At 35.5% G+C, this 71,753-nt stretch overlaps 5 protein-coding genes and 1 non-coding gene across 7 annotated transcripts; 5 read left to right on the top strand and 1 right to left on the bottom strand.

The window, feature by feature from the left end:
- Positions 1-9,248: 9,248 nt before the first annotated feature.
- Positions 9,249-11,521, bottom strand: LOC115965854 (polygalacturonase 1 beta-like protein 3). The gene is made up of 2 exons (XM_031085144.1): positions 11,402-11,521; positions 9,249-11,289 (listed from the first exon to the last, which is right to left on the bottom strand). Exons 1-2 carry the CDS (start codon positions 11,468-11,470, stop codon positions 9,397-9,399), a joined length of 1,962 nt encoding a protein of 653 aa, XP_030941004.1. The 5' UTR covers positions 11,471-11,521; the 3' UTR covers positions 9,249-9,396.
- Positions 11,522-22,590: 11,069 nt separating this feature from the next.
- Positions 22,591-25,655, top strand: LOC115964664. Its single transcript, XM_031083928.1, has 5 exons — positions 22,591-22,914; positions 24,008-24,253; positions 24,699-24,780; positions 24,948-25,162; positions 25,286-25,655. Exons 1-5 carry the CDS (start codon positions 22,664-22,666, stop codon positions 25,404-25,406), a joined length of 915 nt encoding a protein of 304 aa, XP_030939788.1. The 5' UTR covers positions 22,591-22,663; the 3' UTR covers positions 25,407-25,655.
- Positions 25,656-37,332: 11,677 nt separating this feature from the next.
- On the top strand, positions 37,333-42,009 carry LOC115965404 (E3 ubiquitin-protein ligase SIS3). Its single transcript, XM_031084615.1, has 10 exons — positions 37,333-37,646; positions 37,746-37,784; positions 37,914-37,980; positions 38,099-38,172; positions 39,037-39,175; positions 39,271-39,363; positions 39,580-39,645; positions 40,176-40,295; positions 40,633-40,746; positions 41,362-42,009. Exons 1-10 carry the CDS (start codon positions 37,618-37,620, stop codon positions 41,755-41,757), a joined length of 1,137 nt encoding a protein of 378 aa, XP_030940475.1. The 5' UTR covers positions 37,333-37,617; the 3' UTR covers positions 41,758-42,009.
- A 291-nt stretch (positions 42,010-42,300) lies between these two features.
- TRNAN-GUU lies at positions 42,301-42,374 on the top strand. The gene has a single exon. It is a non-coding gene; the product is annotated as a tRNA-Asn (tRNA).
- A 4,195-nt stretch (positions 42,375-46,569) lies between these two features.
- LOC115962791 (protein EXECUTER 2, chloroplastic) lies at positions 46,570-53,671 on the top strand. 2 transcript variants are annotated; one of them, XM_031081664.1, is made up of 11 exons: positions 46,576-47,127; positions 48,492-48,608; positions 48,694-48,759; positions 49,715-49,821; positions 49,924-50,005; positions 50,999-51,694; positions 52,122-52,248; positions 52,348-52,517; positions 52,640-52,714; positions 53,003-53,095; positions 53,197-53,671. In XM_031081664.1, exons 1-11 carry the CDS (start codon positions 46,807-46,809, stop codon positions 53,296-53,298), a joined length of 1,956 nt encoding a protein of 651 aa, XP_030937524.1. In that variant the 5' UTR covers positions 46,576-46,806; the 3' UTR covers positions 53,299-53,671. The 2 variants fall into 2 exon arrangements, with proteins under 2 accessions (XP_030937525.1, XP_030937524.1); XM_031081665.1 differs by lacking the exons at positions 53,003-53,095; positions 53,197-53,671 and having other exon boundaries at positions 46,570-47,127; positions 52,625-52,710.
- Positions 53,672-57,189: 3,518 nt separating this feature from the next.
- LOC115962790 (CASP-like protein 4A3) lies at positions 57,190-59,949 on the top strand. The gene is made up of 3 exons (XM_031081663.1): positions 57,190-57,998; positions 58,932-59,067; positions 59,547-59,949. The coding sequence occupies exons 1-3, from the start codon at positions 57,340-57,342 to the stop codon at positions 59,739-59,741; spliced, it is 990 nt and encodes a 329-aa protein (XP_030937523.1). The 5' UTR covers positions 57,190-57,339; the 3' UTR covers positions 59,742-59,949.
- The last annotated feature ends 11,804 nt before the right edge of the window (positions 59,950-71,753 follow it).

Here is a 71,753-nt window from a genome sequence, read left to right as displayed (position 1 = left end):
TTATTAAAAGAACCAAAGTTCAAATCTCCACTTCTCTATTATTGTAACTATCAAAAATATAATTAAAAAAATAACCGAGGATGAAGATATGAAATTGAGAGATTTACCATTTCGACGCCAAAAAAATTCTGTAGGCCAAGGTCAAATAGGGGTTTAAGTGTTTAACACCTAACTACCAGAGGGACTAGATTTGTAGAAACATCACCCTCCTACCTAAATAAACCTCTCTTTCAACACTAAAATCACAACTAAAAATTAGAGATTTAGGCTTTTCTTCAATATGCATCGTATTACTCCAAGATAAACTAAAAATAATTTTCTGAAAAAATTTCATATATTTGTAATAAATTTTTTGCCTCAACCATAATATTGGACCATCTAGGTATGAAAGTAGTATTAGTTTGGCTAGCTATTATTAGTCTTGGACTTATATGTTGAAATTGTTTTTGTTTGAACAAGTTTAGGCTATTGGATGATTTTATTATTAATTGGTGGTATTAATTAATTAATGATGGGGGCAATTTACTTGTTATAAATTAATCTAGGGGTTGATTGGTCTATTTTAGAATTTTGTAAGGACTTTACAATTACAACTTACCCTATAGTTTGGGGACATTGTAGACAACGCCTTCTGTTTATTGGGCTAAGCCTCCTGCTCCAACAACGAGAATCAAAGAGTTCAAGAAGTTTTAACCAGGATTGGACCCCAAGGGTAGGGAGCCAGAGATGGGGGGCTGGGGGCTATATAGTGGTGATCTGTGAATCATCTGAGCTGTAAAACCTACTTGAATTGATTTGTTTTTTTTTTTTTTCCTAATTAAACCACCAGTTTTTCAGTTTCCTGGGGTTTTATTATTATTATTATTTTATTATTTGGTTTTAGGTGATAATCAAAGAGATAAATGTTGGTTTTATGGATTTTTATTTTTATTTTTTATTTTTTTAATATAAGATAGAATTTCGACTTATGACATCAGTTTTATAATGCAATTTTTTATCATCAACATCAAGTTAAGATACTAATTTGTTTTTGGTATAGACGGAATTTGAACCTTAAATCTCTTATTTGACTAATTAGAGATTTTATCTAGTTTGATTTAATTTTTAATGACGATTATAACTACAATGCTTGCAAATAATAATAGTAATAACTACTAGAATCTCTCTCTCTTTTGAGATATAAGATACAGTAAAAATTATAGTTTAAGTAAAACAAAAACATGTATAAAGTGTTCTAATTTGATGGAATTTGACTTTTTATTCTTTAAACATTTTTTTTATTCGACTATATCATTTTGAGAATATGACTTTTTTAATGTGATGTATGCATGAGATCATTTATCATTAGTAGAGGTAAAATTTGACGGCTAATGTTAAATAATGATAAATCTATATGAAAATGATATTTTGACAATCACATACATGAATATTCGAGTTATAACAAAATTGGTGATAAAGTGTGATAATTAAAAGAACGTTTTTCTTTTAAATAATTTATAAGACTCATTACCAAAAACCATGGGCATTAATTTGGAACTTGATTTGACAATATTCATCCACTTTGACTTTCAATATCAACAATAGCAGCTCCGAGATTATTTTCTAGGGTGTTCAATAAGAAACATAAATTATACAAAATTTTAAACAAAATATAAATTAAATATATCGACATCACAAAAAACATAAATTAATACATAAAGTTTTACAATTGTCTTCTATAATGTTTCGTATTTTGAAATTATTGTATGATATCTTCATTATCAATTCTATTAACTACGTATATTTCAATGTACATAGTCAAGCAAGCATTCATGCACTAATTTCTCATTTGATTGATTTATTTAAAATTTCTTAAGATCTAAATGAGCTCTATCTTTTTTAACAAATTCTACTTTTGTTGTTGGGTTAATTAAAATTTTTTCCCAAATTTTAGATCAAATTGATTTGTTATTGTCTTATTGAGATTTTTTTTTTTTTTTTTTTTTTGTGTGTGTATAAAAAGGTCAAGATAATGTTAAGATGATTATATTTAGGTTTATTTCAGTTGGACTTAAAATTAGGATGTTCAAATTTTTATTTTAAGTATCGAAACAGGAAAAATAAAATAATAATTTTTATATTTCAGTTCAATTCAGGGGGTTCATTTGAACACTGGGCTCCAAGTGGAGCCTCCCCTGAATAAGAACTTTCCCAGAGCAATATCAGCACGTGAACCTAAGAAACTCATAGTCATTATCGTCACCATCACGGAACTTTGTTCGCTGTTCTAGAATATTTGCAGAATGTGACAAAGTATAAATGGAAAGTCCTCAATTTCACGTCAGATTAGTATTATACATGTTTTTCTAATATGTATTGCGTGCAATGCATGACATTATCTTTGCCACCCCAAACCAAAAAAGTCGAAGTGTGATAATAATCTGCAAGAACTATAGAAATATATTAATACTCAAAATTGAAGAGGAATCGTTGAAACTTGAAATTTGGAGGAAAAATTATGGCTGATAATTAAGTTCAATACACAATAAAAATGAGGGATATTAGACAACTGGGCCATTAAATTGGTCAGAATTCACTAAGTATAGTTGTACTTGTTTGATGAACACGTAACTTTAATTGTACTTGGGCAAAAAAGTAGAATTTTAAATAATTGTACATAGATTTGATAAGCTAAGCAAAGAAAAAAGATGCTATACTAATTAGGCGAGCACACATATGTATAGGTCAAAAGGATGCTATACTGATTAAGCAAGCACGCATATGTATAAAAATGGGTATGGGCCGTATGGCATTGATAGGTCAAAGAAGGATTGTCATTTTGCAGATTTTTATCTCTCCGATGATCATGGAAAAGTCCATGGTGATATTATCACCAACTTTTTCACCAAAACCGAGTGTATTTTTTTGTGTCGTTGATCGAGTTTTCACACCAACCAGTGTAAAGTAACATAAACCTTAAAATATAGTTAATGAAGCTCAAAAACCACTCACATATTATGAACCATTTACGCAAAATGGGATTTTATTATGTGTTTGTACAAATATACAAGTCATTGCAGCTTATGCAAACAATTATTTCTTTATTTTTTATTTTAATTTTTTGTGTTTCTGTAAGATGAAAGAAAATAGTGAATTTGTAGGTGGTGATTGTTGCGTGTAAAAAGAGAGGAAAAAAGGATTAATTTTTTTTTTTTAAATTGATATTTTAATGAAATAAAATATAGAATAAATAATCAAATATGAGTGTTAGCTAAAATTTAAAAGAGAAAATTATTTTAAAATAGTCAATAATTTTATATGAGCTAGTTTGAATGTTCTGCAGATTCCCAATTAGGAGAACTTTGACGAGAGTATGTAAATTTTTCAGTAAGAAAATTGAGTGTATGTGGTAGAATTGAAACTAGAAAGAGTATTTACAGCATTGGACTGTGGTACTAGAATCTAGAGGACTTTATAAAGGACCCATTAAGTGGGCCTGAGTTCTGACCCTCTTGAGTCTTGTCCCCATTTTTACATTCTAAGCTACGCCATCAAAAGCCCCACAAGACGCAGCACTTTGATGGTGCATTTCTTTAGCTGCACTCAAAGGCAAAGCTGCGATTATGCATGCTGTTTTTGCTTTTGCTTTTGACTGCACAAGCACAATCAGCTCAACCCAACATGCACATTTTCCAAGTCTCTTTATTATTTACCTGCTTCGATTACCTATAACTTAAGCCTTAAGGAATGATCTAACTGAACTTGTTTTGTTAGGTAATAACTCAGATCTAGTTAGCAAATTTTTTGTTAATTGTAATTTTAACTGGGTTAGGAGAGAGCTTAACACTACAGTCCATTGTCTAGCTAAATTTGCAATTGTACGTAGGTCTACTATTTGTTGTAATTCGCATATTCTTCTTGCTGCAACTGCAGTTTTGGATACTTGCTGGAAGGATGTTGCTTCTGCTTTGTTTTAATAATATGCTCGGTTTATTAGCAAAAAATATAAAAAATAAAAAAACCTCAGAAATAGTTAGTGAGGTTACTTTTAAATCAAATTCAAAAAAAAAAATATATATATATATATATATATATATAGTGTGGGGGTAACAAATCAAGGAGCCCATATCAATATACACGTTGGGCCAAGGGCCCAGTCCAAGGAAGAATCCCTCCTCAGCCATGGGAAGAATCCCTCCTCGGCCATACATGGCCGAGGACAAAGAGAACAGCCTATCACTGAGAGTGGCACTCCGGGTCATTCCATGGAATAGGAAAAATACTAAGACAGAAAAAGGACAACGGAAAGAATGGAAATATCTAAGGGAAAGTTGTCATTATTGCATTTAGTGCTTTATACCTGACAGAGCCATACTTTTCTGCCTTTACAACCACTCTCAACAACTTTGGGGAGGGGCTGATGGGACAAGTATCAGCACTATGAATCTAAATCGGGAGGAAGGAAACTAGTATAAAAGGGGGTGATGGGAGGCAATCAAGGAGGGCTGCGGGAACCACTACCACTCACCATATACTAGAAAAAGCTCATCGGATCGTGCCGAGGACCAACTTTCTAAGATAAACTCAGTTCATCTTTGCTTGACTGTCATGAACACCATAATAACTGTTACCCGTGCACTAAGGCTTAGCTCTTCGACCCACTCTCTACAAATTTATTGTACCGGGCTCATAGGTCCAAGATCCCATACATCTTGGGCTTGGGCTGCAAAAAAAATTAACACGCACTAAAATCTTTTGAAGCGGTTAAACAGAACTTGAGCTATGTCGGGTCCTCAGACCTCCTGTTTTGGGGAAATTAACACACACACAAATCTTTTGAAGCAGTTAAACAGAACCTGAGCTATGTTGGGTCCTCAGACCTCCTGCTTTGGGGAAATTAACACGCACTAAAATCTTTTGAAGCGGTTAAACAGAACTTAACGCATGCTTGAGTCCTCGGACCAGACGTCTAAGGAAAGTTAACGCTATAACATCATCATAAACGTTGAAAAGAACCTTAGTACCCGGTGGTCCCCTCGAACCGCTTACTTCAAATTGCCCATTCTTTGATGGTTGCATTGTTCGCAGTATAGAACACACGGTTATTTTCCTAATTAGTCCTACATGGTTAACTTATTTAAAGTTAGCAGTCGGGTGCCCGTCAGTTTTGGTAAACTCAGGGTAACAACTTTTCATTATCATCAACAGCATCAATTCTAAGTACTATTTGAAAGAAAAATACCAACACACCCATTCATGAAACAATTATTGCAAAAAGGAAAGGCTTGTAGAGAAAAATGTGTCTATCTTTTTATTAAATAAAGGGAAAGTACATCGTATACAAAAGGGCTTACGCAAGCCTGTTTCAAAAGCTAACTCTAAAAAGCAGTCCATAAGAACGCCAGATCCACAACCTTGTTCTAACAGCAATTGGGCATGTATAGATGGTACCGGCAATGAGAAAGAAGAAGAAGCGGAGACGCCAGATCCACAATCTTGTTCTAGCAGCAATTGAGCAAATATGGATGGTACCGGCGATGAGAAAGAAGAAGAAGCAGGAGCGTTTGATGGGCCCCTCTTCCCCTAACTACGAGATGTTCTGCTATCAAGGCTGGGAGACAGAACACTTGCATACCCACGCTCTTGTTGGTTTGCTTGATCAACCTTAGTCCGTCTCCACATCTGCGCACACATGACACACGGCACCGGGTGAAATCCAAATTTTGTAGCACCAAAAATCTGATGCGATCTACACCTACTTGGGGTTTTGGCTGCAGGAAGAGAGATTCCTTCCTTGTTCGGTTGAAAGGAAGAAATGTCTTTGGCCTCTGCCTTCCTTGCCTTAACTGTGTCATCCTGAATCTTGGCAACATCCTCAGCTTCTGAAGAGGGCTTGGTTCCCTCACCCTCACCTTTATCCTTGGCCACTCCATTCCCTAGACCTCAATCAACACCCTGGTGGGGCCCTTGGGAACATTTGAAGAGTTAAGAGCTTAAAACTCCCGCAGAACTCAAGGATCTGTAAATGAAGAAGAACAACCCCCCTCATGCGTCTTATATAGGAGGCAAATCCGGTGGCAATTAATTCGCCCGAATCTCAAAGAAAGAATTACAAGCAAGATAAATCTCGCTCAATTTCCAAAGTAGTCTTCAACCGTTGGATTTGCGTCACCTCATAAAAGACCTTAATGAAAGCATACCTCGTGTACCGAAACGGCAGGAACACGACTTGAATAAACTAAAAGAATATCTTATAATCAGACGCAATATAAAATGGGCGCGAAATAACTATCATCACATCAAGATCCTTCTTTCCTCCCACGGGGAAGAAAAGAAGAATCCCGAGAGGCTATTGTGGGGGTAACAGACCGAGAAGCCCATACCAATATACACGTTGGGCCAAGGGCCTAGTCCAAGGAAGAATCCCTCCTCGGCCATGGGAAGAACCCCTCTCAGCCAGGTATGGCCGAGGACAAAAGGAATGGCCTATCACTGAGAGTGGCACTCCGGGTCATTCCATGAAATAGGAAAAGTACTAAGACAGAAAAAGGACAACGGAAAGAATGGAAATATCTAAGGGAAAGCTGCCATTATTGCATTCGGCTATGGGAAGAACCCCTCCTTAGCCAGGTATGGCCGAGGACAAAGGGAACGGCCTATCACTGAGAGTGGCACTCCGGGTCATTCCATGAAATAGGAAAAGTACTAAGATAGAAAAAGGACAATGGAAAGAATGGAAATATCTAAGGGAAAACTGCCATTATTGCATTCAGTGCTCTGTACCTGACAGAGCCATGTTTTTCTGCCTTTACAACCACTCCCAACAACTTTGGAGCTGAGCTGATGGGACAAGTATCAGCACTATGAATCTAAATCGGGAGGAAGGAAACTAGTATAAAAGGGGTTGATGGGAGGCAACCAAGGAGGACTGCGGGAACCACTACGGCTCACCATATACTAGAAAAAGCTCCTCGGATCGTGCAGAGGACCAACCTTCTAAGATAAACTCAGTTCATCTTTGCTTGACTGTCATGAACACCATAATAACTATTACCTGTGCACTAAGACCTAGCTCTTCGACCCACTCTCTACAAATTTATTGTACTGGGCTCACAGGTCCAAGATCCTATACATCTTGGGCTTGGGCTGCAAAATGTGACCCTACATATAGTTATATTGTTCAATTAAGTATAAATAATATCATCCATTCCAATAATAATAAAATGGCGAAAATGCACTTTTGGTCCCCTATATTTTGGGTCAATTTTCATTTTGGTCCCAAAATTGATTTCGTTACAAATTTCATCCCTAAAAAAAGAAATCGTTTTTAAAATGGTCTCTGCCGTCAACCCATTGACAGAAACCTCCTACGTGACAGACAAAGTGTCCTGCTTACTGATGTGGCACAAACATGGCCATTAAAATATTAATAAAAATAATTATTTGGCATTTTTTTAATACCATGTCAGATTTAAATTAATAAAACATTAAAAAAAAAAAAGGCCAGATCAGAAAATTCAAAAAAAAAATTAATTCCTCAATTTTAGTTTTAATTAAAAACAAACAAACAAAAAATTATTATTTTTAGATTAAAGATTGAGGCAGAAGAATTGCCGAGCGAAGAAAGCTGAGCGAGGATAATGTCGAAGAGGGAGAGAGACTTGATCTGCTAAATCTGAATCTGATCGAGCACAGCAGATTTGATAATTGGCCTTCTTGGAAGCCTCAGTAGCAAGCTCCATGGATTTCTTGGTTGTTTCAGTGACCAAATCGGAAATGTTGACGGAACTCGTGAGAGTCTGAGATCTCCTCGCCGCTTCTTCTGCCAAGCCTTTCGCTCTCTTCCAAATGTCCTCCATTGTTGTTGATTTTTCTGAATCTCAAAATCTCAAATCTGAAATTCTTTGTTTGTGTTACTTTTTTTAGTGGGTTCGACTTGTTGGATTGCTGGGTTCGACTTGGTGGGATTTACTGGGTTCTAAGGTGGATTTCTTGGTTCGACTTTTTGGGTTATGAGGTGGGATTGCTTGATTTTCTGGGTTCAACTTGCCTAAGATGGGTTTTTCTGGGTTTGAGATTTTTTTTGTTTGGGTTGGTTATGTTGTATTTTTGGATTAATTTGTTACTCTGGGGCTTTGGGATTTGATGATTTTGCTGGTGTTTGAAAAAATGGTGGATTTGAGATTTATGATTTTGTTTTTGAGCTGAATTTTTTGGGTTTTTTTTGTGTGTTTGTTTCTTAAGTAAAATTTTGGGTTTGCTAGTTTGTATGCCAGGGAAGAACATGATGTTCATGTTCTAGAAAAGAAGAAATGTTCTTACGAAAAAAAAAGTATAAAATAAAATTATATTTATGTTTATTTTTAAATTTTTTTTGAATATTCCGATATGGCCTTTTTTTAATGTTTTATTAATTTAAATCTGACATGACATTAAAAAAATACCAAATAATTATTTTTAATAATATTTTAATGATCACATTTGTGCCATGTCAATAAGCAGGGCACTCCGTCTGTCATGTAGGAGGTTTCCGTTAATGGGTTGATGGCATGGATCATTTTAAAAACGATTTTCTTTTTTTAGGGACAAAATTTACAACGAAATCAATTTTAGAACAAAATGAAAATTGACCCAAAATATAGGGATCAAAAATTCATTTTCGCCTAATAAAATCCAATGTAATTATACGTTTGAATTTAGTTTTTAAATTTAAAATATAGCACCTATGAAATTACATTAGCGTAAAAACCGAACCTACTCACGAAAGATTTTGTTCCATCAAAATCAGAATCGTATATCTAACTATCTATCTTTTGCATTGAATTTAAGCTTTTACTTCTTGTCAATCTAGGAATAGTGAATTTGACTGCAGAAAGAAGAGGAATCAAATTTCAAACTTAAATTTTTTTCCTCATAAAGGAATTTGGACATTACTTTTTCATGGATGGATACTGTCATACTGCTGATTTTTCTAATTTCTTGTTGCCTTTAGCCTTTTACTTGGCTGTTCCCATTTATTTATTTCTAGTCTCTTCGAATTAAACTCACAAAGAGGAAGGAAGAAGACAGTCAGGAAGTATAAAGTGTATAACACCTAACCTTGTAAAATAATTCTTGTAAAAAGACCTATGGCATTGACCTTATTACAATCTTTAAGAGATTTATAACTAATGGTCGGTGGTCCTAATTGTTGAACATTAAAATTGACAAATAATATGAAATTGACAATTATATAAAAATTGGCATACAATTTTTTTTTTAATGGGTAATGATCAACCAAATATAATTACTATATCATTGAAGTGATAAATTAAAGAACATCAAAACAAAACATAAAAAGTGCCAATTCACACCAACCTAGGCCTAATGAGATTAATGCTATCATCAAACTTTTATAAAAATGTGAAGCCCAATAAATCAATCAGCAATGGTCCATGTCATGTCATTCTCAAAGATCCAATGGCACACCTCAATTTGTCCTGGGCTGGACCCCAGTGCCACGAAGGCCCCATGCTCTGGGCCCCATGCTGACGTGTCAAGGTGACAGATGGCAACACCATGGTTGATCTTAGCCTTGCTCTCCACGTCAAGAATGTCAGCCTCATAGACCCTAACTTTCGGCACAGAGTGACAATAATACAGTAGGTAAGGGTACAGGCTCTGATGGCAAGACACCGATTTGGTCACTTCTCCACCGTTGATCCCTTTGACTGACCCAATCGTCACATTTTGCTTTGACCCACTCACATTTTCGGTGCTCCTCACCACCACATTGTGGCCTAAAACCGTGACTGCAAAGTCTATCATGTCCTCCACCGAGCCCACGCACCGCTTGGTCTCACCCTGGCTCGGACCCCTCTCGCACTCAGACAGCGCGTTGGCCAGCACGCGCCCCATAGCCGAGCCCTCCCGCGCGTGGAAAATCCCCGCAATCTCGGACAAATGCAAGGTCGAAAATGGTAGTTTCGACAAAATGCCCCGGGGCAAAAACGACCTTTTGGGCATTTTGTCACTAATGTCGGGCATCACCATGACATTTCCCTGCTTCAACATAGACTCCCTAAAAAACTTGCCCGGTTCCACCCATCTATTTACAGAAATGTCACTACCACGTACAGAACCAATAGTACTCTGTGTCACAGTGCTGAAATTGCTGTACTCCGAAAATGTGACACCCTTTAACGCGTATTCCTTGAATGCGCGGTCCATGCTATAAGATCTGAATCCTATTGACGTACCACGATTAACTGTGCCTTTACCATACTCTTTAAATGTGTCATTTCCATGGTTAAATGATTTCCCATAGTTTGCGAAATTCACTTTCCCGGAATTTGAATTCCTAGCATAAGATTGAAAAGAATTGTCACCCACATTTGCTTTATATCTATAGCTTTGAAAGCTATCGATCCCTGAGCTCCCACCATTGCCATAGCTCTTGAAATTGTTATGTGGGTTATTACCTGATTGACCGTACACTTTAAACGAGTCGTTTGAACCTTTACCTGAATCGCCGTAGCTTGTGAAAGTTGAAGCAATGGTGTTGGAATTGCCGTCGTAATTGTTGAACTCGCTAGGTGTGGAGTGTCCATTCTTGTTGTAGATGGTGAAAGCTTGAGAGCCCGAGTTGGTGTCGTCGCTATAGGTTGAGAAAGTGAGTTTGTGATTATTGGAGTCCGAGTTATAGACAGTGAATTGGAGATTGGGCACGTTGACGAGCTTGTCGTAGTTGTTGAACTCGCCGGAGCCACCAGTGGCTGCGGAGGCGTAGCTGGTGAAGTTGGTGTCGGCTACATTGCCGTTGTTTGCGTAGTTTGTGAAGGTTTCACTGTGACTCGTTGAGGATCTGCTGTATTTTTTGAACGAGTCATTGAGGTTGTTTAACCCATCTGAGTAGTTCTTGAACGAGTCGATCCCTGTTCGCTTGGAGGAACCATAGTTTTCGAAGTGTTTGTTGGAGTAGGCAGTAAAGTTTGAGTCTTTGGTGGGGATAGAAACTTGGGTTGTTGCTTGATTTTCGAAAAGACAGTACAAATTGGCTAAGGAACAGAAGGAGTTGAAGTGGGAAGAGAGTGAGTTTTGGGATGCGAGGTTTGTGAAAAAGGCTGAGTCTTGGGCATTGAGTGGTGAGGCTTTGGAGAGAAGGAATTGCGGTTTTGGGAGAGTGTTTGAGATGTGGTTGTTCCAATAGCGGATGAGAGATGCTTTGGGAGTGAAAGGGTTGGCTTGGACTTGGAGTGAAGAGATTGGTGTGACTGTTTCAGTTGTTGTTGTCGTCGTCATCGTCGTCGTCGCCGTCTTGGCATGAGAAACCTGCATATATCAGACAAATTAACACAAGAAGGTTCATGCTACAGATAGATAGGATAGAGAGTGTAAAGAGTAATGTAAAGCCAAAAACAAGAAGATACTTAGATATACTTACATTGAAATGTGAGAGTAATAAGAACAAGAAGAAGATGAGAAAACTAGTCCTATTGATTTGTCTTTCCATTGTGTGTGTGTGTGTGGCTGCAAAGGAAAGACAGACAGACAGAGAGAGAAAGGGTTCGATTATCGAGAGCATATATAGAGATGCCTCCTCTTTTCCTGAAACTTGTCTGCTTTTGTTCGGAAATTTACTTTTTCTTTTTTCTTTTTCTTTTTTTTCCTTTTTTCAGATACCATTAATCCATTAGTACAATGAAAATAAAAATCATCCACTTCATATATTATTTATCGCATTTTTTTTAGATATATAAAGTAACTAAAAAGTCTAAAATATTTATATATAAAAAAACCAATAAACATGTAACTTATTGTAAGGTTTTTTTTTTTTTTTTTTTTGAGAAGAAGTTCCTTATCGTGAGTGATTGAGAATAAAGAGAAATACTAAAAAAAATTGTTCATTATAAAGGATGTCGGTAACTTTAAAGTACCTGAAAAATAATATAAAAACAAAAATGAAGTTATTATATTTTATATATGCTTTTTGAAGTCAGTAAATTTTTTTTTTTTTTGAGAAAGTTGAAGTCAGTCATTAGGTCTTATGTGAGCGTTTGGATTGGAATGAATCCGGCGCGTCTGCGTTTCAAACTTCTACGTTTTCCTTCTTTTTTTTTTTTTTTTTTTGCCCGCATTTGTTGACGTTAGGAGACAAATTTTGCTTTTATAAACAGTATATACATTGTTCATATACTGTGTATACACTATTCATATATTAAAAAATATTAAAAATAGATTCCACAGTACTATTTACACATTTAAAAATTATTTTACTACAGTGTTTTCAGTTTTCAGTTTCAACAACAATAAATTCAATCCAAACGGACCCTATATCAAAGACTAGATTACGCTATCATTAGAATGGGATCGGGTTTTCTAAAGAGGATTGAAATGGGCACATTAAAATTTTAAAATAAACAACAATCTCTCTCTCTCTCTCTCTCTCTCTCTCACTCTCATTTAATAAAGATTGTGATACATTATTTTTTTGATGAGTAGATTGTGATACATTAATATGCGAGTAATGAGTAGAGTAAATTATGGGAAATGGTAGCCAAAATGGTGTACGTGTTTAGGAAATCAAGAGCATAAATTAGTTACTAGTGGGCTGGAAGTGGTTCGGTTTCAGTGAACCACAGCATCGGGTTTCAAATCATTTGTGGAAAACAAAGAGTATAATCTAAGGGTTTCTGAACATGTTTCAATGTGAGTCATGTGACACATATATCAAAAGGCTATAGCTAGGCTAAGCTGGTTTGTAATAGTCCAAGATAATTTAGGAATCTATGGTTGGTCCGGTTAATGTGTGCCCTTAGGACACACATTAAGTTCTCTATTTTTTGAAATATTTTTTTAGAAATTGAAAAAACTATCATTATTTTTTTAATTCTCAAGAAAATTTTTTCCAGAAATAAAAATTAATATATATACTTAGGACACACATTAGTAAAATCCTTTGTTTTTGTAGGTTATAATAAGCTTCCAATAACTACAATAGAGTAAATAGTTACTCCCCAATCCTGAAGGAGAAAAAGAAAATAGAATGCTTTGCTTTTGGCTCATAGTGACCCACAAGTTAAAACTAGTGCAGTGTGCTCTGTGCAGAAAAGCTACAAGTGCCTGCTATAAAAGCATTACCACGTTAGCTAGAAAATTAACAAAGCTAGAAAACCAAAAAATTAAAGTTCTCCTCTGCAAGTGCAACAACTACTGTTCCTAAAGTTAATTTTTTTCTGGTCCAAAATTTCCGTCAAAATTTTCAACATGTCCAGTTAGCTGCATTAATCATAACCTGTCTGCTTGTTCTATGGTGATATAACGCGGGACTTCAGGTCGGCACCTAAAATTGCAGACAGGGAGCATGATATATAAAAGCAAAACATCATACATAATGATTAATAACAAGAATATATCTCACGCATTCGATACATGTAACTTTTTTTTATAAATATCTGAGTCTCTACATCCACTTGCTATGAAAGGAATGATGAATATATCAAATAACTAAGATAATTATTAGTTAACCGCATCACATAAGAGGTGTAGAGGAGTCTTTGCCTCACCCCCAGAGATGAGAAGTGTAGACGAAGACTTTATAGGTATATATATACCAAACTTACCCCAAAAACCTTCTAAGTAACTTAGGCTCCTATAAAACCAACATCCAATCAATTCCCTTCATAGCAATGTGAAACAAAACCCATTAAGGGACGGTTTCATGAAACCACCCAGTCATAGTATGTGACTCACTCTCATAAGATATTTTTCGCCCATTAAGAGACCCTTTAGAGAGTTTCTAGCTCAATAGTTCAATTGCAATTTTTAAACAAAGTAATGTTAAGAATAATATAAATTTTACTAAACAAACCTTACAATGTGATGTGTCAATTTTTAAAAACAAAGCAAAAAAGTTTTTATAAAATTTATAATGATTTCAATTTTTATGTTGTTTTTTAATGATAAATTAATAATAGTTTTAACATTTTTCATAAGAAAAAGATATAATAAAAAAAAAGGAAAAGAAAAATCACTACTCTAGCAAAAGAACAACATAAGTGTTGATTAAGAATGAAGAATTTTGGATCCAGTGGGCTATCGCACCATGCAATTACTATATCTATGTGAGATGTAAAACTTAATAAGGTAAAAAGTAAAATATTAAAAAAAAAAAAATTCCCTATCAAATTTTAAATCACACATGAGATGATAATTGCAGAGTACAATAGGTCTCCAATGATGAAAACTTGGATAGTACATAGTTGATGGCACGCCTATTTATTAGAAGAGTGGAGACTTGGGGACAATTGTACGTAGGAAAAAGGGAACTGTATTTCTGGCCACTAAATACAACAAAATACTCATAATTTATGAGTCTCATTAATATATATATATATATATATATATATATTTTTTTTTTTTTAAAATAATTACAACATGCCGCTAATCTTGCAATTCAAACCATTTCCTCTCTAAACTCCCAAGCACTTTGTATATGAGGAGGTGTTAATTCAACTACTAGGCTTTTGATAGTCTCATTAATACATTGAGCCTACATATTATGATCGTTTGCATATAACCTAATTACAAGGTACATATTGAGATCCAATTCAATACCACCTAATGCAATGGCTCTTAATAACTCAGATGGAGAGTTGAAAAAAAAAAAAAAAACAAAAAAAAAAACTTTCATTCTAAACTATTGAATAAATAAAATTAAAAAATGAAAGTAGTAAAAACAACAAAAAAAAAAATTTGTGATTAGAAGAGCGGGTAGCTGCACCGGGTGCAGCCGATCGTAATCCACAAGCAACCACCTCCACAAGTCGGTGTAGTATTGCTATTTACTATTTAGTCTCTTAGCAAAGCATGTGGCCCGCATCTGGATAATGGGAAATGGAGGTTGATGAATGATGATGGACAACCCAAAAAAACGGCTGGCTTTGCGCCTTTGCCTTTTTTTACAAAGACTATAAAATAAATTAGTTTTGAGTACTGACGGGATGCCTTTCATTTTCATTATTATATTTATAGGTGTGTTGGACTTCCTCATTGATAAAGTTTTTTCCTTTAAAAGCTAAAAGTACATTAAAAAAATAGGGGTAGTTAGATATGAAATTTTGAGTAATAATTTTATGTTTTTAAAAAAATATTACACGTATTTTTATATATTTTTTCACTTATCCGTACTAAGGATAGCAATTTTACCTCGCCCCATTTGACTCACCCCTTTCCGCTTCGCCACGTGCAGGTTTTCCCCGTCTCACAAAGGTGGTGGGACGGAGATGTGCGGAGATTTTAGCCTCGCATCACGGGGCGAGGCAGGGATAGGTTTAGACTTTTTAAACCCATCCCGCCCTGCTCCATCCCCGCCCCGACCCGCATTAATAAGAGTTAAATTGTAAATTTTTCATATCCTAAAACCCTATAATTTAAACAAACATATTATCAGCTTATTATATTCTACCTAATGTGGCTCTATGCCCTTTTTTTTTCTCTCTCTCTTTAGCAATGTTGGAAATAGGGTACCAATTTTAATGTTTTCTTGTCTTTATTAGAAACAAATTTATATACCATTGAATCATTGATTTTGTACTATGAGATTTTTGTTTTTATTATGATAGTGTTGTGTTAAACAAGTGGATAATATTATTCAGTATTTGCTAAAAATTAGTTTGATTTGATAGGATAAATTTATTTGTAATTTCAAGTATATTTTTATTAATGAAATAAGTTTTATTAAAAAAAAAAAATTTAATAACTTTGGGCAAATCAACAAAAACTATAGTTTTGCAGGGTGGAGCGAGACTTCGCAAGGCCCCAAGGGGCGGGGATGGGGCAAGAATATTTTTCCCGTCAAGCGGGGCGGGGATGAGGAAAGACAAAACCATTCGAGGCGGGGGCAAAGATCCCATCCTTCGGCCCTACCTCGCCCTATTGTCATTCCTAATCCGTATTTTCAAAAAATACAAACAACATTACTAGAATAACATTACCAAATAGGCCCATAACTAATTTGCCCCTCCAGATTAGAGTACACCACAAAATTTTTTGGGGTGCAAAGAAATATAATATCATTTATTAAAGTATTAAACTTTAGTACAAAATAGTTAATAATAAATCACACCTCTTGTGGTTCAAGTGTTAGCCCAACCATATATAATGACATCTTTTAATTTATAACAATTCTGGGAGGATCGGAAAACAAAAACCAAAGATCTAATTAAAAATGTACTGAATTTATGAGTAGAAATGGTGGGCGAGCTTTGCTAGTCAAGGACAATGTGAATCCGTATGTTTCTAGGGAGCCCCCTTATTCATTTAGGAGAAGATTAACTCTGTGTTTGGAAGTTTGGAAGGGGCAAGGAGAGGAAAGGGGAGAAGAGTGATAGGAAATAATTATCTCTTTCTCTTATTTGGATATTTTAAAAATTAAGTTGAGAGAGAAAAATGGAGGAGAGTGGTCATACAAAATTATAAATTGACAATTATGACTTTTATTTGCTAATTTTGAGAAAATAGATATAAATTGACATCATAAGAATAATGTGCGCACCAAAAATGAGGTTGATGGGCTGACCTTCACTTGGGCTCACAATCTACTTGTAGTGTGGATTTTGGGTTTCTTACTTTGGGTAATTCCTAACCCAGAGACTCCACAAAGCAACCTCACCCTATGAATTCCTCTACTCTCCTTATTACTACTCTTCTGATGCTTCTCTCACTCCCTCTGTTCTCAGTTTCTTATGGAGCCTTTCAACGAACATTTTTTCTCTCTTAACTTCTCATATTTATAGTCCAAAATTAGTGGAGGGGTTATAATTACTCTTGTGGTGAGTGGGAAAGGAGGTCCAATGTTATTATCCTTAAGTGGGTGTTTAGTTGGAAGTGGAGGGTGGTAAGAATGGCATTGAAACTGGTTCCCATGTTAGAGGATCTATTCGGCGGCGATCCCTCCCAAGGCGATACCGAGCATCTAGGGATTCACCTTCCCGAAAAATTGCTTTCTTTGACTAGGTTGGAGTTGGCCGGCAGGGTCTCACCTTTGCCGCTCATGTCATAACGACTTCATTATGGTTTTTGGGCTTTGAATGGGCGCCAAGGCTCGCCTGGGCCAAGTTCGTAGGCCTAGTAAAACACACAACCACACATAATGCCCTAAGGCCCAAGGCCCAACTAGCGCAAAGCCTTGTACACATGGCACCAGCATGATGGATTTTATGAACAATGGGCCTGAGGGGGAGTTATGCCCCTACAAATTTTATAAACAATAGGCCTAAGGGGGAGTTGCGCCTCGTACAAATAACATTGACAATTTAAATGATTTTTATATAAGTGAGACCCATCCCCTCTACTCCCCCTACAAATTCCTTCAATTTTGGGAAGTTAAAAAAGAGGGGCTAGGAGATACAAGTATAAGTGTATAACATACCCCTCCAAACCCCTCCCATTCTCTCTTCGTCTTTTTTGTTAATGGATGTCATATATATTTGGTAAAAAAAATTAACACATCTCCCAATTCGTAAACCAAAAGGGATTTCGAGGTTGTTGATCCTTTTCCTCCTTGCTTCCGTCATGTAGATCACATAGAAGTCTGTCATATGACTCATATCTTTTCTTCTCGAGTAATGCTATATCCTCAATATTTTCATAACAATTTCACAACAAATCTTAAGTGGTAAGTTATTATAGGTTTTACTAGCCCATTAATGACACAACTTTTTTATCCACCAATAATAATTTGTCACTTAAGATTTGTTGTGAAAATATTATGGACATAGCATTACTCTTTATTCTGTCATTTGCTTGCTACATCTACCGTGTAATACACAAAGTCAAACTTGAACCTAACTCATTTTATATATATAATTACACAGACAATGAATTTTCAATAAGAGTATTTATTATCATTTGAAAATAAGTATATTTACTTAAAAATAGCTCACACACAAACTAACACAAACAAAACGAGTAAGGATGTCTAGTACAAGCATCGACTGTCTCACACTTTCTTTATATACTCTCTATATATATATCATATGTTATCACGAGTTAAATGCTGATACTATTGAAATATGTGGACACAAATGTGTAGAGATTGTGTACAAAGTGTATATCATAAAAATGTTAAATAATAATTTTAGGATAAAATACTATGAGGACACGATTTGTAACGACCCGTAATAACGTTGGGTTCGCACGTAAAAAGGCCCAAACAATATCATTTATAGAGCGTGGGTTTGAAAGGCTAAGCCTTGGTCACAAGACAATGGATTTTCCGTGGTGTTCATACATAATTAAATCGTGTTCGCCCTAGGAGTCTTTCTCCTGGAGGCAGGCTGGGAGGTTCTGGTTTTTGGCCATTTTTCCCAGCCCCTTACTCTGGATTCTTACTTTTCCTTTTATACTAGCCTGTATCCTTTATCCATCGTCCACGTGTAGGATCGACCTTTCCAAGACTGATACTTGTCCCATCAACCCATACCCAGAGTGGTTGGAGGTGGTTGTAAAAGCTGAAGGGTATGACTCTGTCAGGTGCAGAGTATTAAATGGCAGTAAGGGCACCTTTTCCTTTGTCCTTGGTCGTTAAACTATCCAGCGTATCCTTCCCTATTGACATAGATATTTTTAGATTTTTTCCAAACTGTTCCTATACCGTTTTTGTCCTTCTTTCCAGAGGGACCTCGAACATGCCAAGGACTGAATCATCCTTGGCTGTGTCCCAAGACTATTTGGACTTGTATTACCTATCCTTGGCTATAACCTTCCTCGGCTCGAGCCTTGGGCCCCAATAAATAAATGGGCCAGGGCCACAAATTATTGGGCCCCACAATAGCCCTTCAAAATCCTGCTGTCAGACCTCTTGGTCGGAGAGGAGGGTTTTGGTAACGCCAAGCCTTTATTACGGCTCGTTTAACTCTGTCCTTCATTAATGTTGGTGTCTCTTCATCTACCCAGGAAACATACCGGGCTATGAGACATTTCTCTGAATTCATTCACAATGCGTTCCTGCCGTTTCATTATCCAAAACGCACCTTTAATGATTTCCCTTTACGAGACCATTTAAATTCGATGGTTATTGACGGTGTGGAGAAGTGGAACGGGTATATTCTCGTTTATAGATTTTCTTGGAAATCTGGACAAATTAAATACTTCCCGTTTTGCCCTTCATATAAGAAGGAAGGCAAGAGGTTACTTCTCTTATACAGAGACCCTTTTAATCCTTCTGAAATCTGAAACTCATAGCCTCCTCCAGAGTTTACTTTATCCGTTAGTTTACACTTTAAAAATTGTGATACGCTCAAGACAGGAGTGGGAATGAGGGGACCATACCCTTCCCAGAAATACCATGTTCTTATGAAACTCAAAATGGCTCGGTCAGGGCAGGGATGACAGAGACTCAAGATATTTCTCATCCTCCTTTCAGCCAAAATCCGAAGCAGGGGCTCGTCGCGTCAAACTTTTGGCGCAACTGAGCTGGGGTCACCCATTATTAGTACCAGCCGCTCTCTTATGAGCATAGCTAATATGGCACCAATGTGTTAGGAGTCAGGGACAAAGTATCCCTACTTCTTCCTCTCTTCCTTCACTGGTGCCTCCTTTTACCTCTCTTTCTTTTTCTTTCCCATCACCAGATCTATCCTGGTGCTTTTCCTTCTTCCTCTTCTTCTCCTCTCCCCCCAAGGAAGGTCCTCCTCTCAATATGGGCGCTACTGGGGCAGATTTTAGAAAGACTTTGGGAGCAGAGCTTAAAAAGATTTCTGGCTGTTTGCTTGTTTTGTTATTATTTTTTTTTTATTGTTTTTGTAACTCGTTTTCTATATAGGCTTGTTTAAGCCATTCATTGTACGCTGTAATACCTCTTTATATTAATAAAAGTCGTCATTGCTTTATTTCGTATATTCTATCTCTTCTCTTTGAAATGGTTATGCCATGAATAGACGTACTATCGTGTGACTTCTTTTTTTTTTTTTTTTTCATATTGTGAATGATGCTTAGGGCCGAGATCCCAGTTAATAAAAAGACCTTGCTCTGTGCTTATTGAAACTATCCGCTATAATAATGCCGATTTGAACAAATGACACTTTGGGCAGAAATCCTTACTAAGAAGAAGAGAAACAGATATTATGATGAGCTTATTAGAGCTATCTGGCATAATGACACCGACCTAAGAAAATACTATTTAGGGCCGCAATCCCTTACTTAAGAAAAAAGATGTTATTATGAATTTATTAGAGGTATCATGTACGATAAGACCGACCTAAAAATGGGTGGTATACCCCAAATTTGAACAAGGTGATGACTGAATACTCGATGCCATGTAGGAAGTAATCATCCGAGAATATATAACCCAAAAAAAAATGTACAGCTCCTATAGGTTGCTGAGTAATAAGGTGTTTCGCCATCTTCCTAATAACTTTCATAGCCTTAACCTTTCCTGGTATTTAGTCCGAGAACTGAGCGATTTAAAATTCTTCTTAAGTAGCTGACTTCTCCATAGGTTTGAGTCCGAGGACCATGCAATACCTTGGTTCTGTCTAAAACTTGATATTTAAGTAGTGGGTTCCCCATAGGTTTGAGTCCGAGGACCATGCAATACCTTGGTTCTGTCCAAAACTTGATTTATAAGTAGTTGATTTCCCCATAGGTTTGAGTCTGAGGACCATGCAATACCTTGGTTCTGTCCAAAACTTGATTTTTATAAGTAGTTGGTTTCCCCATAGGTTTGAGTCCGAGGACCATGCAATACCTTGGTTCTGTCCAAAACTTGATTTTTATAAGTAGTTGGTTTCCCCATAGGTTTGAGTCCGATGACCATGCAATACCTTGGTTCTGTCTAAAACTTGATATTTAAGTAGTTGGTTTCCCCATAGGTTTGAGTCCGAGAACCATGCAATACATTAGTTCTGTCCAAAACTTGATTTATAAGTAGTTGGTTTCCCCATAGGTTTGAGTCCGAGGACCATATAATACCCTGGTTCTGTCTAAAACTTGATATTTAAGTAGTTGGTTTCACCATAGGTTTGAGTCCGAGGACCATGCAATACCTTGGTTCTGTCCAAAACTTGATTTATAAGTAGTTGGTTTTCCCATAGGTTTGAGTCCGAGGACCATGCAATACCTTGGTTCTGTCCAAAACTTGATTTTGATAAGTAGTTGGTTTCCCCATAGGTTTGAATCCGAGGACTATGCAATACCTTGATTCTGTCCAAAACTTGATTTTGATAAGTAGTTGGTTTCCCCATAGGTTTGAGTCCGAGGACCATGCAATACCTTAGTTCTGTCCAAAACTTGATATTAATAAGTAGTTGGGGGAATTAACCCCTCGGCTATGGCATGAGACCCTGGTTTTAGGGGAATTAGCTCATCGGCCAAGCCCTTAGAACCATCCGTGCTGCTGACGCTACGAAGCGCAGCCCCTAGTAAAGAAACATAGCCCCTAGTGGAACTTTACGTTAGAACACTACAACCGGCTGCTAGAAATGACAAGGGGGCTATCTCGACCTACCGCCTGTGCCAACACACAAGCCTTTCCCACAGACGGCGCCAATTGTGAGGACACGATTTGTAACGACCCGTAATAACGTTGGGTTCGCACGTAAAAAGGCCCAAACAATATCATTTATAGAGCGTGGGTTTGAAAGGTTAGGCCTTAGTCACAAAACAGTGGGTTTTCTGTGGTGTTCATACATAATTAAATCGTGTTCGCCTTAGGAGTCTTTCTCCTAGAGGCGGGCTGGGAGGCTCTGGTTTTTTGCCATTTTTTCTAGCCCCTTACTCTGGATTCTTACTTTTCCTTTTATACTGGCCTATATCCTTTATCCAACGTCCACGTGTAGGATCGACCTTTCCAAGACTGATACTTGTCCCATCAACCCATACCCAGAATGGTTGGGGGTGGTTGTAAAAGCTGAAGGGTATGGCTCTGTCAGGTGCAGAGTATTGAATGGCAGTAAGGGCAGCTTTCCCTTTGTCCTTGGTCATTAAACTATCCAGCGTATCCTTCCCTATTGACATAGATATTTTTAGATTTTTTCCAAACTGTTCCTATACCGTTTTTGTCCTTCCTTCCAGGGGGACCTCGGACATGCCGAGGACTGAATCATCCTTGACTGTGTCCCAAGACTATTTGGACTTGTATTACCTATCCTTAGTTATAACCTTCCTCGGCTCGGGCCTTGGGCCCCAATGAATAAATGGGCCAGGGCCACAAATTATTGGGCCCCACAAATACTATTTTGGACTCTAAACTTTATCAAAAATTTGTTTTTAACCTCTGAACTATATATTGAAAATGTTTTACTTTCTGTCTTAAAATTTTACCAAAATTTTATTTCCTTAAACTATTGAAAAAAAGTTATTTTTATTCCTAAACTCTATAAAGAGTTTTTTTTTTTTTAATATTTTAGAGACAAAACTAGAAATGAAAAAATAACTTTTTAAAATTTAGAAATAAAAGGTAAACTTTTGATAAAATTTAAAGATTAAAATAATATTTTACCCATAACACTCTAGGAAAACATTCATATATACAACTTTTGTTGCAACTCGTTAACTATTAATTAACAAAAAGAAATGATTAAAATAGGAAGTGTTTGTCTACTTGACTTTTGTAAATTGTACACAATCCTGTTAAAAACCTCCGAAGGATGTTACTTGTTAGCAGTTGGCAAGACACAGCGCAAAGCACCCGCCAAACCCAAAAATGTTTGCAACATCTTCCTCGTCCGTTACAGTCCCAACTCTTGTTGTCCCACACTCCTCAACCGTTCCTCCATTATCAACCTCCAAAACTCCTCACAATTCCTCTAACCCCATAATAAACCGCCGGCACCTTCTCACTATCTCCATCTCCTTCTTTGTCACCACCCCTTTTACTCGACCCAATTCTCTAGCTCCGCCGGTCGCAGATGCCCGTGGCCTCTTCCAGATGCCCCCATTTCGGCTCACCAATAGGTAATTCAACATACCCAGAAAGAAAAAATGTTTGATTTTGTCTAGCTCAAGCTCATTCTATATGTAATTGCTGAGAATATTGTGTGAAAATTGGGAAAATAATAATGGGTTTTCTAGCTTATGGTTTAGTGAGTCGATTTGTTATATAATATATATATATATATATATATATATATATATATAGTTAATCATTTAGGCCACATTGGGGTATTGAGGTAGAGTTGGGTAAATAAATGCCTTAGCTTCATTGGGTTCCATGTACAGTTGCTTAGGTGCTATAGCTTAAGTTTCGCAATTAAATTCCATCATATGGTTATATGGATCGATGCAAACAAAATCAATGTTATCTTTTCCAAGGAAAATTAACTTAAACCATGTGATTGCATATTGTAGCTTAACTGGCACCTCTATGCACAAAGTGCTTGGGGTATAGGGGGAAAGAGTTTAAGCTGTAGGGTTAGCAGCATATTATAACTATCTAAAAGAAAAATGTGGTTGCATACCAATTGGTTTATTGGTCAATGTAACCATATGATTGAATTTAATTGGAAAACCTAACAGACAACAGCTATATAACTCTATACTTACACCACTCCATAAATTTTCACTTATAAGAGTATTTTGAGTAATCAACCATTAGATCACGTTATCCCCTTTTACCCTCTATGCTTGCAAAGTATCAAGATGATTAGAGATTAATAACTTTCTCATCATAAAATGTTTAAAGTTTATGTTTTTTTTTTTTTTTTTTTTTTTTTTTTTTTTTTTTTTTTTTATAAATTTTTTTATCGACTCTAAAATTTATGCACAAAAATTGTGAATCAGATAGTAAATAACATCTGATTAACTCGAAATTTGGTATGCATATTAAGAGCAATGAGAATCTGTAATCTAATGGTTGAATTGTTAAAATATTAATCCTATAAAAAGTTATGGACCGGTGAAATATTGCAAAGTGTTAAACTAAGTACAACTTGATTCTAAACCTGTATACCATAGTTTCATAGTTTCCTATATTTTTCTTATCAAGAAAATGAGCAATGGTACTTCTGTTATTGTTTCTTGTATTTGTTGGTAATTGCTGTTGTGGAAGGTATTTTTTGGTGAGGGCTGGGGAGTCTGAGTATGAGAGCTTGGGAATCATTAATACAAATCCTGTTGCAAAGACTTCAATGGATAGTGGGTTGTCAGAGAAAGGGAAGAAGCAGATTGTTCGGGCTGCTTTTGAACTTAAGGCAATGGGGGCTTGTGAAAAAGGATGTTGGATTTGGCCTTCTATTACTCAAAGAGCTTACCAGGCAGCAGAGATCATTGCATCAGTTAATGGAGTCAGTCGAAGGTCTGTGAATTTTTTTTTTCAATTGAATCAATTATTTAGAGTTAAATAGAACGTGGAGCTTTTCTTTTTTTCTTTTTTTTCTTTTTTTTGTGTGTGAAGAAAAATGTGATTTGGAGGTGCAGCTGGAATTAAATGGTGCTGGGTATCAAACTATAAACACAGATGCCCTGTTTAGTTGCTTGGAATGATGTTGGAAGAGAAAGGAATTATATGATCTGTTGTCCAATAACACCGAACCTCTACATGTTAAAATGATCTTTAGTCTGTTTACGTATTCACACTAACAAAGGAAGAGAGTATTTGAACTTCTTGTTTCCTATATATCTAAGTGGAATTTATGATTTCGAAGACAAATCTTGAATGATAATTTGCTATGCAAGTATCTGATTATTCAATTTCATTGTAACCTTTTCTGTCAAAGAGTTAATCTTTTCTATGCTTTCAGTTATATAGTCCCAGAATACAGCTTTCTGGATGCTCGTGGATTGGGAGCTTATGAAGGAAAAAACTTGGAATCCGTTTCAGAAGTAGGATTTCTGCATATCCTCTTTCTTCGAATTAGTAGTGATATGACTTAATATCTTCTTGAAACAGATTTTTTTCTTTCCTTTTCTTCTGTAATGCTTCATAGTCCCCTATTTACAAATGTCAGTATCCTTATAGATGCAAAATTGCTTGCTTTGAAATGCTTCAGGTATATGCATCAGATGGTATTTCCACAACCATCAAACCTCCTCCTATCGATGATGGAACCCCAAATGAGAGTGTTGCAGATGTATTTGTTCGGGTAACACAACTCATGTCGATTCTTGAGACTCAATATTCTGGTGACACAGTTATTATTGTCTCACCAGACTCTGATAACTTGACAATCCTTCAAGCTGGTTTGGTTGGACTTGACCTGCGAAGGTAACTGGATAGTCCACAGCTCTTCTTATGGTATCTATAAAGGCCCCACTTTTCTTATCAAATTCTTAAACAAAGTAAATAAACATTAAGTAAGCCATGAATTCTTTTCCCTATCAATTTCAGGCATCGGGATCTTTCTTTTGCCCCCGGTGAAGTCCGATTTGTTGACACCAAAAGCATTCCTACTTACAAGCAGCCTGCATCTGCGGTGTATAAATGTTACAATCCACCAAATTGTAATTAATTTTTTCCTCTTGTTGTAATTAGTATTTAAGCAGGGGTGATAGATGTGGCAGATTGTCTACGTCTTCTCTATTGGTTATCATCATCACTGTCATCTGTACAGTCCTTTCTCATTTATACATCGGAAATTCCATAGAATTAATAAATTTAAAATATGGCTTAATACTTGTTTGTGGTGCCCAAGCGATCAAAAAAGACAATGAACCAGTTTCTTTTCATAAAGTCATGACTTCAGATGGCTTATTTTAAAGTGTATGTGGAATGACTTAATTATTCTGCGGTGATGAGCCCATGTTCCAATGATCCTTAAATCTTCAATACATGGGATTTGGTTTATTCTTCTTTCTTATCACTGCTCAAGTAAAATTAGAGGCTCAGAAACTTGCTACTTGGATCTCAATTGTCTGTGGACAATTTAATTCACTTCGTTGTGGCAGCTCACAATCTCTATCTCTCCTATGAACCTTTTCAGGTACAGCCAAGTCTAGATGTTGTTTCTAGCTTCTCAAACTTTGCACGTTTTATAAACAGTTTATCCCATTCATAAATGCTTTTTTATATACTAATGTTACTTACATTTAGTCAAATTATCTCTGGAAAATTATACTCGATCCATTGTGGCATCTTATACTCTCTGTTGCTCTGAGCTTTATCATGTACAGCCAAGTTTTAGGAATTGTTTCACCAGAAGCTTCTTATATTTTGAAAGTTCTTTGAATGTTTCATGTCATTCATAGGAGCTTCTTATATTCTTATTTTACTCATATATTACTTATGAAAAAAATATTATTTGATTGAATCGTGGTTTTTGTGTTTTGCTAGAGTGCGGAATGCTGCCCCTTCTTGTTTGGTGTGGAATTTATGGAGGGAGAGAAATAGGAGGATGTTTGATGATCAAGAATTATTTATGGAGAATTTTATATCCGAATTTGTAGAATTTTTATTTTATTGGATGTTGTTCTTTGATGTTAGTAGGCCGCCAATGTTATTTTTTTTTTAGGAAAAGCCTCCATCAGTCCATTGTTATCTGATTTCATTGATTCTTATTACTTGGTACATGTTTTAGGAACTTTAGGGAATACATCCAGCATACTTCATAAGTTTATCTTGTATGTTTCCTATTTGTTTAATGAAATTATTTATTTCCTATAATTAAATTTTTTACAAAACTTCCTTTTTCCGAGTACTAGTGTATAATTGTCTATACTCCTTGGGATGACCTCCTTTTTATAATTTAGTAAAGGACATTCTACTGGTCATAAAGTCAATGCTGGAAAAATCATGATGCATTTTCATTTTTCATTTTATCTATGCAGTGAACTTGTCCCTATAGATGTGTTACACTAAGTGACTCCTGGCATGAAGTGGGTTGTACTTCTATCCCTCACCTTCAGAGAAAGTGTCTCCTGTGCCTGCTCCATGGAGCAGGCCTATAGATAATTTTCACACCATCAGGAGGTACCTAGGTCCATTATAACCTGGGTGGGGCATTTTCTTGGAAACCCTTAAGATTCCATCGTTTGTACAATGAACTTGAGGCCATGGTTGGGAAGCTTTAGACCGCATGTCTTGCAACCTAAGTTTGTTAGGTTCCATACTGGCCTTTCACTAACATTGGACAGTACAGTACCCAAGATTCACTGCTTTCACCAAGTCCATAGTTGCTGTACAATTTGAGTGTTGTGTGAATGTGGTGTGGTGGGTGCTCCTTTAATCAGGAAATATCAATCTAGTGCTTTAATAAAGGTGATGCTATAAGGTGGAGAACACTTCAGCATATTCACAGATTAGGCAAGGTTTCACTTTTGTTGTTTTACATTCAGGAATGTTTCACTTTCAGATTGTCATGTTATGTGTTCATTATCTTTTTTTTTTAAATAATTATTTTATTACTTGTTGTTTTGATGCGGGGGGTATGTTTCAGAATGTGATTCTTCTGCTGCTGCTACCACAGCCAACTCTAGGATGAATTTGTCATTAGTTGTGCAGTTTTTCAACTTGCAAATTCGCTTTATGTCTGGTGGTATTCAAAACATAAAATTTTAAGTCAAAAAGTGATCTATAATTCTATATTCTTTAGCTCATCAAATTCCTTCATGCTTCTGTTTTTCCCATTCACACCTATTGGTTGGCTTGACTAATACTTTCAAACAAAAGGAAGCATACGATCAAGAGTTATCTGTGGAAGAAGAAAATTTAAGTCTATTAATTTTGCTCTTTGATTATAGTCTTTAATTTTCTTGCATTGAGTAATGTCCAGATTATTGGTTGCAGCTTCCTAAATGTTTGTGGATTTGAGTGGCGTGAACACAAGGTACAATCCCCCAATTATACGCATGTATGAGAGGAAAAGCAAAAAGAAGACGGTCCAACCTGTGGCTTTATGGATGGAGCCTATTAGTTATTGGGCTTGAGATTAAGGAAGCCCGAGCATTTAATAATTAGGGTTTCTTTATGCATTTTCTTGTTAGCTATTTAAGCATTTTTTTCTTATTATTGTAAGACAGTTTTTAAAAATTATTAAAAACGTGTGTTTCTTTTACACTGGTGCTTATTCCAGTTTTGCTTAGTGCTGATTCCAAGCAACCCTTAGGTGTTGACTCCTAAGGTTTATCTTTTGTTCTATTATTGTTTAATTGCTCCATTTGAAATGGTGTGGTTGTCCTACGTCATTGAGGCTCAAGAAGACAATGAAGTTGTAATTTGCTTTTAAAATATTACTATTGTTATTTTAGTGCCATGAAATTTTAGGGGTCATAATAAACCCGCCTTTATGAAGCATAATTTCTCTTCTTCACTGCTTATTCTTCCTCTTGCCTAGTGGAGTTCGTTTATCTATATCATTGAGTGGTATATATGCATGTCGGTCTTGTCATAGACACTAATAAATAAATAAAAAGTCTCTGTTGTATGTAGAATAGTATCTTTCCAAGCATCTAGTACCTTGATATTAATGTTAATCAGTGCTATTGTCTTACCAAATTCCAACAATTGGCAATCCTACCAGCTTATTCGGTTTGATTTTATCTGCAAAAGTTACGGGTTTTTTTTTTTTTTTTTTGATAACTCAAAAGTTGGGGGTAAGAGGATTTTGAACTCTGAATGTCTCTGTTTTTAAGGAAATGTCAACCAGTTAAACTATAAGGCTCTTGACAATTACTTAGTATTATGTTATTGTTATTTGTATACTAACTTGACACCTTTGTACAAAAGCATATTAGCCAAGTTTGTCAATGCACAAAGTGTAGGGGATGTTTGGATTGTGGGCAACGAGTATTGCACACCGACATGAAAGTAGCCTGCATCTGCTATACTAGTGGATTGAATCATGTCAGCAGGCTATCTAACCTCTTTTTATAGACTGATATTTGTCCTTGATTAGATCATTCACTGTGTAATCATGATTTTACACATGAACATATCTTGCAAAAAGTAAACAGTTTGTTTTATTCTTGTCCTGAATCTTTCAGGCTTTTGGGTACTGGTTGCTTGTGACTGGTTTTTTTATGGCTAGGGCTTCTCAAGATGGTTTTCAAAACAACAATCTATGGTCTTTGACATGAAATTTTTGTCGGAACCAAGCATGGTGTGAAACCAAAGCATGTGAGCTTGTTAGGCCAAAACTTGATTAACATACTCTGACCCTCCATTTTTGCCTGGGCCCCCAATATATTCCATACAGTTAACATGGACATTTTGTAAACAACACTCCTCTATATGAAAGTAGAGTAAAAAAAAAAAAAAAAAGAGAAGAAAGAAAGTATTGAGTAGAATTTATTCCAAAGTCATCATTTGTACAATTTGAGAGCCGGATATACGGCTTCATATACTTTGCTACTGTTCTTGAAATGCAAAGGGTGCTCTTTTTGTAAGAATTATAAAGGTTTTATGTTCAAGTCTCAAACCCAACATTCATAATATTAATAATCGTAGAGAATATTACTCCAAGAAAAAGAACATGAGACTGAAGAACCTTTACTTCTAGAAAAAAAAAAGAACATCTTTTTGGGTCGTAGTCATACGTCAAAGAACATTCGTACATGTGATCAACCATACATAAGATTTGAAGTAAATATTGCAAATTTAAATGCAACAATACACAGAGTTTTTAGTTCCTCTTTATGAAGACTAGATAAACACCAATGCAGAAAAAGTGTCATAAAGCAAATCTAGTTCCAAGTTCCAACACGTCTACCATGGATTCTCTTCTCCCATAGCTATCATCTCCATTGCTTTTAAAACAAAATCTCACTTTATTCGTGCCCATATAAACCATGAAAAATACGTCTGTCATTGTGATCTTCAATGTGATCAAAGTCAATGGAATATGAAGTATTAGCAAGTTGTAACTTTTACATGACTTAGGACTGAAGTAGGGGTGTGCATGGGTCGGATTAAGGGAATTTTTTGACCCAACCCACCATGGTGGGTCAAAAAAAATCTAACACAACCCAACTCATCACATAAGTCCAACCCAACCCAACCCACATGGGTCGGGTTGAATCCATGAGTTTGACAAATTTTTTTTTTATTATTAAATTGAGTAGAAAAAAAATATAAATATTAATATATTAAAAAAACCTAAAGATTAGTATCAATGTAATTCCTTAAAGGCTCAACACTAATGACTAAACAACAATAGTAATTGTGGGGCCCAATAATTTGTGGGCCAGGTCCATTTATTCGTAAGGGTTCAAAGGCCCAAGCCGAGGAGGGTTATGGCCCAAGCTCGATAATATAAGTACAAAATAGCCTTGGGATACAGTCGAGAACGATTCAGTCCTCGGCATGTCCGAGGTCTCACAGGAAGGAGGGACAAAAACGACATAGAGACAACTTGGGGAAAAAAATCTAAAATATCTGCGTCAATAGAAAATGGTACGCTGGGAAGTATAACGACCAAGGAAAGCTGCCCTTACTGCCATTCAATACTCTGCACCTGACAGAGCCATACTCTCAGGTTTTTACAACCACCCCCAACCACTCTGGGTATGGGCTGATGGAACAAGTATCCGCCTTGGAATGTCGATCCTACACGTGGACGAAGGATAAAAAAACACAAGCTAGTATAAAAGGAAAAGAAAGCAATTCAAAGAAGGGGCTGGGAAAAATGGCCAAAAACCAGAACCTCCCAACCCGCCTCCAGGAGAAAGACTCCTAGGGCGAAGACAACTTAACCATGTATGGATATCACGAAAAACCCACCGTTTGGCGACCAAGGCCTAACCTTTCAAACCCACGCTCTACAAATGATATTGTTTGGGCCTTTTTACGTACGAACCCAACATTGTTGCGATTCGTTACGAATCGTGTCCTCACAATTGGCGCCGTCTGTGGAAAAGGCTTGTGTGTTGGCATAGACGGTAGGTCGAGACAGTTCCCTTATCATTTCTATCAGCCAGTTATAGCGTTCTAGCATAGAGTTCCACTAGGGGCTATGATTCTTGACTAGGGGCTACGCTTTGTAGCGTTAATGCATGGATGATTCTAGGAGCTTGGCCGAGGAGCCAATCCCCCTCAAGCCAAGGCCCCATGCCAAAAAATGAGTTTTGGACAACCAACTACTTAGATGAGAAAACTGAGTTTTGGACAGAATCAAGGTATTGTATGGTCCTCGGACTCAAACTTATGGGGAAACTAACTACTTAGATGAGAAAACTGAGTTTTGGACAGAACCAAGGTATTGTATGGTCCTCGGACTCAAGCCTATGGGGAAACCAACTACTTAGATGAGAAAACTGAGTTTTGGACAGAACCAAGGTATTGTATGGTCCTCGGACTCAAGCCTATGGGGAAACCAACTACTTAGATGAGAAAACTGAGTTTTGGACAGAACCAAGGTATTGTATAGTCCTCGGACTCAAACCTATGGTAAGGTCGGCTACTGAATAAAGATTCTAAGTTGCTCAATCCTCGGCTCAAATACCATAAAAGGTTAAAACTATTAAAGTTGTTAGGAAGATGGTAAAACACCCTATTACTCAGCAACCTGGAGGGGCTGTTCATTTCCGGGTTATATGTCTTCAGATGATTACCTCCTGCACCGCACCTAGCATTCAGTTGTCATCTCGGCTATTTTGGAGTAAGTGTTGTTTTCACAGGTCGGCAGTGTTGTGCCAAGCAACTTTATTAAATTCATGATAATATCTTTTCCTTAGCAAAAGTTTTTGACCCTAAGTGTCATTAGTTCAAGTCTGTATTATTGTGCCGAACAGCACTCGTAAGTTCATAATAGCGCATTTTTCCTTGATAAGGGATTTCAGCCCTAAGTATTGTGCTCTAAGGTCGACGGTATTGTGCCAGGCCGACTCAATAAGCTCATCATAATGTCCTTTCTTTTTCTTCCTAATAGGGGTTTCAGCCCTAAGTATCACTTGTTCGATTCAGTATTATTAAGTCGGATAGTTTCTATAAACACAGAGCAAGATCTTTTTATTAACTAGGATGTCGGTCCTAGACGTCGGTCAAAGTGTAAAAATAAAAAGAATTTACAAGATTGTATGTCTATTCACGGCGTAATCATTTCAGAAATAAAGAGATAAAACATGTGAAATAAAACAATAACAACTTTTATTAATATAAAGAGGTATTAAAACGTACAAATAAGGGCTTAAACAAGCCTATACAGAAGGTGGATTACAAAAATAATAAAAGGAAAACAACAACAATATAACAAATAAACAGTCCGATGTCTTTTTAAACTCGTCTCCGAAATCCTTCCAAACTCTGCCCCAATAGCGCTCATATTGAGATGAGGACCTTCTTCAGAAGAAGATGGAGAAGATGAAGAGAAAGAAGGAGGAGAATAAGAGAAAGAAGGAGGAGAAAAAGAGGAAGAAGGAAAAGCGCCAGGATGGATCTAGCGGTGGAAAGAAGAAGAAAGAGAGGCAAAAGGAGGCACCAGTGAAAGAAAAGAGGAAGAAGCAGGGACACTTTATCCCTGCGTTAGTCCTGACTCCTAACACACTGGTGCCATGTTAGTTATGCTCATAAGAGAGCGGCTGGTACTGATAATGGGTGACCCTAGCTCAGTCGCGCCGAAAGTTTGACGTGACGAGCTCCTGCTTCGGATTTTGACTGAAAGGAAGGTAAGAAAGATCTTGAGTCTCCACCATCCCTGCCCTGACCGAGCCATTTTGAGCTTCATAACAATATGGTGTTTCTAGGAGAGGTATGGTTCCTTCATTACTTATTACTATCTCAAACGTATCACGATTTAGGGTGTAACTAGCGAGTAAAGTAAACTCTGAAGGAAGATAAGGGTATCAGATTTCAGAAGGGTGAAAAGGGTCTCTGTATAAGAGAAATAGCCTCCTACTTTTCTTTTTATATGAAGAGTGAAACGGAAAATATTTAATCTGTTCAGATTTCTAAGAAAATCTGTAAACGAGAATATACCCGTTCCACTTCCCCACATCGTCAAACAAACCGTCGAATTTAAATAGTCTTGTAAATGGAAGTCATTAAAGGCACGTTTCGAATAATCAAACGGCGAGAACGCGTCATGAGTGAGTTCAGAGGAATGTCTCGTAGACCGGTACATTTCTTGGGCAGATGAAGAACTGCCAACATTAATGAAAGGCTGAATTAAATGAGCTGTAATAAAAGCTTGGTGTTACCAAAACCCCCCTCTCCGACCAAGAGGTCAGACAGTAGGGTTTTGAGGGGCTATTGTAGGGCCCAATAATTTGTGAGCCAGGTCCATTTATTCGTGGGGGTCCAAAGGCCCAAACCGAGGAGGGTTATGGCCCAAGCTTGATAATATAAGTACAAAATAGTCTTGGGATACAGCCGAGGACGATTCAGTTCTCGGCATGTCCGAGGTCTCACAGGAAGGAGGGAAAAAAACGACATAGAGACAGCTTGGGGAAAAAAATCTAAAATATCTGCGTCAATAGAAAAGGGTACGCTGAGAAGTATAACGACCAGGGAAAGCTGCCTTTACTGCCATTCAATACTCTGCACCTGACAGAGCCATACTCTCAGGCTTTTACAACCACCCCCAACCACTCTGGGTATGGGCTGATGGGACAAGTATCTGCCTTGGAATGTCGATCCTACACGTGGACGAAGGATAAAAAAACACAGGCTAGTATAAAAGGAAAAGAAAGCAATTCAAAGAAGGGGCTGGGAAAAATGGCCAAAAACCAGAACCTCCCAGCCCGCCTCCAGGAGAAAGACTCCTAGGGCGAAGACGACTTAACCATGTATGAATATCACGAAAAACCCACCATTTGGCGACCAAGGCCTAGCCTTTCAAACCCACGCTCTACAAATGATATTGTTTGGACATTTTTACGTGCGAACCCAACACTATTACGGTTCGTTATGAATCGTGTCCTCACAGTAATTTATTAGGATTTGTGTGAGCTAATTGGCTTTTATATAGGATAGGAAGAATTGGTTATTTAAAAAAATTTATTAATTATATAATATATTTTATATATATATATATATATATTAAATTAGTATGAGTAGGAGGAATTGAGGAAATGCTGCTCTACAGCTGGTTTTTTTTTTTTAAAAATGATTAAATATATATATATATATAAAAAAGTACCCTACAATTGATTTTTTTTTTAAATTATTAAATATAAAATATATTTTAAATATATATTAAATATGGGTGGGTCGGGTCGGGTTTGGCGGGTTTGTAATTTTATGACCCAAACCCAACCCGACCCGCTATAAAAAATTTGTTGGTAACCCAACCCAACCCACCAAGTCTTAAAAACTGACCCAACCTGGTGGGTCGGGTTTGGCGGGTCGGTGGGTTTTCTACACACCCCTAGACTGAAGTATGGTGGTATATTGTGATTTTAGGATTCCTAACAAGTCTTATTAATGTTATGACAAAACCTACTCTTTGTTTCCATAAAAATAAAAATTAAAAAAATAAAACCTACTCTTTTTTTTTTAATATTTTATGAGCATGGCAAAACCTACTCAAATGTAAAAAATATCTCAAATGGGCTTACTTTAAAAATAATAGAAGATCGCATCTTGTGTTATATAAGTTTGTTTTGTTTTTTGTGTTTTTTTTTTTTAAACCATCATATTATACCATAACCACAACAAAGACTTAATTTCAAAATTGTAATAATTCCAGCAGATTAGTTTTAATCAACCACATATTTTATTTTTCTTCATTCTATTTTATTTAAGGTCATACACTTTGTTGCTTCCTTAATTGAGATATCATTTTTATTACTTCTACTTTGGTCTTTATCTGCTTTCTCCTTTTTTTTAAATCATCTTACTCTTTTTTAACTGATGCACTAGGCAGTCTCCTCTAAACTAAAAATTATCGAATTATAATGAAAATTGTACCTTTTAGTCCTTGAGGTAAGTTAGATTATGGTCCTTCAAAAGTAAAAATTTAATCATTTTATCAATTTTCCGTTATTTTTTTTGTTTACATGACTAACAAATATGAGGCAGCAATCTCTTTTATTTTTGGTAGAAAGGGATAATATTATAAATTTGAACAACTAGTCCCCATTAGAAGGAACCAAGCGTTCATACAACATACAGCATACCAACACGGTCCATATTAAGAAGAAAATACACATTAGATGGAGGCTCAAAATACATAACAAAATCCTGAGCTTGATGAGATGAACACCACGTCGGGTAAGTGCATCAACACACTTGTTAGCCTCCTTATAGCAGTGGGAAATTCTAACTTTGGGAATTCTCCTTAGAGATTCTCTACAATCAGCCACAATAGTAGCATTACGATTGTTAGCAAGATCGTGCCCATTAAGGAGATCAACAATAATCTTAGCATCAAGCTTAATTTCCACAGCCTGTAAATCAAGAGCAATACAAAAGATTAATTCAATCTCCACCTGCCCATAACTCAGCCGCCACACTCGAGGTGATACCGATAGCTCTACCAAAACCACTAACTCAATTCCCCTCATGGTCCATAATTAAATCACCTCCACCAACAAATCTAGGTTGCCCAAGGAGGACCCATGGGTGTTTAATTTGAAATAAAGTTAATCGTTTTATTTCAATAAGTAAAACGTGGGAAGCAAATGCAGCATAAACTATTTGCATGGGAAAGGAGTTGCACCCACACAAGCAAAACATCTCAACTAAAAAAAAAATAATAATGAATTGTAAATCAATGAATTCCTCTGCATATGGTTTCATTTTGATACAAAAGTGAGCCATATGTACTCTAATGGCAAACCACCCATTACAATTTACAACCCCACGCGGCTTGATAAACCACACATGTATCTTCATCAACAAACCATCAAACCGAATACCCATCAGAGAGAGAATATGATATTAGAATAATGAATGTCATAGTTCATCTCCAAATATCCTAAAATTTTGGAAGGTTTGGATAGCAGGATTTACACATTTAATTTTGAAGTTGAATAATTAAAATTCAAATATCTTGTTTGAATTGTTTAAAAAAAAATTAAGGATTCGGATTTTGTATAATTAGTTTGAATAGTTTCAGAAGACCAAATTCTACTCTCTCTTTTTTCTCTTTCTTTTTTCATGTTTTAGATACTTAGTACTTAACCTCTTAGTCCAATTCATCACATTTATAGTTTCATTAAGATACCCTTATATTGTGCACTCCATTAAAAGTTAACTTATTTATTTGTTTTTTTTCAGAAACACTTATTTAACTTTTTTATTAATTACTATTTACAGTAATAAGTCGGTTAATTAAACAAGTCATAAATAGAATTTAAAAAAAAAAAGCAGCTAAAAGATAGGAGTAATAGAAAACCAATGCTGAACTGTGGGCGCTTAGAGATGGGTTGATTCTTGCTAAGGAAATGGGAATTCAACAACTAATAATTGAACTTGATGCTTTGAGTGTTGTGATCCTTTTGAACAATGACACTGAAAATTCATTAATGGAACCACTTCTAATTGATTGGAAGAACCTTTTGAAAGAGTTTCCCTGCAAGCGCGTGATCCATACTTTTCGGGAAGCAAACCAATACGCTGATGCATTGGCTAAAATGGGAGCGCAATTATTGTATAGTTTTGATGTTTTTTGTAACCCATTGTCTGTGGTGGAGGCTATTTTGGCTGCTGATAAAGTTAATATGTATTATAATAGACTTGTAAATCCTTAGTTTTAATATTAAATCATGGTTTACCAAAAATAAAATAAAAGAAAACCCATTGCAAACGGAGTGACATTGACTTCCTAAGACGTGACACATTAAACGAAGACTAATAAGAAAATGAAGTGCACACAACACAACTCAACCGCCACCAACTGTTCTATATAACTTCTAAAACCGAAACTAAAATATATGAATTATGCTATGAATATAACTTTTGGCACAATTTTGTGCAATAACTCATCATATGGTGAGCTGTAATTGGTAAAAATATATCTCCACATGACCTATTAACATACTTTTATCAATGCGAGTTGTAACATAAAGTTGTGTCTTTATTATAATTCAAAATTTATATGTCTTACAACAAAACTAAGGTTGCATTTGCCATTAGTTTCAAGAATTAAATTTTTTTACTATTTAGCTTATATTTGCTACTATTTAATTTATTTTTACTATTATTTATAAGACTCATTATATTTTTTAGTACTATTCATGAGCTTTCTGTTACTTTTTAGCTTTATTTACAATATTTTTAGCAAAAAATTTTTAGTTTCAACTACATAAGTTGTTTCCAAACGGACTTTAAGTACACTTTATAAGTAGATTCCAGTCAATTCAACTGGTAAAATTGCTGATAGTTAAACACTAAAAATCAATTAGGAGAGCAAACAAACTATCCAAAAAAAAAAAAAAAAAGTACACTTTACAAATTTGCAGAATAATACTCAGCTAACGCCGTGAATTAACGTCTCCGTCAACGTTCCGTCCCATTTATAACTATCAAGTCCCTCTCTCTCTCTCTCTCTTCTCTCGCTCTCTCTCACTCACAGTACTACCCTCACTCACACAGTTTTATTTTTTCACGCTTTCTTTCTCAGTGTACTGTGCTTCGTGCACTCCGAAATCTGAACCCAAAAAAAAAAAAAAAAATCAATCTCTGCATTTCGGGTCGTTCATTATCCGACCCGACCGAAACCGCTCCACCGAAGATCTGATCCCGATTTCGCTCCTCCAAAATGCCGATGACCAAATCTCCTCCTCCTTCTTCTTCTTGTTCTTCATCACTCTAGAGCTTTCCGATTCCTCTTCCTCACTCTCGCTCCAATGGCCATGAGAGGCGTCGATTTCAAATGGTCAGTTCCAAGCTTCAACTTTTGTGTGTGTGAGTGATTGGTTTTGGAAATTGTGAAGTGAAAAATTTATGGGTTTTTTTTTTTTTTTTTTTTTTGCAGGTACGATGGGTTTTTCTTGTCGATGCTGGCGACGAGTGTGTATCCTTTAATGGAGTATTGATTGTGTTTTTATTAGTATAGTTTAGTAGCTTTATAGTTTACTAAGATAACATGGGAAAAATGTTATAAAGACTTCAACTTTTTTTCTTTAACATTGATGGGTTTTAGAGTGATTGTTGCAATCAATTGGAAGCGGTACCATTCTTGTACATACCCATTGCACATATGGATTGTGGTGGGTATTTTTAATTTTCAATTTTTTTTTTTTACTATTTTATGCAATTTTTCAATTTGTGATGTACTAATAAGAGCTATGTGTTGTTATCTTTATTGGGTTTTTTTTTTTTTAATAGGTTGATTACACTACCGTGTTTGTTTTTCGCCTGTTGATGTTCGTAGATAATGGGCTTGCGGCCGGAATGGGATTGTAAGGCCTTTTTCTCTTTCTTTTACTGTTGATTTTGCGATGAAGATCTTATGTTACAAGTTTAATGGAGGATAAAACATATGGTGTGGTTGTTTTGATAGAGTAGAGATGGGGTTTGTTAAGTATTTGGATTGATTTATTTGCTGAAAGTAGGCAAAAGGCTTTAAAAAGTTGAACATAAAGCTAAATGAGCTCTAGAAATAAGCTAAACCAAATATATATGTTAGTTGAGAGTGTGTTTAGTGAGGCTGCTTTTGGGCTCATTGTTGTATTATTTCTGCATTTAAAGAATTTTGAACTTATATAAGTCATAACTTGTTTGGGTACCCATGACATGGATTACTCAAATGAAATTGAATGCCACTTTGTCTGGACAATTTTTGCATTTGTTTAATAGTTTTATTATTATTATTATTATTTTTTTTTTTAAAGGTTGTTAATGGTGAAAGTACTTAGATTTGATATGTGCATACAATTTGTATAAACTCACCATGCATGGTTGCTATAATCATCTCAAGACAAGTTCTGCCTTGTAGGGTTTACAATGAATCCTTACTTTAGCTGCAGTTGTCAATATTGTGAGTTTAGTTTTGGGTTATTATTGTGTTCATAAGGTTCAACCTTTAACTGAAGTTTTGGTCAATATTATTTTAATAATCTAGAGTCAGAAGTTACCCTATCATTTCCTTGCATGTTGACTCAGATCTCATCACTTGAATTGTTTTATGTGGTTTTTTAGTTTTCTTTTGGAGTGGCTGTATGGTTGTTATTCTTGTTTCTTTTTTAGCTTTTCAGTGGCACTTCATATAGCTAAATCTCATGTAATATCTTTTTCTTTCCTATGTCAAATTTATGTGCTTTTAGGGATTTTGGGCGGCAACAGAGGTATGCTCGTTTCTGTGGAAGAGTAGTGGTGCTTTCGATTCTGTCTCTACTACTGTATCCATTCCTTTGGGCTTGGACTGTAATTGGTACCCTCTGGTTCAGACGTGCAAAAGATTGTGTAAGTTTTTCATGCTATTGGTGTTCCTTTATTATCAGAGGCAACATCATTTGACGATGGCTAGTCTATGGGGCTAATGCACCAAATGCTTGCAGCTTCCTGAAGAAGGTCAGAAATGGGGTTTCCTCATTTGGTTGCTTTTTAGCTACTGTGGACTTTTTTGCATTGCTTGCATGTCCTTGGGGAAGGTTAGTGGCGCTCTTTGTCCCTTTGCATTTTTTGGATTTTAACAATGATTTGGCCCTATTTCATGAGTGAGATCTTTCTTTTCTGTTTCATTTTTCATATTTTACTTCTCCCATCTTGTCTGGCCTGTTGTCCACCCTATTTGGCAATATAGCTTCTTGATGTTTCCTATTTTTAGCTTGTGCTGTTCTGATCCTTGTTGAACATCTCCTTTGTAGTGGTTGACAAGAAGACAGGCACACTTACTACGCGCTCAACAAGGGATTCCTTTATCTGAATATGGGGTAAACTCTCAAATTACTTACATCCTGAACTCTGAAGTGCTTGCAGCAATATTGACAGTTTTAATAATTTTTTGTGAGGATTTTTGCTGTCAGTTACCTATATGCCTCATGGAAGCATATGACCTTTCATGCCTTTTCTGTTTAAACTTAGTATCAGAATAGAATGTTTTAACTGTAGTCAAGGAGCTACTTAGAGACCAATTTTTTTTAAGTATAGATTGTTTATCTGAGGGATGATGTATCACCACTATTCTATGCCTGATGCTAATATTTCCCTTAAAAACCTGTGTTTAAACCTACATAAGAAAAATGAGTTTAGTACAATGTAATGCAACTTATATGACATGCCAGCTTCTTGTTATGAACACATAAGAATGAAAGTTTTGTAGAATGTCTTCAAACCTATAGAACATGCCTGACTGATGATGTCAGTTCCAATGCAAATTGTATTTATTTGTATGTTACTTATGTTTCATGGGCCCTTGAATATGACTGAGCAACTATGAGAAGTATTTCCCTCCATGTCCTAGGTTGTGGTTGACATGATCCGTGTACCAGATTGGGCATTTGAAGCTGCTGGTCAGGAAACAAGAAGCATGGGCCAAGATGCTGCTGCATACCATCCTGGACTTTACTTGACTCCAGCTCAGGTAAGCATTCATTGGGTTTAGAGTTTACTCATTGCCATTAGTCTTTGTCTTCTTACTTGGTGCCCTTCTATTTCATATTTCCTAGATAATATTATGTTAAATCTTTTTAAGCTCCTGATAGCTTTTTAGATGAACTCAAGGCTTAGACTGACATTGAAAAAGGGCCGATCAGAAATTATGCAATCATTATACTGGATGTATTAGTTATTATTCCCTCATGATACTTCCAATTATCTCTTCATTGTGAAAATCATATTGCTTTAATCAACTTTGATCCTAATATCATCCTGTTCTGAATCCTGAAGGCTAGGATTTTTTATTTTTTGGTGGTTCACAGAGAGAAGCAGTAGAAGCACTCATTCAGGAACTTCCTAAGTTCAGGCTAAAGGCTGTTCCAACAGATTGTAGTGAATGTCCAATTTGCTTAGAAGAGTTCCATGTGGGAAATGAGGTAATTGTTTCTCTCTCTCTCTCTTGATAAGTATGCTGTTTTCATGAGGTCTCTTTCACATTCTATTCACAATATATCATCTATACCCTATCACAGTTGCCAAATTTGTTCCTGATTTTAAAATTCAATAGTAGGGATGATACATTATGAATGCATCATGAAAGAAACCCTCTGAAAAGAGCACTACTCAAAGCAAAATGTATATATTAATGTTAATCATTTCTTATTCAAATTATATGGGATTGATTGTTGGGCTTTTTTTTGCCATTTGGCTGTATGTGGGGCCATATGAAGTGATAGCGTGACAAAAAAAGTTTCGTAGCTTTTTAGGTTTATATTCAGAGGATCAGATTGCTTTGTGCTGATTCCTAACCTATGCAAATTCTTATTGTTTCTTTGTGCTTTTGTGTCTGGTTCTTTTGAATGTGGGTGGCCTAAAACTATTCATTTAATGTTTATTCCTAGAAAGCATGCAAATTCTTTGAAAAAAGTTAAACTCAGATGCAGAACTGTTACATTAGGAGGTGCAGGCCATCCATGCTCATGCATACACAGACATTAGGTATTATCAGTAGGACAGTTTAACACACAAATTTCATTCTAAAATTGGTCCAGGTTCGTGGCCTGCCTTGTGCTCACAATTTCCATGTAGAGTGCATTGATGAGTGGCTTCGACTGAATGTCAAATGTCCTCGGTGCCGTTGCTCAGTTTTCCCTAATCTTGACCTTAGTGCTTTATCTAATCTTCGTGCTGAAACTGAACGGTCATCTGCAAGCATTATGACAACCAACAGATATGTAAGAGAACCTTCCAGCCAGAGCTATCTGTTGAGATTGCAGGGTCTGCTCCGTCCAGTGCGTACCGGAAATGCAGGGACAGCAGATGATACTGATATTTCTTTGGAAACTGTTGAAAATGGGGATGTGGCTCTGGCGACTCGGTATCCATCAAGCACTGAGCCCACCCCCTCAGTTGATCACATGTTTGTTGGGCAGGCCTTGCAACACTAGACTGTTCCTGCTTTTATTTTTGACATTTTTTTACTATATCTCCTAACCCTGTGCTAAAAATATCAAAATGATACATGTCCATATTTGGCCATCACATACTAGGCTCTTGTGATGGTTTCTCATTGTAATGAAGAGTTTATTGATTGATCCATGAATGTCTAAGTAATGGACAATTTGTGAACAATGCGTTCTTTTTGTTAACCAATGGAGATTAGAATTGCAGTTGTGTAGTGCAGATTACTTTTGGTTTCATTTACTGTGTTGTGTTATAAGCTTTTTATTACTTCTGTATTTATCCTTGTGGAAAAGAAGGTTGGACTATGAACTTTCGATTATTAACTGCTTGAGAAATGATAGCCAACCATTTTAACGTTGATTGCTCCATGCATTCCAAGTGATGTTCCACCCTGTGCATAATACTTCATTAGAGTAGTATCAGTGGGCTTCAAGCAGCACCTAATCAACACACAGATGGTCACAGTTGCTCAAATAGGTTATTATTGCCATTTCTCTTGATTCTTTTATGGAACCCCTACTTGAACAGCTGGAATAGCTCAGTTGGCTAGAGCGTGTGGCTGTTAACCACAAGGTCGGAGGTTCAAGCCCTCCTTCTAGCTTTTTAGTTTAAGAGGTCGGGTTCTGGTGTGATAACAATTGTCTTTCACCATAATCAACAGGTAGCAAGTTTGTATCCAAAAATTAGTCTCTTCAAAATAAATTTGGGGCAGGGCAACCTACTATGATCTCTTTCCAAACTCCCGCAATAGTGAGAGTTTTGAACATTGGGTACAACTGAAGGGAAAGAATGAAATTGGTGAGTAGTGTATAGATTCCTTTCTTGAACTGGTTACATAAGTAGTGCGGAATTTGAACTTTGTATTTTGAAAGTGCCCAGATGGCAAATGGAGCTAGAAAGTTATACCTTCTTATTTTGTTTCTGGAATCGAACCCAGAATGCCTTACCTTCCCTTACCAGAGAGTAAGGTGTATCCTCTAAATTCTAGGACAAAATCTTATGGTCGAGATTATGTGATGGTAAAGTACTTGTTTCAGACAACCCGTATGTATCCTAATGTCATTTTCTTTTTATAATTCAATTGTGACCTTAGATTGGCCGAAAGTATGGCCGAACATGTTTAGACAATGATGGTTGGAGGAGGGCCTGTCGTCGAATCTAAAACTCGGTTGCTAAAAATGATAAAACATAGGCACATGGTTACCATTTCATCCAAATATAAAAACACAGGGGCCTATTTGGTTTGAGGAAAAAAATAGGTATATTTTGTATTCATTTTCAGTTTTGTGCGACCAATCACTTAAAAACTTGTTTGATTTTGTATTTGTATTTAGTTTTCATTTTTAGTATTAAAAAAATAAGATTTGAATATAAAAACTGAATACAACTTTTTGATGTTTTCATTTTCTTGAAAATGAATACAGTGGCATTTTCGTAAAAAAATCAAATCTGTAAATCCCATTATTACTGACTTGTCACATCAAAGAACACTCTCTTTCTCTATTTGTTGGTGATTGTTATATATATATATATATATATATATATATATATATATAAATATAAAGTAAAGTGAAGGAGAAGACAAAACAGAAAATGATACCAAAAAAAAGATAGAAACAAATAATGAGTATAAGATTTGAGAATAGAAAATTAGTACAGAAAATAAATACAACCACAACACAAATCAAACAAGCCCAAAGTTTCTTATTAATTTCCAACCAGGCATTGAGTACTTGCAAAAGATACCATTATTACGAGTCTATGTACTTTGTTTTCACTTTTAGGTCAAGTTTTACCACTTGTGCATCTATTAGCCAATAATTAATAGTGGGTAAAGAAGAATAATGCCTCCCCCTTGAATATGACACTCGAGTCATTTGGTGTCATTGGAATAAGCAAAGCAGTCCGTCTAAGCCATACTTTGAGCACCATCTAAGCCTATCAAATGCTTGAGAGTGCTGGATGGAAATTTTCTGATATATCAATGACTCAATGATGCATTTCCTTGCTTTCTCAGCTATGGCAAAGAGCTATAATTAGACATAGATAATGTTAAATCACGGGTCCACAGAATGGATACCAATGATCAGCTCACCAAATTCATGCTGCATCTTATGTTGACCATTGTTAAGCTTGGAAGCTAGTTGCCTTCTTGTTTTCCGTACACATAATTTTGCTTGCGACAAAACGTAACTAAAATTTTGCTTCACTACAAAAAAAGTTACATTAATGGTGTGTTTGGATACCGCTTATTTTTCTAAAAACTGAAAACACTATAGTAAAATAATTTTTAAATGTATGAATAGTGCTGTGGGATCCATTTGTAACGAAATTTTTGCTAAAAAAAAGGTTTGTGGATCCTGTGAACAGTGCACGGGATCTACTGAACAGTGTATAATCACATGAAACACTCTTCTAAAAAAAAAATTGCCAAAACGCCAAAATGCATACGCTCGCAGCTATATCCAAACGGGTACTAAATAAACTAGCTATCTAATGTCCCATGCGATGCATGGGTACAACATAAATTTATTTTAAAATATTTTATAAAGAGCTATATTTTTTCTATATAAAATTATCTTTATGACCATGCATAATATTTATTCTTAATATCGCTGCCTCTACCATAGTTCCCAACCATGAATTATCTTCCTTTTTGGATTATAACTTGTCAATAACATATGCTAAATCTCCCCCTAAGATGATATTTCTTACACCTATCTCAATTGCAAAATTAACAGCTTGGAACAACCGCTGCTAGTTTTGCCTCATTTGAATTCGAATTACTCACCATTTGCAACTCAATGCTTGCAATGAGCAATTTGTTATTATCTCGAATCAAAATTCATACTTCCGCTTTCTTCTTTAAAAATTGTTCCATTAAAGTTTATCTTGAAGGACAACTCTTAAGGAGATTGCTAGTTATGATTGATTAGACAAATGTGTAGAGACAAATAATCATATTATTCAATCCATTGAATCTGACTCTTGCAATTTTACATTGAACTTAGTTCTTGAATGACAACTCTTAAGGAGGTTGCTATTTATGCTTGATTGGACAAATGTGTAGTGACAAAAATAATCATATTATTTTACATAATTCATTGAACCTAGCTCTTGCAATTCTACAATGAACTTAGTTCTTGAAGGACAACTTTTAAGGAGGTTGCTATTTATGTTTGATTAGACAAATATGTAAAGACAAATAGTCATATTGCTTAATTCATTAAATCCAACTCTTGCAAATCTACATTGACCTTAGCTCTTGTGTAGAAAAGAGAACTGAAAAGTAAATCATTAAATCTATCTAAAACATTTAAAGTAATAAAGACATATTAAAGATTTGAGTTGTTTGGCTAATTTACAACATCAGCATGTTGTTTGGAATATAGTGGGAAGAAGTTTATGTAGAAGGCTATATGTAAAACTATTCTAATAAAGTGCTATATATGGCAGAACCTCATAGTCACCCACATGGGGTTTTTGCATCTCCCACATGAGGTTCTGCTTCTCCCATATGAGATTTTGCTTTTAAGGTCAAGTATTAAAATAAATCAATTTTATTATTGCTATAAAATAAATTTCGTAATCAATAATTGTGAAGAATTAAGAAAATTCTTCCAACTTGACAATTAAAATCATCCCCACACCTCTTTTAAATTTTACTCACATATTTAAATTGCTAAATAAAACATATAATTTAAATACATGTGAATAATAAGAAGAACTACAAGATGGGGTATAACCTGCATTTGTTACGTGGTGTAATCCTTTAACTATGTGAGTCCCATAGGTGTGACTCATATACTGTGAGAAGCTCACTCCATAAAATGAAAACATGAGATAATTATTGGAATTACAAACTCAAAAATGATGCAAGTTGACCTATTCAAGAATCGTTGGACCTCTGCTTAATTTCAACTCCTCAAAGCATTTCATCGCTTACTATGCCTTTCCTTGTCTATGAGTGCCTAGGTATCTACCGTAAATCTGTCCTCGTTTGAATCTCGTTCATAACTTTAAGAATTCCCATAAAAAAGTGAAAATCTCACATAAAACTGTAAACTTCCAACTAGAAGTATGAGCAAGTGACTCACTGGCAATTATTTGGAAAAAGGAACTCGCTCAAGTTGTAAGTTGTAAACAATAGATGTCTTTTTATAGGCCAATTGTCACTGTTTATGGACTTGAACCTTATTAATCTTTCCATGACCATGATGAAGTTTGGGTAATACTAATTGCACAATCATATGGTTTAATGTAAACTAAAGATGTAACATCCATAAAACCGTGCTTAAGTTTTCTCTAAACGACTTTTTTTTTTCATTGTTATTATTCTAATTACAACAATGAAGGAAAATTTTAACCCGAGCAGCCATTGAGCGAATGGTTAGTGGCCAATAGCGCCCTAGTTGATAGCATTCCTTTGCATCTGGCACTTGAGGAACCACGAGGCACTCACTATCCTCATAAATGAAAGCGGACAATGTCACATAATTTGGTTTTGAACATAAATTTGTGTTCTTAACGTTGGCAAAAAAAAAAAAAAAAATGTCCTAATGATTCTTAAGATCTCATATGACATTTACAAGATCCTGAGTTTAGAATCTCTTGTCGTCATCTTGGAGCTATATACCTTTAATGAATTATTTCTATAATAATCTGGTATGTGTAACACGAGATGAGTACATATGTTGGAGATAAACTATTATATATTGACGTTGCCACGCGGGTTAGAAGTTGGTGAAGGAACCCAGCCCACTACAATCGTCCTCATCATCAGGTCAGGAGACAGACAAATCAAAATGGACCCCACAGATCCAAATATCATAGGATCTGAGGGCTTGGGATATTCTTTCTTTCTCCGATCTGGGCTTAGCTTATCCCTACCATCCTATCCTTAGAATCAAAGCCCCTCTCTCCCTTACAAACCAAAAGACCATTTTTTTCACAGATTGAAATTCAAGCACACCCCAATCTTAAAAAACACAGACACGGTCACAGACTCTCAAACATTAGAGAGAGAAAGTGATATGTCGGTGGCTAATACATGGGGCGTGGGACAAGGAATCCCAATGGCCCAATTGGGGCCAAGCTTGTGTTTCTCACATTTTTCATCTGTGAAATCAAAAACCCATCTGAGTTTCGTTGTGGGTTGGAGCTGGGGCCACTCAGTTCAGACCAAGAACGCTTCTTTTAACAATAAGACCCGCAAGAACTCCAGCTTCCGTTGCTCTAATTGCAGTAACAGTAACAACACCAATACCAGTTCTTCTTTGGAATGGGATTGGAACCGATGGAACCGCCATTTCTCCGAGATTGAACAAGCTGAGAGCTTTGCCTCTGTTCTAAAGGTACCCCTTTTCCTCTCTGTCTTTGTGTCAGAGATAAAGCAAAGTTTTTATTTTATTTTTTTTAATTTGTTTATGATATTTTGGAAGTGGGTTTCTAATATAGTCTGCCCAGTTGCTAAATTCAGTGAAATTTCATGGTTGTGATTGCTTATTAAGTTCATATAAACATGACCCAAGTAGATATGTTATGGGGTGTGAAGTTTGGGAATTGAATATAGTTTTAAAAGGTTAAACTGAGAAACTTTAACAATTTAAATTGGAATTGGTTTTGTTAAGAAGTTCCTGATTTCAATTGCTATAATTAGCTTGAGAAACTTGGGAATTGAAATTATGTGCGTTTCCTGGAATGTAAAGAGTGAGACTTTAATGTCATTGGGAGTTTGGTACAGCTGCTCAAAAGTGTCATATTGCACAAAAGTTGCTACTTTCGGCCACTTTTTTTTTTGTCCTTCTTGTCCCCTTTTGGTTATGCTTCACATCTTTGTTTTCTTGTGAAAAGTGTGAGGAAATGTAGTGTCAGTAGTGACATTTAAAAGTGGAGTGACTTTCTGAATCCCATGGCACTAAAGAGTAATCCGGACATGGGAACCAATATCATGAAATTATGGACTAGTGGATCACATCCCACCATTGTGGAAGCTCAAAACTGAGATGGAATGGATGTTTTTCTAATTAACTTTGCCATATATCAGGAAAGTTTCGAGTCGCTACTAATTAATGGCTGGCAACTTGGAATATTCTACTGCATAATGACCTTAAGACCGCCTATCTCTAATGGTGTCAAGATTTATTTTGGAGAACTACAGAGTCTGTGTCATGTCTGCACTGTCAAATAAGCTGTGAATGCTTATCAGTTTGCAAATCAAAAGCTTCAATTTACTTAGTACATTTAAGTTTTAGAAGTCAGGCATTTGAGCAATGGCAAGTGCCTTCCGCCAAAAGGAACATGTCGTGAGTTCAAGTCCAAGAATCTGACTCTCCAAAAAAAGGGGGTGGGGGGGGGGGGGTGTTAAGGCAGCCTACCAATTACCTCTCCCAAACTCCACAAAAAGTCCAAGCTTTGTGTGCTAAGTACGACCTTTTATTTCATTACACCAAACGATATGCTAGAATGATAAGTAACATTTCAAAGTTTAGCATAACTCAGATGATGAACTTACGCATGATGGCTAAATTTTTCTTTTTCCATTTTAAATTAAGTATTATACTTAGTGCAACTGCCCTTAGGTTTTTGGCTTGAGTGTTGGTAATTGTAGGTCTCAGGTTGAAATCATGCCATGAAAATGAAAAGATTACTCAATGTTAGATATGTATTTACAAGTTACAGTGTTTGTTTAGTTCTGATGGGATGCCATGCTTTGCAGTTTCAACTTGAAGATGCAATTGAGAAGGAAGACTTCCAAGAAGCTGCAAAGTTAAAAATGGCCATTGCAGAAGCTACATCCAAGGACAGTGTTGCTGAAATCATGTCTCAGTTGAAGGTCAGCTCAACACTTAAATCACCAGACTTGCGGACCTGCACATGTCATAGTTTGGCAATTGATCTGATATATTCTTTATTTGCAGCATGCAGTTGATGAAGAGCGTTACCATGATGCTTCAAGGTTGTGTAGGTACACAGGAAGTGGACTGGTAATCTTAGCAACTATTAGCTATTCTATTTATATTCAATAGTCACCCTATTCCAGTTCTAGTAACCTGGTTTGCAGTTCCCCTTTACTGTGATTATCTTCCTTGCCCTCAATAGCATTGTCTTTGTCTTTTCTTATTCATTTTAATTTCAAGTAACTAATTAAAAAGTAAAAGGTGAAAAGAGGTTATTATCAAGAAGAGATTAGTTTTAATGGGACTATGAGCTTCTTGTATTGGTTGAATTCATGTTTCTCTGCATTTATTTATTTTGTTGGGACTTGCCACCATTTTAGAACAGTGGGATGGCATCAGTTGTGATCCAACTATGTTAGAGAAAGAATTTTTGAAAGAAAGTTAGACATAAAAGAAACTGATACGAAAATTAACATTGATGAGAATACATGTGTGACTCTTACTATATTTGTTTTTGTGGGAGAGTGAATTTAATTTGAAGTGTTTCAACATGTTTTTGAAAATTCTTTTGAACTGTCATAACATTGAACAGTGAGTTTTATCTCTTTTAGTTAGCGGAGAACATGGATTAGTATCCAGTTAGGGATTGTTGTTCAACTTAATAGAGTTCTGTGATCTTCCTACTTTCTTCATTAATTACCTGCTAAGTGGGGCTCTGGCATAGAGCTGTTTGAACTCACTTCTATAAAGCTGTTTTGTTTACTTGTGATATATGGAACTCCATTTATGTGACTCCTTTTTTAATAAATGGATGGCTTGGTAGATGGTAATGTCTATACTAACCAATGAAACTTTGTTGCTGAGCACATCCTTACATATAAAGATATTTCCTTGGATGGTTTCAATCAGTCTTAATCAGCCGTTTAATAACTATGCTGTCATTCTGTTTGATATTCTATTCAAATCCTGATGGCAGGATGAGTCTCTTCTGTGGATGAAGTGTTTGTTAGTCTACTCTAAACCATTTTCTCTATATATGCAGGTAGGTTGGTGGGTGGGCTACTCAAAAGATTCAGATGATCCCTTTGGGAGAATAATACGCATAACTCCAGGTGTGGGCAGATTTGTATGCAGGAGTTTTAGTCCAAGGTAAGATTCGTATTTCCTCTTTCTTCCCTCTCTCTCTCTCTCTCTCTCTCTCTCTCTCTCTCTCTCTCATTTTTTTGATGTCTTATCTATTGATTGTTGCAGGCAGTTGGTGACTGCAGCTCCTGGAACTCCATTATTTGAAATTTTTGTGGTAAAAGACACTGATGAGACATATGTCATGCAGGTGATTTACAGATGCTCCTATTAGATTATCACTTATATTGTATTCAATCACGGTTAAATTTCAAGATTGTGGAAGATGACTTGGGGATGGCTAGATTATGTGTTATAGTTTGATTTGGCTCTGGTAGTGCTGAGTTTTGACCTAGATCAGGCATTTCAGACACACAGTCATGAAACTTGGGATGATTCTGAACCTTACCTAACCACACACTCCAAAATCCCTTCTCATTTCTTGTTTTTTGTGTGTGTTCGATTGCATGTGCTTGTGCATTGTTGTTAAAAACACTTATGCTCATACAATTCCAATGAGCTCTGAGACAGTGTACCATGTTAATAATTTGATTTGTCTCAAAGTTAAGAGTTCTTGTAGGTCTGGGGTACTACTTGCAACTACCAAGTCTTGACCGGGCTGATCAGAAATAGTTTATCTTTACACTTTCTCCATTCATATACATACAACTGATTAAGTTGCAGTTCACAAGATCAATATAGGCAACTGATTTGTAGCCCCTCTGGTACAAAGTCAATATTGTTCTTATAAACCCTATTCATTATATGCATTTGCCTGCTTTTTCCCCTTTGGTCAACTGCAGTGCAATTCTCATATGTTGGATGTGTGATTTGAAAATTTGGGTCAATGGTTCAACAAAGGCTTATTGGACTAACAGCCACGGTCATTGTTGTAATTTCCTTCTTTGATTTTATTGTATCAAGTCCCCTTGTAATTTCTATAATTACTCTGAGTGCTACCTGTTGAGGACTGCATCCATGTCAGGATTAGAATGTTGATTTGGCCTCAAACTGACCTGGCATTATTTTAAGACTTTCCACTGATGAGTATCATATATAGCATCCAGGCTGGATTTCACCCAATTCAGATTTGTTAGTCTACTGACATTCTTCAGTGGGGGTTCTTCCTTCGGATATGTCAGGTTCTCCGAATTTGATTGCAGTTTATGTGAAATGCTTCTGATATATTATTGTCTGTTGACAGGTGGTATGCTTGCAACGAGCCAAAGGAAATTCAACAAATTCCAGTCCAGCATCCAAACTCACAAAAGACCCTTCTACTTCTGAAGTGGAGAATGAATCTGTAGTAGATGTTCAGGAAAATGAAGTAAAGGCAGAGAGAACTGAGGACAAGGGAACTAACACTGAGGGAGTGACTGAGGAGGGAATTAAAAGTGTGATAAATTTTCTTAAGGAAAAAATTCCAGGATTGAAAGTGAAAGTCATGAATGTCAATGTTGCTGAGGAAGTGATAAAGGACAGTGACTCTGTGAAGCAGTTGATGCAAGAAGACAACGAGAAGGCTGGATCTACTGAGAATCCTGAAGATGAAGTTGGTAATTTGGATGAGATTCAGCCTGATGAGGTCACCGTAGGAGGCGGTAGTGATGCCTCGGATGATGAGAAGGATTTGGATATGAAACTTTTTATTGGTGGGGTTGTTCATAACAGTGATGATACTCCTAGCAAGGATGAGTATGTACGTCTTCCTGCCGAAATTAAAGATATGGAGAGAGATTCTTTTGTGCTACATATCCCTGGGAGAAGCTTAGATCATGATAATGGAGAAAGTAAAGTGTCCAGAGTCAAAGTGGCTGCTCTAGCAGCTCAAGGTGTCTCAGAACTTATGCCTTCTGATGTTGCCAAGGCCTTTTGGGGTGCTGACAAAATTTCTCCAAAGGTAAGGTTGAGATTTAGGGAGTTGTATAGTATTTGAGATGTGGGCATTATGTTTGTTGAATTCTCTTCTTGTTATAAAGGATACTAGATTGGAACATAATAGGATATTGTGAAGCATTTATTTAGTACTCATAAATATTGGGAAGACTTAGTTTGGATGATTCTTGTTATGCATCGTAAGTATGTTTTTTAAATTAAGAGAATCCCTTCATTGGTTGTAATTGAGGTTGTCTGCATGTTGGTGCATTTTTTTGGTCCAGATTGAAATCAAAAGGAAACACTGAAATTCCATTAAATTAATAAAGACAATGTAATTTTGCCTTTTGGATAGGTTTATCCCTCCCCCCAGTTTTTGCTCTACGTTACTTTTGGTTGCAATGGTATGTTTTCACTGACAGTAAGTATACTAATTCTTAACTTAATTTTAGGTTTCCAGAAATGTGCGTGAAATTGTCAAACTTGCTGTTAGTCAAGCACAAAAGCGCAGCATATTATCTGAGTATACAACTTTTAATCGGATTACTACTTCCAGAGGAGATTTAGACCCTTTCTCAGGTGACTTTACATTTTATCCATTTTCTTTCTTTCTTTGTTGCCCTTGAAATTCAGTTAAAGCACATCTTTTGATGCTGTAACTGGCTTGTTGAAGTGTAGGCCTGTATGTTGGTGCATTTGGCCCTTATGGCACTGAGGTGGTACAGTTGCAGCGTAAATATGGTCACTGGAATGGTGGGGATGATGAAGACAAGTCTTCAGATATGGAGTTTTTTGAATATGTAGAGGCAGTGAAGCTAACTGGGGATCTTAACGTACCTGCTGGCCAGGTTTGTGGCTTTAAATTTCTTGATGGTTATATGGTTATGCTGGCTTGGTTTTTGTATGCAATTGCCCATTAAACACAGTAAAGGATATTATAATACTAGCTATGTAGTTTTTGTGTGTCTAGGTGACATTTCGTGCTAAAATTGGGAGAGGAAATCGCTCGTCCAACCGTGGGATGTATCCAGATGAATTAGGAGTGGTAATTATACTTGCAATTAGATAGCTCTCTCTCTCTCTCTCTCTCTCTCTCTCTCTCTGTGTATGTGCACGCACGTGCATGCATGCATGCATGCATCTGCAATGATATGTACTTGATTCTCATTGATTCTGAAACCAAGCACTAGAGATCCTCAACCATGTATTCGGTGCTATGGAAATGCATTTGTGACGTGTACCATTGCATATACCCCTCTCTTTAGGCTGCATAAAATCTGTTCACCTTGGACCTTTCAGACATGCAACTGATTCTAAATGCGTATTTGACCAGGTTGCGAGTTTCAAGGGTCAAGGAAGAATAGCAGAATTTGGGTTCCGAAATCCACAATGGGTTGATGGAGAACTTCTCCAACTAAATGGCAAGGTAATGAAACTGTTGTGCTAGCATTTCTTCTCAGTACAAGCCTGATTTCTAACTGCGACACAAATGTTCAGCTGTGTTTTCTTTGTTGTGTTTTTATGTAGGGCATTGGTCCTTATGTCAAAGGTGCAGATCTTGGTTTCCTATATGTTGTCCCTGAACAGAGTTTTCTTGTGTTGTTCAACCGATTAAAGCTACCTGACTGAGCCATTAGATCGAGCTTTTAATGCTGAGAATATCCATACCATGTTTGAGCAGAGAAGGCAGTTTTAAACTCCCCCCCACCCCCCCACAACTCTTTTTTTTTTTTTTTTTTTTTCCTTTTTCATTTTTAGGGGGTTTTTTTCCTCTCTTTTTTTAGCCTTCTTTTCAAAATTTTCTCATCTTTTTTGGCTTCTTTACTGAGCTGTATATCAGTTTTGCTGACCAACCAAATATAGAAAGGCGAAATGATTGTAATTACTAAGATAGTTTAAATGTGTTTGAGAGGAAGAGCTCTTCATGATGCTGATTTGTGTAAGGATGTTATAGTTACTAAGCTAGTAAAATGGTAAAGGTAGATAATTGAGATTATTGTTAGCTATGAAGAGTTTTATTTTTGGGCCGCGGGGCATAGAAATGGCAATGGGTCGGTTTAGTGGGTTTTTTGGTTCAATCCTACCCTAATAGTTAGTGATTGAGAATTTTTATTAACGGGTGTGGGTTTAAATTTCTAAACCGGTTAGGGTACATTGGAAGGATTTGAATTTTTCACCTTAGGTATCCAACTCAACCTTAGGTAAGGATTCTTTTTCCTTTCTTCCTTGTACCCAAACAAAGAAGAGAAGAAAGTTGCCATTATGCCTACTGATATCCTATTGAATCCAACAAAAAAAATTGTGTGACATGCTCTTTTGGACTTAAAAATTTGTGTTACAATTGTTTAGTTGCAACTCACAAAGTTACATAATTGGTCATAGACATCGTGTTAAATTTAGATTGTGAAATATCATGTGAATACTTGAAAAGTAATGAGGGAAAATTGTTGGTGTTTTCTTTTTGTTAATTAAGACATAAAGGTAAAATAATTAAAAATTTCTCAGTACCTGGAGAGAGAGTGAGTGATGCTTTTCTTGTTTCTTTTAGGTATATCCTTTTTGAAACTTATAGGGGTATAAGGCTTTCACAAGTATCTTCTGGTTAGAGGCCAAGTAGCATTGTTTGGTGGGATGCTTCCTTTGATTGTTTATCTGACGCATGGATATCATTGACACTAAAGTGGGAGGATCTGTTCATATCAAGGGGCAAAAAAAAAAAAAAAAGGTAAGAAGGAATTGGTGCTCTTTAATCTTTATAGCTTTATCATACAAGAAGAATAGCCCACTTTTAAAGCAACCCAAAAGAACAACCTTTACTTTTTTAGCTCAGAAAGTCTCCACTGAAAGCTTGTTGGGAATTATCTGTGGTTGAAGCAAAAAGAGTTCATTCTAGTATGAGTAATCTCACTATGGTGACAAGTGTGATGGGTGGAACATTACTTGAAGACTTTCACTTCGGTCTACTATCGCTACCATTTTTATTATACACTAATTACAATATATCACTATAATAATTGTGAAAAATATTGTAAATTTTCTTGTGTGACTAAAATTATACTCCTTGTATTTGCAATGTGTACTCAAATTATAAAATTTTGTAATTAATTTTTAGTTTAAAATTAACATGCAATGTCTACTCGTCCCATAAATCATTGTATAAATTAATATATAATCTTTTTTTTCTAAGTAAATAATAGTATGGGAGGGGGAGGCAAGGTCCAAAACCTAGACATCAAGCACCATAAAGAATGCCAATATTACTAAACTATCATCTGAATCTGGATAAATGATTTTATTTTATTTTTTAAACCTTAAATTATAAAGAAATAATAGCATTTTGTACCTCAAACAATAAAATTTTGAGTTAATGCCTTGTTTTTTTATAATATATTTCTAAAAGAGTTCAGTTAATGTATTTATTTTATGAAACTTTTTATAAAAAATTAAATTTTTTTTATAAAATTACTGATGATTGGAGAATTTAGATTACATCACTTTCATATTTGTCCAATACTAATACCATTTTTTAATTAATTTATCATCACCACTTTATTAATACTGTAGGGTTACGATTCGTGGCAGTCCGTAACAGTGTCGGATTCGCACGTAAAACGGCCCTAACAATATCATTTGTAGAGCGTGGGTTTGAAAGGCTAGGCCTTGATCGATAGGCGATGGGTTTTTCATGGCGTTCATACAAGGTTAAACGATCGTCACCCCTAGAGTAATTCTCCTGGAGGTGGGCTGGGAGGCTCTCGTTTTTGGCCCTTTTTCCCAGCCCCCCCTTTTTAGGTTACTGATTTTTCCTTTTTATCTTCCCCTGTGCCCGCTGTCCTTCATCCACGTATCAGGTCAATCTTTCCAAGGCTGATACTTGTCACATCAGTCCATACCCAAAGTCGTCGGGAGTGGTTGTAAAAGCTGGAGAGTGTGGCTCTGCCAAATGCAGAGCATTAAATGGCAGTAACAGCAGCTTTCCCTAGATATTTTAGATCTTTCTTCCATGTTCCAGTCCTATACCGTTTTTACCCTTCCCTTTGGGGGTACTGTGGGTCTGCCGAGGACTGAACTACCCTCGGCGGTACCCAAAGGCTATTTCGTTGAACTTGGGCCATAATCCTCCTCGGCTTGGGCCTTTGGACTCTCCCTAGGTAGATGGGCCTGGCCCATAAATCATTCGCACGTAAAACGGCCCTAACAATATCATTTGTAGAGCGTGGGTTTGAAAGGCTAGGCCTTGATCGATAGGCGATGGGTTTTTCATGGCGTTCATACAAGGTTAAACGATCGTCACCCCTAGAGTAATTCTCCTGGAGGTGGGCTGGGAGGCTCTCGTTTTTGGCCCTTTTTCCCAGCCCCCCCTTTTTAGGTTACTGATTTTTCCTTTTTATCTTCCCCTGTGCCCGCTGTCCTTCATCCACGTATCAGGTCAATCTTTCCAAGGCTGATACTTGTCACATCAGTCCATACCCAAAGTCGTCGGGAGTGGTTGTAAAAGCTGGAGAGTGTGGCTCTGCCAAATGCAGAGCATTAAATGGCAGTAACAGCAGCTTTCCCTAGATATTTTAGATCTTTCTTCCATGTTCCAGTCCTATACCGTTTTTACCCTTCCCTTTGGGGGTACTGTGGGTCTGCCGAGGACTGAACTACCCTCGGCGGTACCCAAAGGCTATTTCGTTGAACTTGGGCCATAATCCTCCTCGGCTTGGGCCTTTGGACTCTCCCTAGGTAGATGGGCCTGGCCCATAAATCATTTGCGCCCCACAAATACCAATCACACCCTATCATACTAACATTTATATATATTATAATACTTTTTATATTTTATGATAGCTTTTTGGTTTTTAATGAATACTATATTTTTTGATAAGCTCAACACAACAACCTTTGAAAAAAAATAAGAATATCGAAATGACCTGGCGGCACTCCATTGGTTAACTAGTAATGAACAAAGCAACAAAAAACAAAGCCACGTGCCATGCCCCCACACACAGACCATTAGTAAAGAGTAATCCTAATCCTACAACTTTTCCCCTAACTCGCGCGGCAAGTTGTGGGTTAGATATGTCCTAAGCAGTGTAGCTGTGTACTCATTATTTTTAATCTATTACTCAAAACTTATAACGTGAATAAATTATGGTAAAAATTGTGATCATCGCATTTTTTGTAATGAATAAATCTACTACTATATTAATTTTCATAATTTATTTACATGATGAGTTGTAAGCGGTGAAAATAAAATAGTAGATCCATATCGATTTGAAACTAGTTGCGGTATTAGACTTGCTCTTTCATAAAACAAGAAGCCTCCGTTTGGGAAGCGTGTTTTGCGTGTTTCTCAGTAAAAGCGTTTTTTATGTGGATCTTATGTAGTGTTTATAGGACTCACAAGTATTTTTATTTAGCAATTTTTTCTTTAAAACTGAGTCCTATAATATTATTTATACATTTAAAAATTATTTTACTACAGTATTTACCGTTTTCAGTCTTTAACAATAACAAGTATCTAAACCGACCCGAACCCGAAGTTAAAGCCTATCTCACTCTCACTTTCACTTTCTCGCTTACTCAAACTTTCTTTTTCCGAGTCCCCAAACAGACACTTTCTTTTGCTTTTTCTCTCTCTTTCTTTCTCACCCGCCTTAAAATCAGAGAAAGCCAAAGCAAAGAATGGAAACTCAAACTCAAAACCAAAAGCAAAGCCAAGAAACATTGCCACAGCAACAGCAGCAGCAGCAAAACCAGAAGAACATGAAGAAGTCTTCGTCGAAAAACTCCGATTCATCGGCTCACTACAATGACTCGCCTCACTCACCCCTCCGATTCCACTCGCCACTCCGATCCGAACTCGGCGACCCTCCCGAGACGCCTCCGTACCACTCTCCGGAGGCCTCGCCGGAGAAGCCGCCGCTGGACTACTCCAAAGCTGTCGTCGCCGTCGACAAGTACACTCAGTTCTCTCCGCAACAGTCGACGCCGGAGAAGCCGAACCTCACTAACAACAACAACAACAGCAACGCCGCGACGCAGACGGAGAAGTCGCCGTCGCCGTTGATGGTGTTGAGCAGGGCGATGAGGGAGGAGCCACCGATGTCGGTGACGAAGGTAGGTCCCAGCGGCGGCGGAGTAGGACGCGGAGTTGAGGATGGTCGGAGATCGGCACATCTTGCGATGCCGAGGAGGACGAAGAGAGACATGATGGTGGAAAAAGCTGCGTTAGGGTTTAGGTTCAGTGAGATTGTGCTCTGTTTGATTTCGTTTTCGGTTATGGCCGCCGATAAAACTCAAGGTTGGAGCGGCGACTCCTTTGACCGTTACACTGAGTACAGGTCTCTCTCTCTCTCTCTCTCTCTCGTGTAATGGTTTTTCTTGTTTGATTTTGTTGCTAAGTTATATTAGTTAAGCTAATAGTGATAATCAAGATTTTGACTGTGTTAGAAAGTTGAATATGCCTTAATAAACTAGAAATTTTGGGAAGAGAAAGAAAAATTTAGTGCTAATTATGTCTTTGATTTGTGTTAAGTTTGTATACATAGATGCCAAGAGCCTTGTAGTAGTATTAAAAAAAATTTAGGACTCGAGATGGGTCTGTGTTTCGGGGTTTCTATTATGAAGTGTGATTTTGAGACTCTGAAAGAGAGACTGATATGGTTATTGGTTTGTAGTGTAGACTTTGAGGCTTTGAACTAATGAGTGTTTTTGTCGGCTAATTTGCTTAGCCCATCGGGGGTGAATAGCCCCTGGATTATCCGGTAACTGGTTTTGGCGGGTGGGGTTAGTTGCTCCTAGGAGTTTGATTGACAGTGATGATTGTTGTACAGCTACGTGCAACTAATCTGAGTGGAAGGAGCCTTAGAGCTTACATAGAAATCAATTTGTCTCTTGTAGACATGGACCCAGTGATTCCATGTCGTTTTGATGTGCCCTGGGTGAACATTACCCTAAGAATTAATGAAAAGTACCCACCTTAACTTACCTCAAATTCAATTAGACATATCTTAAAGCATTACTTTCTGATTGATTAAAATTTAATATTTGAACAACTTATTGGATTCTTCTTAAAAAATCATGCCTAAAATGACTGAGTAGTGCAACATAACTGCATTGTATGGATTTAATCTGCCAGAAATATTTGCTTATGTTTCCTTCTTCATCTTCTTCTTTTTCGTCCCCTCACCCCCCCCTCCTCTCCCAACCATTTGCTCGCCTTATTTTCTTCTTTTGAGAGATTTGATGTGATTGTAGAGCTCATTTGTTTGCAGGTATTGTTTATCTGTGAATGTTATCGCATTTGTATATTCAGGGTTTCAAGCATTTGATCTAGTTTCCAATATGATCAGCGGGAAACATGTCATCCGCCACCACCTACGTCGCCACTTTATATTCTTCATGGATCAGGCAAGTAGTGTGACTTCCATTTCAATACTGTCATGTTTTCTGCACAATGGCACCATGCAATATTGTAATCTTGTAATTTAGTTTAAACTTTGGTTTGACTTTTTGGGGCTTTCCATATCAGTACTGTCATATATCACTTGGATATCACTACTTTACTATTTTAGTGCAGTAGACAATGAATCTTGGACATTATATGAGTTAGACAAGCATCCTTGATTTGGTGGCAGTTGTTGCTGTTAGCTTGAGCATGATGTTTTAGCTTTGACTAATTTGGGTCTAAACGCATTATGATATGATAAAGATGGTGGTTTGATTCAAAATCAGTACAGGTGTTCATACAGATTAGTCTTGGGTTTTTTTTTTTTGGTGGTTATGTTTAAATGTCCGTGTCCTTTATTTGCTTGTCCACATGTTCAGTTTACATTCTGAGCAACATGTGTTTGCGCCAGTAGGTAATACTTTGTTAATTTTATTTGCAGGTACTAGCTTATCTTCTCATATCAGCATCCTCATCAGCAGCAAGCCGGGTTGATGATTGGCAATCAAACTGGGGGAAAGATGAGTTCACAATAATGGCTAGTGCATCAGTTGGGATGGCCTTCCTGGCTTTTGTTGCATTTGCCTTTAGTTCCCTCATCTCGGGTTACTACCTGTTTGCACATGGCTCTACATGATCTTGGAACGAGTTTTATGGTTCTTCTTCTTCTTCTTTTTTTTCCAATTTTTATGCTGTATCACATATATTTATGTTGTACAGACAAACATAAAGTCATAGAATTTGTTTCTTCTTAATTAGATAAATAAAATAATGTAAAGAGTTGGGCTGCTTGATTTGGATTCTCAATGGCATCGAAAGTGAAACCATTCCAGTGTCTCACTAGAGATTGCATGTTTTTGGCTGCATTGAACTATCCACTTCCTCTCAGGGTATATGGATCCCACAACTGTACATCAAATATATACACATCTTCTTCTCTCACAAATGTCCATTCATCGAATATACCTGCATCTTTTCTCGCAATGTGTGAATCTTACATGATTGTGGAGTCTTTACACTGTGAGAGGGATAATGCATATATCCAATCTATGAAATGACTTTGCACAATTTTAGCCATTACCTTGAAGGCAATTCATGCAATTAGTAAGAGTCCCATTAGTATGCATGAAAAAAATGCACAGAAGGCAGAAGCATAGTGTTATAAAAGACATTAATCAAATGGTGTTTCATTGTACTTTTGTGGTAGTACTTACTCTTGACTAAACCATTTTACCCAAGAACCCTATGTGTTCAAATCTCATAAAAAAAAAATTGTCTGACCACGTTTCCTGCAATAAAATATGAACATGGTAAGCCGAACACTGGAAATTTTCAAGGCCTGGTTGGGTGACCAGATAGTGGAAAAAAAAGCCCAAGAGAATTCTGAAAGTATTGGACTATTTTTATTTCCAAAGAAAAACTTTGAACTAGCAATAATTTCTTGAAGTAATTACTAGATAATTGTTCCAACCAGATAGGCTTGACTTTGTCAACTAAAAATTAGAGAGAATTGGCAAACTGCACTCAGGATATATTGATTATAGGAAAAAAAATTCCCTTGATCTGAAATGCAAGGAAAAGCTGGTAAAACTGTATAGCAATAGTTTTTCTTAACAAATATTCTTCAATGAATAGTTTTTCTTCTTGTCTTGCATTAAAGTACTGTCAGGCTTCTACATGAATTCTTTATAATATTTAAAAAACCTTGTGTGGGTTTCATTATTTTTAACAAATATTCTTCAATTAATTTTCTTCTTGTCTTGCATTAAAGTACTGTAAGGTTTTACATGAATTCTTTATAATTTTTAAAAATCCTTATGTGGGTTTCATTATTTTTAAACTGCAGTACTGATTTAATGTATGTGTTATTAAAATTAAAGTTTAAGGTTTAACTTGAAACTAATATGGAACTTTTGGATTTATTATGTATTTACTCAATTTTTATGAGCAGCAAGGAAGAAGAATTCCTCCAACCCATCAAGTGACAATTAAGACTATATGTGTGTATTAAATTATATGATTCATTAAATCATGTAAACAAGTCACATGGCTATTTTAGCAAGTCATGTGATGGTTTCAAAAAAAAAAGTCATGTGAATAGAAGTACATGTGAATTACCAACCTGGTTTTCATTTTTTTTAACAAATATTCTTCAATGAATAGTTTTTCTTCTTGTCTTGCATTAAAGTACTGTCAGGCTTCTACATGAATTCTTTATAATATTTAAAAAACCTTGTGTGGGTTTCATTATTTTTAACAAATATTCTTCAATTAATTTTCTTCTTGTCTTGCATTAAAGTACTGTAAGGTTTTACATGAATTCTTTATAATTTTTAAAAATCCTTATGTGGGTTTCATTATTTTTAAACTGCAGTACTGATTTAATGTATGTGTTATTAAAATTAAAGTTTAAGGTTTAACTTGAAACTAATATGGAACTTTTGGATTTATTATGTATTTACTCAATTTTTATGAGCAGCAAGGAAGAAGAATTCCTCCAACCCATCAAGTGACAATTAAGACTATATGTGTGTATTAAATTATATGATTCATTAAATCATGTAAACAAGTCACATGGCTATTTTAGCAAGTCATGTGATGGTTTCAAAAAAAAAGTCATGTGAATAGAAGTACATGTGAATTACCAACCTGGGTTTCATTTTTTTTTTAACAAATATTCTTCAATTAATATTTTTTCTTCTTGTCTTGCATTAAAGTACTGTTAGGTTTTACATGAATTCTTTATCTATATTATTATTTAAAGGGCTTCTTACGTTTGGATTCCTCATTTTTTAGTTCAAAAATGCTCTTACACCTTTATGTTTAAGTAAAGACAAAACTAAAGGATAATTTGGTAAAAATGAAACTCTAACTTCCATTAAAACATTGCCTAAAAAGTAGAACTACTCTCCTGTAAATTTTCAAATTGTTTTATCCACTTATAAATTAGATTTCATTCTCAAAAAAAAAAAAAAAAAAAAAAAAAAAAAAAAAAAAAAAAATTAGATTCTTAAAATAAAAATTATATATATAAAATAAAAACACGAGATTTTTTTTTTTTTTTTTGCTAAAAATAAAAAGCCTCATCGCACGCGCATGGTGCGTGTAATGAGGCTAGTAATATTTAAAAATCCTTGTGTGGGTTTCATTATTTTTAAACTGCAATGATTTAATGTATGTGGTATTAAAATTAAAGTTTAAGGTTTAACTTGAAACTAATATGGAACTTTTGGATTTATTATGTATTTACTCAATTTTTATGAACAACAAGAAAAAAGAATTCCTTCAACCCATTACGTGACAGTTAAGACTATATGTGCGTATTAAATTACATGATTCATTAAATCATGTAAACAAGTCAAGTGGCTATTTTAGCAAGTCATGTGATGGTTTCAAAAAAAAAATTCATGTGAGTAGAAGTACATGTGAATTACCAACGTGTTTCGTGGCCTAGTAGAAGGGGTCTTGAGCCAACAAGACTTCACTATGAGGAATTTCTTGGGTTCAAGTCACCCCTCTGTCACTAATACCAACGTGTTAGTGTTCCTTATATTTCATCATAAATGAAATCTTAACCTGGGAGAGGTTAGAGGCTACTATGGGCTAACGCTCAAGTAAGAAAGCCACCCTATAATAGTGAATAGCAGTCCTTGAAAACCCTCCCCACCCTTCTATGGGAGTGAATAGAGAAACTTGGGCCAGCCATAGAAGCATTAAACATGTAGGCCTGAATAACAACGATGGCTTTCTTGGGCCAAAACATAATATATTGAGTTAACTATGTCCAACCCGACTGGGCTTAGCCTGCTTAGAAATTGCTGGAACAAAGTTGGGTCAGCTATAAACTCTTGAACAAAGCCAATGACTCGTTGCTAAGCAAATAATTAGTATGGTGGTGTTACTTTCCTCGCTTCCCAAGATTGACGTTACTCTGTCTGATCTTTTACCCTCAAAATGGGAAAAAGCTCACTCCCACAACTTTTAACCTGTGTTTGGATTAGCTTTTGGCTGAAAAGCTAATCCAAATCCTTCTTTTCAACTGTCTGAGCTTTCTGAATTACTTCTATTCTTACTTATCACATAGGAATTTCCACCACTGATTCAACAGGAAAAAATTGGACCAAATATTTCACTTCCTTGTCTAGTTGTCTCACAATAGACAAATTTTTTTAAACGATAGGATTATTAATGAAAATAAAATAATAGTAGTAATCTTTTTTAAAAGGTCATTCACTTTACTGATTATTTTTAAAATGTTATTATATTAGAAAAGCACAGTTTTTGATAATTTTTCTTATATTACAGTAAATAAAAAATTGACACCTACTAAAGGAGCACATGGATATTAGAGTTAGAGCCTTTTCATTCAAAATATATCACATTAAATATTATAAATTTTAAAGTATATCTATTATCATATTATTTAAAATTTTAAATGGAGTGATAATCTCTAAATTATCAAGTTTAAGAAATAAATATTAACGGTGAAATGTACTTACTCCATTTAAAGTGAAATGGATAGAATTTAATTGTACAGATAGATAGTAACATTATAAAATTTATCCAGGCTAGTGTTTATGGCTAGTGCTCAACTGGGTCACAGGTGTATCAAATCAATGGACCGATTGAAATGCCAAAACCCACGAATAGATGCTTATCCAACCGTAATGAAAATTGATCTAAAATGACATTATAAATGTAATGTGATTGTCTTGTTTAAATACTGTGTATAGTGTGTAAAAATTAACTTTATAAGGGTTGGTTTAATATTTTTTAAGATCTCATTATATCTATGAGATTCTAGCTAGTATATTAGAGCCACCTCCAAGGAATTCCTCCCTATAATAACTTGGTATTTGTGAGACCAAGAAACTACTCCAAGAGATTAGTTTAATGCTCAAAGAGCTGTAAACGCTGGCATTTCTTAACAAAAAAAATAAAAATAAAATAAATAAATAAATAAATAAAGAAAGGTCCTGCACAAAAATTACAAATTTTGTAAGTGATTATATATATATACACAATAAAATTGTAAGTGTTACAAGACATAAAATAAAAATTTGTTTGATTAAATGCTTTTGTTCACAATATATCCAATATCAATGATACTGAAAAACAAACTTTTAAGGTAAACCCTCAAATCTAGGACCCCAAAACACACTTCTCACATAATGACACTAAGCACTAATAAAATTTTGTCTTTAAACTCTTTACGTACCAAAGCAAATCAAAGTTGCACTATACCTTTGGATCTTTTTATTCTTAATATGGGATTACTATTTTCAATGAAAATCATTATACCTCTGTACTATTTCTTTCTAATCAATGTGGGATTTTCAAAACCAACAAGCCTTTACATGTTAACACTTATCCTTTCATGAATTGGGCTCAACAAATTTCAACCACAGAAGTGCTTTACAATGTCCTCAACAAGTGGTACAATTAATGAGTACAAATTAATTCTTGAACTTTGTTGGATTTGGCTTTTCAATCATATCATTTACATTTTTTTCAAAAATCTTTATCTCTTTCATCTATTATTATCTTCCATTTGTGGTGATATAACTAAAACACTTCTCTTTGCCTTGTGCTCCACCATAAACATTATGATATGATCCACCTTTAACTGTATCACCGATTGACTTAGGGTCTGTTTGGATACCGCTTATTTTATTGAAAATTGAAAACTTGTTGCTGAAAACAATGTAACAAAATAATTTTTAAGTTATGAATAGTGCCGTGGGACCCAAGATTTACCTAGAAATCTGCGTTTTCACAAGTTTGGCTTGGTTGTGAACAGTGCCATGGGACCCAACCAAAAACGCAAAACGCAAAAGAATTTATAGGCAAATGCACACTTATACAAATTAATTCCTACAAGTTTTCTATCCTTTTATCATAACCAAATGTCCTTTATTAACTTTCATAACTCCACCATATACAAAATATATTCATAAACCAGAGAACACAATTGAAATAAAGAAATCAAATTCTCTTTCCAACTTCAAAAACATGTCTCAAATCTTAACAAACCCATCAAAAATTTAAATTTTTACCTCTCATAATCTTACAACTTTGCATTATATGTTAGCTAATATTACAAACTTTAGTTAGAAGCCTTGTATATATCAACCAAATATTTGTTCCAAACACATGTGAAATGACCAAACAAAACCCAAAACCCATGATTTTTAAAATCAAATCATACCTTTGGAAACCATTAGAATATCATATCATCATTCCTCTTATATGCTACAATAATTGTGGTGTCATTGGAAATTTCATAGTCACAATTTTTCTTATATTTTTCTAAATTAGCTGACTTCATACATTAATACCACATATGTACCAACTAATTATAGTTTTAGCACTTCACATCATTAATATTCTTCATTGGATGAGAATTCGATCTTGACTTCTCCTTATTAAAGTTTTTTCCTATGACATATTTTACTATGATTATATTCATACTACACCAAAAAATGTCCAATATTTCAAATTATATTTAGCTTCTTAAGTTTATGACTGTTTTTTTTAAAAAAAAAACCCACTGTTTTTACATCGTACATGCTCCAAAACACTAAATTTTAGCCATTTAATGGGCTATAGGCTTGAAAAACGCCACTACAGGCCCATTACTATGGCAGCGTTTTAGAAAACGCCACTATGGGGTGCCTAAAACTCAACATTCTCAAGCCAAGACCCTAATATGTGGGTTAATTATAATTATCCATCCTAAACTATAGTCTATAGGCATATATGGATTAACAGCGAATTATATTTCCCAGCTTTATGTGGGATCCCCGCTTTATACTCATATGTTTCCGTAATAGTAAACATTCAAAATCTTTAAAAATCATAATTTTTTGCTGTCAATATACAAATTAGAAAAATATATTTTAATGTAAAGACTCAGGCTCAAGTTAAAATTGCAATAATATGAGCATGGTATAAGCTATATTGCCAGTAATATTTTTCAAATAATAGGTATTTGAAGTCTGCTCAAATGTGCAATAATTGATTCCTATCAAAAAACAAAAAGTGCAATGATCAACAAATATCGGCAAAGTAGACTTGCTTGATTTCTTGTTTTGACGGTAGCAAGATATACTACTTGATCAAATACTTTTGACAAAGACCCTTCAATTTTTTTTTCTTTCATATGAAAACTCACATATAGGTTCACGTGGTTTCCTTCAGCAACCATGTTAATGAAATGTACACATGTGAACTACATGACAAATATTCTCAATCAGACCCATCTTTTTCTCTACCCAACAACCATCAATTTTTAATCTTTTCCCCTCACTCTCGGTTATTCACTTATTTCCCAAGATACCATACTACCAAACACGTTGAATTTGAGCCCCTTGATTCATAGAAAACCATATTTGCAAGTAATTTGATATACACCATTAACCATACCAAACAGTTAGGTTCATAACACTTCAAAGAGATATAAGATATATAATACTCACTGCCTTTACATCTAAAGAATATTATTTGGTTTCCATATAATGTTACAATACAATATTTTTCACAACTACATGATCAATATTGTGACACAAGCAATTTAGTAATATCATTTTTACTTGAATCTATCTTTATATTACCTTTTTTTTTTTTCTTTAATCATTTAATAATTACAACAATAGTGGAAGATTTGAACCCAGTTCTCCTTATAAACAAAAACATGAAATACCCACAAAAATACAGAACTATTGGCCACTGATACTACTATTTTAAAAAATTAAATTATAAATGGTGGGTAGCTCAAGTGGTGAAGAGATATATAAGTAAATTGGGAAGTAGTTTGATAAAATTATTGCGAATTCTTAATTTTTGTTTTGTTCAAGCATATTCACCAACCATCATTAAGTACGGCTAGGTGATACATCTCTGTACCAATAGTTTGGGCTAAATTATTGTACCTTTCGGCTCACCTGATATACACGTGGCATTTTATCCAAGATTACGTATCGTTGCATGTGCATGGCCCCCAAGTTATATCTTTTCATTTTGCACTGTCACTTTTTTTTTTTTAACAAGCTTGACATTTAGACTAGGAGTGACAAAATTGGACACGACTCGTAAACTTGACATGATATGATACGAAATTAGTAGGTTATGGGTTGAGACTTAATGAGTTCGTGTCATATTCGAGTTGACACAACTAACTCGTTTAATAAACGGGTTGGGTTAGTGTTTGTACATTACATGACTACGGCATGGGAAAATGCATATGTGGTTGAATTTGGACCTTACATGTAGAATGGCTGTGAGCAAAGGAAAAAAAAGCGTTGGCTAAAAGATATTTTTGGCCTGTGCTAAAGGCATGACTGCCTTGGAAAGGAAGTAAGATATGCACCTGACATGATACTCAAGTACTCACAAAAAATGAGATAGTGACTTTCTAAGGTCATTAGCTATGAGGACACCCCTTATTGGTTGAATGCATGTTGGACCACTTCAGAGACACTTGTATTAGTTATAGTACTCCTGATGTCGTTCTCAATGTCTAGGGGTTGTTTCCCAAGCAGTGGCAAAGTCACTTACCCACGGGCCCCAGTGCCACATTGGTGGAATCTCTATTCTCTAGTCAGCAGATAATAGCACAGCTATGAAAAGGTCCAAAATAAGGAAATGATGACTTGATACCTATCTTTGTACTCAGTCATATTTTTCAGATTATAAGAGGAACATGCAACTGTATTTTAGGGTAAAAACCTAAGTAGATATTTGGAGAAGAGAGTAGAAAATTGATAAGATAGGAATGTAGAAAACAAGGTCTCTCTTTAAGGAAGAATATCCTTATTGTACAAGGATGACCTCTTTTCCTCACATAATACAAATCTGAGCAGAGCAAGAACATTCCATTCTTGCTCAAACTGTGATTTTTCATCCATTTCCTAGGGTTTTCCATGTATATCTTGTGTATCTTTTTACATTCTGACTATCACTTTCTTCTTCTCTAACGTGTGTCATGTCAAAGCTAGAATCTTTGTCGTTTAGAAGCTTTTTCATGTAGATGTACTGTTAGATAACTTATTTTATTCCTTTATATAAGCTCAAATTTAACTTGTACGTACAGTGTTTAACCTATGGAACCTGTTTGACCCGTTTAATTAAATGACATTTTGCCAATATACCCTTTAAATTCTAAATATATAAACTTATTAGTTGTTGTGATTTATTTTCTTTGAAATATTGAGATATGTTTTAGTTTTGAATGATTATTTGTGATGTAGTTACTCATTAGTTCTGGATTTTATATTAAAAATATTTATTTGTTTATTTTTTCATAATTTTTTTTTCTTCATTTTGATAAAATTTGATAAACAGGTTGACACAATTGACCTGTTTAATAAATAGATTGTATTATGGTTAAGGAATCTTGACCCGTTTGATAAATAGGTCATGTTAGGGTTAAGGAATCTTGACCTGTTTAATAAACATGTCAGGTTAGTGTTGACCCATATAGTCGAATATTCATAAGTTGACATGATGCAAACCCGACACACAAACACAAATTGCCACCCCTAATCTAAACTTCCTTGACTATTTTCCCAATGTATGCAATCCCCCATCCTATGCACAAAAAGTTATTATATGAATATCATGAAGTTTTAAGAAATAAGTTCGAACAGCTTAGTCAACCTTTTAGAGTTTAGGCTATTACTTAAAAACTTCTCAACTTATACAACCTTATTATAAAATCAGAAAAATCAAATTACAGTTGCATCCTGAATCCTGATTCAATTCACACACAAGTGTGACAAATCTTCAACAACTACAGTTTGTCGAAAACTTTTTTTTTTTAATGAATTTTGTCGTGATCTTATTTTTTTATTTTACAAAATTAGTCAATTATAGCTTGGAGTCGGACCCATGATAAGGAGTTGACACCTAAGATTCTTGAATATCATTGGTTGATGTTTAGTGTAGGCTCCATGGCCATGTATTTTTTGCTTTCAACTTTTTTAATTTTAGTGATCAATAACTCCAGCAGCTCACCTAAGTAAGTTCACTAATCAATCTCTTAATCATCAAGATATATACTATAAGTAACCAATCCTAAATTTTTCCATTTTTACAGCTACCATACCCACCAAATCCAATTAATGAGGAGGAGAATATTCAAACTCACATAAGTAATATTACTTAGAGCTTGTTTAGTATCAGGTCCAGCTTTTAGCTTTTATTTTTTTATGTATAGTTTTTTAAAACTTCACTTTTTTCTGTCTTTTCTTATTTTTTCAAAAATTTTAAAGGTACAAGTATATTTTGGCACACTTTTAGCAAAAAATTTTCAGCAAAAAGTTAGATAAACTGTTCATAAACGGACACTAAACCACAAAATTTTTGACCAATCCAATCTATGTGGTTGTCTCTTGCTCTTACCTTAAAAAAAATACATTTTTAAACTTTAAAGTTTAGGGATGTAACAAATTAAACTTTTGGGAAAAAATGTTTTTTTTTTTTTGCATTTTGTGACAACTTTTTTTTTTTGAAATAATTTAACATTTAGATTTTTTTGGAAATAAACTAGTATTTTTTTTACACACGTTTAACATAAACGTTATAAAAAATTATATCTTTTAATTAATGCTATACAAATAAGCTATCAAAAATTGTGGAATATACAATCGAACACTTAATCATGGAACCTAAATTCTAGAGTTTAAAATATAAGTATATCACATATTTATTTATAATATATTAAGGTAACGTTTCAATCCTATTCTTCATCCAAGATTCGATATATATTTTTCTTGGAATGTGAATATCTTTCTAAAATATACAAATGAAAGTTAAGTTGGCCCCTGCATAGCATATCAAGTCGACTGTTGAGTTTCTTATAAAGTGTACTTTAGATAACACTAGTTTAATTAAACTTTAACTTAAGTGTGACTTAAGACTGAATGAATGAATGTACGGACGACATTAAGAAAAGCCAAAATGCTGTACCTTATCAGTTCTCCCATGGGATTTCATGGGACACTCTCTAGTTTTGTCACATCCATTATCCATTGTTTTAAGAATCCAGGTTGGCTGCTAATTACGTAATTAAAAAAGGGTTTAACTTTAAATCATGATTCTTGGACCACCATTTAAATGGAATATTAAATCCTTGAAACAGATAATATAGTACTGGGAATCAAACCACTTTCATAAATGGAGATGCTTCTTCTTCTTTTTCTTTTTTTTCTTGATGTATATAAGTGTCTATAGAATTTATTTAGGAAAAAAAAAATGTATATAATATTAATTTTGGAGATTGTTAAATCCATAATAAATGATTTCTTTATTTTTTTTTTTTTGAGAGAGTTGCAACCTATGGCGTTCACTTCTGATGATAGCTCTTTCTCATCAGACCAAGACACTAATCAGTTTTTGGTATAGGCGGGGATTGAATCCCAGATCTCTTATACAACCATCAGAGATTTTACTAATTGAGCTAACTGGAACCCACTGATTTCTTTATTATAATTGCTTTTGCTTTGTACATTGACATTTGTTGCTATGAATTCAATGTTAATAAGCACTTTTCTAAGTCTAATATGCTAGGAATTTAATTATTTTTTTGTGCCTTTGATTTGACTTATTTGCTAAAATGAATAAAAATATAATCATACCTTAAAAAAGCAAAACTAGAAACAACTATACTATAATCAATGCTCTAAAATAATATTGCATTCGTTAAAGAGGAATCAAACAAGTGCAATGCTCCAAAACAATATTGCACTCATTAAAGAGGAATTAAGTAGGTTCTACGTTAATTAAAAAAAAAAAAAAAAGTAGGTTCTACCATATCGGGAAATAACATCTTCAAAAAAAAAAAAAAAAATGATCAATTGTAATATAATACTCAACCTTAACCAATACACTACAATAATCATTAAATGGACAATTTAATCTAGGTTTGCAAAGTACTTTGTAATTGAATTGGTATATCTTGGCATTTTAGAGGGTTCAAATTTCAAATCCCTCCACTCATTTTTTGTAACTTCAAATCCCACACCCAAATTTACATTTTACTTATGTATCAACTCATGATTGAATTTTAACATTTTCATATGCACTTACGTACTAATTACAGACTAATATATAAGAGTAATACTAAAGATACATAGCTTGTGTGTCGCATGAGTCTATGCACCACATGCAATTTAAGGTAATAAAGTCCAATCGATAGTATTAGTTGGCAATTGATATATAAACAAAGGTGTGAGAAAGGGCATCTTCCTAGCATTATTTTTGTTTCTCACCAATTCAGTGCACAACCCACTCCTTCTCGACAACCAGAGAAGGCATGTGGCCGGAGCGTGCACACACGCACCTTACCCGCAGGTGGGCATCGACATCGGTGTGTTGTCCCACAAGTTTCACTGCTTTTTAAGTCCGTGTACGAGATTATTGGTAAAGTTTTAATTTGAGTACAGAGGGGAAAATAAAAGAAGGTCATCGGAAATAGTAAAAAGAAGAAAGAGAGAGAGAGAGAGAGAGAGAGAAATATCAAAGTGACCGTATACGGAAGAGGACCATACGGCATGTCCGTCACACTCACGGATACCCCTACTACAGCAACGTGGAACCCACGTGTTTTTGTTCTTCTTAAACACCACGGTTACCAATAATAAATAACGAC

This window comes from Quercus lobata, chromosome 10 (genome assembly GCF_001633185.2).
Source record: "Quercus lobata isolate SW786 chromosome 10, ValleyOak3.0 Primary Assembly, whole genome shotgun sequence".
NCBI classification, from domain to species: Eukaryota; Viridiplantae; Streptophyta; class Magnoliopsida; order Fagales; family Fagaceae; genus Quercus; species Quercus lobata.
Note: the sequence above shows the minus strand (reverse complement) of the source record. Positions and strands in the feature narration are given on the sequence as shown.

Excerpts from the sequence above, each read along its gene's own strand:
- LOC115965854 (XM_031085144.1), bottom strand. The coding sequence starts at position 11,470 with ATGGAAAGACAAATCAATAGGACTAGTTTTCTCATCTTCTTCTTGTTC. Across the intron at positions 11,290-11,401 it reads TATTACTCTCACATTTCAAT|GTTTCTCATGCCAAGACGGC; the intron begins GTAAGTATATCT and ends TGATATATGCAG.
- LOC115964664 (XM_031083928.1), top strand. The coding sequence starts at position 22,664 with ATGTTTGCAACATCTTCCTCGTCCGTTACAGTCCCAACTCTTGTTGTC. Across the intron at positions 22,915-24,007 it reads CCATTTCGGCTCACCAATAG|GTATTTTTTGGTGAGGGCTG; the intron begins GTAATTCAACAT and ends CTGTTGTGGAAG. Across the intron at positions 25,163-25,285 it reads GTTGGACTTGACCTGCGAAG|GCATCGGGATCTTTCTTTTG; the intron begins GTAACTGGATAG and ends TATCAATTTCAG.
- LOC115965404 (XM_031084615.1), top strand. The coding sequence starts at position 37,618 with ATGGCCATGAGAGGCGTCGATTTCAAATG. Across the intron at positions 38,173-39,036 it reads CTTGCGGCCGGAATGGGATT|GGATTTTGGGCGGCAACAGA; the intron begins GTAAGGCCTTTT and ends ATGTGCTTTTAG. Across the intron at positions 40,747-41,361 it reads AGTTCCATGTGGGAAATGAG|GTTCGTGGCCTGCCTTGTGC; the intron begins GTAATTGTTTCT and ends AAATTGGTCCAG.
- LOC115962791 (XM_031081664.1), top strand. The coding sequence starts at position 46,807 with ATGTCGGTGGCTAATACATGGGGCGTGGGACAAGGAATCCCAATGGCC. Across the intron at positions 47,128-48,491 it reads GCTTTGCCTCTGTTCTAAAG|TTTCAACTTGAAGATGCAAT; the intron begins GTACCCCTTTTC and ends CATGCTTTGCAG. Across the intron at positions 52,518-52,639 it reads TTAACGTACCTGCTGGCCAG|GTGACATTTCGTGCTAAAAT; the intron begins GTTTGTGGCTTT and ends TTGTGTGTCTAG.
- LOC115962790 (XM_031081663.1), top strand. The coding sequence starts at position 57,340 with ATGGAAACTCAAACTCAAAACCAAAAGCAAAGCCAAGAAACATTGCCA. Across the intron at positions 57,999-58,931 it reads GACCGTTACACTGAGTACAG|GTATTGTTTATCTGTGAATG; the intron begins GTCTCTCTCTCT and ends ATTTGTTTGCAG. Across the intron at positions 59,068-59,546 it reads TTATATTCTTCATGGATCAG|GTACTAGCTTATCTTCTCAT; the intron begins GCAAGTAGTGTG and ends TTTTATTTGCAG.